Source organism: Hordeum vulgare, chromosome 7H (genome assembly GCF_904849725.1).
Source record: "Hordeum vulgare subsp. vulgare chromosome 7H, MorexV3_pseudomolecules_assembly, whole genome shotgun sequence".
Classification (NCBI taxonomy): domain Eukaryota; kingdom Viridiplantae; phylum Streptophyta; class Magnoliopsida; order Poales; family Poaceae; genus Hordeum; species Hordeum vulgare.
In genome coordinates, this window is record NC_058524.1 from 48,380,453 (window position 1) to 48,452,541 (window position 72,089).

Consider the following 72,089-nt stretch of genomic DNA (forward strand, 5'->3'; position numbering starts at 1 on the left):
AAGTCTGAAATATATCTTCACCCAGCCGGATTTGAATCTTAGGCAAAGACGGTGGGTTGAGTTGATCTCGGATTACGACTTAGGGATAACTTACACCCCGGGGAAGGCCAATGTTATGGCTGATGCACTAAGTCGTAAATCTTATTGTAACATTTTGATATTACAACGAGGTCAACCACATCTCTATGAGGAATTTCGGAAGTTAAATCTTCATATTGTTCTTCAAGGATTCCTTTCTACCCTGGTGGCGAAGCCTACCCTTAGGGATCAAATTATAGCTGGCCAGAAGCGTGATAAGGGGATATCACGGATCAAGGAGAATATTATTAGCGGAAACGCTAATGAGTTCTCCATGAATGATCAAGGTGTTGTGTTCTTCTAGAATCGTCTAGTGGTTCCTAAGAACCCACATCTAAGGCAGTTAATCCTTAAGGAGGCTCATGATTCTCCTCTCGCCATTCATCCCGGTAGTACTAAGATGTATCAGGACCTACGCCAGAGGTTTTGGTGGACTAGGATGAAGAGAGAAATTGCTGAGTTCGTTGCTAACTGCGACGTTTGTCGTCGAATTAAGGCAGAACATCAAAGGCCTGCTGGCACCCTTCAACCTTTAGCTATTCCTGAATGGAAATGGGATAAAGTCGGTATGGATTTCATTACCGGATTTCCCAAGACCAAGAAAGGAAATGATGCTATCTTTGTGGTCATTGACCGTCTCTCCAAAGTAGCTCATTTTCTTCCAGTTCGTGAGAGTATAACAGCTAGCCAACTAGCAGAGTTATATATCTCTCGAATAGTGTCTCTTCATGGTGTTCCCCTGGAGATTAACTCAGACCGTGGGAGTATCCTTACTTCTCGCTTCTGGGAAAGTTTTCAGAATGCTATGGGGACTCACTTATCTTTTAGCATTGCTTTCCATCCTCAATCAAGTGGTCAAGTAGAAAGAGTGAATCAAATCCTAGAAGATAGGCTCCGAGCTTGTGTTATATCGTTCGGTATGAATTGGGAGAAGTGTCTTCCATTCGCCGAATTTGCTTATAACAATAGTTATCAATCAAGCTTGGGCAAAGCCCCTTTTGGAGTTCTCTATGGACGAAGATGTCGAACACCTCTTAATTGGTCAGAAACCGGAGAGAGACAACTCTTTGGCCCGGATATGATCCAGGATGCAGAAGAGCAGGTTCGCATTATTCGTGAAAAGTTGAAAACAGCCCAGTCTCGTCAAAAGAGCCAATATGATCGTCATCATAAGGTTGTGACCTTTGAAGTTGACGAGAAGGTTTACCTTCGGGTTACACCTTTGAAGGGTACCCATTGATTCGGTATCAAGGGCAATTTGGCTCCTCGTTACATTGGTCCTTTTCGCATTCTTGCTAAACGAGGAGAAGTTGCCTACCAGTTGGAACTTCCTCCGCATCTTTCCAAGGTTCATGATGTCTTCCACGTAGCTCGCAACTCAGGCGTTGCTTTTTGGATCATATCCGTGAAGTGGACCATGAAACGCTTGATCTCCAAGATAACCTTTCATACCGAGAATACCCTGTGCGTATTCTTGATCAAGTTGAGCGTACCACTCGACGTCGAAACCTCAAGTTTCTTAAAGTTCAATGGTCAAATCATTCTGAAAAGGAGGCAACCTGGGAAAGAGAGGATCGTCTCCGACTTGAGTATCCTGCGTTATCCCCGACGACTTCTAAATCTCGGGACAAGATTCTTTTGAGTGGCGGTGAGTTGTCACATCCCTGGAACCCTAATCATGTATAACATTGTGCTCATATCTTCTTTGCATTGCATCCAAGAAAACTGCAACAAAATCAAAGCAAGTGGTGAAGCAAAACTCAAAAACCCTAGCCACTTCTCAAATTCAAAGAAATTCTAAACTTGTTCAAATCAATGAACCCAAAATGGCCTCCAGAAAAGTTCAAATTTTCTGATAATTCATGGAAGCAAATAAGCAGTGAAGAAAACCATTTTCATAACACTTTTGGCATTTTTATTTAAATGCAAAAAGCTACTGGATTCAAGTTTAAATTTGAATTCAAAAACTTCAAGATTTCAAAAATGCTGAAAACTTCAGGAATGGTTGGATATATCCCAACAAATATTCTGGTGTGTTCAAAATATTTTTGGTAAACTATTTTGGAGCTGAAATAAATAGCAAACCAAAATAGTTAGTAAAACAGAAAACAAAACAGAAAAAAAGGAAGAAACGCCTACCTGACGCTCACCTAGCCCAGGCCCAGCTCCTGTGTCGTCTTCCTCCTCGCTAGTAGGAGCAGGAGGTGGCCGCCGCGACGCCGAGCGCCTCCACGCAGTTCCCTGCCTGCCTGGCCGCCGCTTCGCGCTGGCACGCGCGGGGATAACCTCCCCAAGCTCTGGCCTATCCATTCGTGTGCACCATTTCCCCCCTCTCCTCTCGGTTCCTTCCTCCCCCACTGCCGCCATTGATAGGAGCTCGAGCTCGAGCTGCCCGTGCCTGTGGCCACTAGTTGTTTCCCCCGAGTGCCCCATTCGCTCCGCCTCGACGAGCTGGTCCTCCCTGCAGAAGTAGAAGGTCCCCCGAGCCCTGCAACACCCACGGCACCGTCGTCTTCAAGCTTCGGCCGCCGGCGAGCTCCGATTTATTCTACGCCTACAGCGCCTCCCCGAGCAAGCTAGCGCCACCGATGCACTCCCCGTGAGCTTGCGCAGCTTTCCCCCAAGCTTCCCCCTTCGATCTCTTCCTCTAGGCCTAGTTCCACTAGAGCCCGACAAGGACCGCCGCTGTAGCTCGTCGCCGGTAGCCCTCCGGTGAAGGGTTGGTCCATCTGAGGCCACCAGCAGCTTCATGCCGTCGCGTAGATGCTTTAAGAGCCCAGCCCCGCGCGATTTGACCCTATTTCCGATGACCTCGACGATGGCCGAGCTTTGGTCGCCGCCGAGCTCGTCGCCTGCGTCGATTCCGGCCACCCCAGCCCCTGGGGTTTACCCATCGTGCGCGTCGTCGAGTGGTCAATCTCCCTGTGGTCTCTGCCGTGCGTTTGGTCGTCGGAGACGAGTTTCCGATGCCCTCCGCCGTCTCTGGTGTCGCCGGAGGCTCACCGCCGGCAAGGACGACTTCGCCGCCGGTGGATCTCAGCTGGCCTGAGCCACTGACGCGTGGGGCCAGCCTCTGGATGTTTTGGATTAATAAAAATAAAATCAATTAAACTAATAACTCACTGACATGTGGGTCCAGTGTTGTTAATTAACTAATTAAGTTTAAAACTAATCTAAAACTGACCAGAGTCACTAACCAGTGGGTCCCACTGGTCAGGTTTGACTTTCAACGGCCAGTTGGACCTGCTCATGCCATGCTGACGCAATAAGTGGATTTTATGTTTAAAAAGAATTCCAGAAAAATGCCAAAACTTCTAAAAATCATAGAAATTAATCTGTAACTCCAATGAAAATAATTTATATATGAAAAAGTATCAGAAAAATCCAAGGAATCTGAATATGTCATTTTCAAACATGTTTGGAAATGTTACTCGACCAAACATGTAGAATAATGAATAAGTTAAATTTTATAAATGCTATGGAGATGAAATTTGATAAGCATTTGAATTCCACTTCAAATACTATGATCAAACATTGTTCAATCATAACCAGCAACTTAACATATCATTTCCATGCATGTTAAAACCAAGTTGATCTGAGCATCAGGTCGAATCAATTAAAACGGTATTCGAGAATACCCCGTTTGAAGTGATATTGAATATGATTCAAATCAACTTCAAACCTAATAAATGTTAGCTATATTAGCATACCACCTTGCATCCTCATGCCATGCTCATGCATCATCTTGTTGCATATGATTGTTATTGATTGTTGTCATTTCTATCGGTAGGCTCCGCTCCTCCGGATTCCACTGAATATCCGACTGACGGATATTGTCCCTCCTCTGAGCAACAAGGCAAGCAACCATTTTGATCATCCCGATAAATCCCATGTTCTCACTCCTGCACTTACTTATTGCATTAGGATCAAATGCTTCAAATGCTTTTGCCACGTTAGTTGAACCCACTTCCTTTGCATGACCTGTCTTTGTCACAGTAAATAGCTGAACCTTGCAACCTAGCATACCTGGTAGATGCTTGAGCCATGATGTGCCTTATCCTTCTATGCATGCTATGCTTAGACTTGTGTATGGTCTGTCATCTGGGAGATGAACAGAATTGTGAGAATGTGTTCAGTAAGTAAAGGTTGTGTGTTGAACCTGATTTGGTAAAGGTACCGGTGAAAGGCTATGTAGGAGTACATGGCGGGTTGTTTCATTGGAACCGTCCTTAGGAACTGAGTTCCGTGTATGTATTCCAAGACGAGATACTACCACATGTTGGGCCCTGAAATATGACCCCGCTCGACTTATTAATCGCCTAGTACTCGGTCCAGGAGTTGCAAGTAGTTTCTAGTGTTTATAGTCATGCTGGAGGCCGTGCATAGCGCTGACCTGAGAGGTGGGCTGTGATGCGGTAGGCAGTGGCACGGTGTACCAAGTGGCACCCGGATGGTGGGCTTGGGAACCCTGCGCACATCGTTTGGGGTCGTGGCGGAAACCTCGCCGGACTTCCGTGCGGGTTATCCTCAGATAGGCGATAGACCTGGACTAAGTATTAGCATGGTTAACGGTCGTGGCCGACTCCCTCGCTGGGCTTCCACTTGAAGGTTGCCGAGGTGCATGACGTGCACATGACGATAAGTGGCGAGAGATTGTGTGAAGAAGTACACCCCTGCAGGGTTATGATCTATTCGAATAGCCGCGTCCGCGGTTATGGACTACTTGGAGACATATGTTGTTCATAGATAACTTTAATGGCTACTCATAAAATTGTCAAGATAAGCGTGAGTGTCGTGGACGGTATTTCCGTATGGAGACGGAATGATTCCATGATGGAGTATTGTTGTGATGTTAGTGGACTCGTGTGTGAGAAATCAAGTTGTCAAAAATTGTTTTAAAATGCAAGTTGTCTAGCCAGGAGTCAAATGCTGGCTTTCCGCATGAAACCCCACAATTCCTTATTGATACATTGCATGAGTAGATAGTTATCCTAAAGTCTTGTTGAGTACCTCCGTACTCATGTTTTCTTAATATTTGTTGCAGAGGTTGTTAATGACCCTAATGGAGGGTTCTTCCTAGACATCGACGACGACGAGTAGCTAGTATCCCAGCTACGATCTGGCCCTAGGGTGGGTCTGTAGTATAGTCAGGTCATGTGCCTTTTAGTTTCATATGTCTGTACTCAGACAGCTTATCTACTTCCGCTGACTTGTAACTTGAATGACTGTTATGATGGGTAGTGAGACCCCTACTGTGTAATATTATGTGTGAGGCTCTTCCGAGCCTTTTAAATAAAGCTTGTATGTTTATGGTTATGTTGTGATGCCATCGATGTATCTATACATAGCGGTATGCCATGCGTACGTGTGTCGTACTTGATATGTATGGGGTTCGATTACCTAGCCGTAGACTTTAGTAGCATTCCTTACAGGGAAATGCCCCTTTGTGATCCAACGAGCCATGGTAGCTCGCTACTGCTCCGGACACATTGGTTGACCGGTGTGTGTCCTTCTTAGCTGTTGTGTCTGTCCCCTTTGGGGAAATGTGACGCGATGTAATGGAGTCCTTGTAGCTTGCTACGACTCGTCTACATTCGCTTCTGACCGACACCTGTTTTGCTGTGTCATGTATGCATGTCCGTGTGCGGAACTGACACTTTGGTTTATGACTAGACATGTCGATCCGGGTTCTTTGTCATTGGATTGCTAGCGGCACAATTGCATACGCGAGTCAAAAGGCGCAAACGGTCCCGGCTAAGGTAAGGCTGCAGCCGTGAGGTTAACCGTGCGTGAGACCGCAAAGAGATGCGATGTGTTACAGGCTGGATTCCTATGACTTAGGATCGGGGTCCCGACACCTCGGGTGAGAATAATTTATTCTGCACCTGAGTGATCAATATATATATATATATATATATATATATATATATATGAAAAATACATCCTACCACCCACGGATAGTTACCCCACATGTTTCATATACTATAATGCGGTAGTATATATATTAATTTATCATTTTAATTATGTTTATATATATATATAAGATTTTTAAAGTGAGTTACATGGAAAAATTACAAGTTGACCCATAGTTTTTATTATATTTGTGAAATACGTATATATTTGTATGTAAAAAAGAGCATACACAAAATATGACACATACTACAAAAAAAATACTACCTAAACATGATTATATACTACATACTACACATACATACTCTTCGATTTGATAGATACTACATACAAAATACAAAACGCAAGTGGTGGTAACTACCACGAGTGGTAGATAAAATTTGTCATATATATATATATATATATATATATATATATATATACTTTATTCATCATCCAGGATGCAGAATAGGTTATTCTTCACCCGAGGTAATCTTACGAGTTTTTCATAAATAGATTACATTTAAAATACAAATAGTTACATTCATATTGACCCACTATGTAAAATTTGGCATAAAAAAATTAAAAATATAGGTTGTAAGACAAGAAAATATGCATTTTATGTATCTTTTACACTATGTTTTTACGTTTGTAATTTTGCGTAACAAAAATATTTTTTACGGTGATTATATATTTTTCTTACGGTCTGTTTTTACGTATGGAATAAGTAAAAAAAATTAAGGAACGTAAAATTATGATGCATTGATGTTAAAATAGAGTGGGTGAAGAATAATTATTCCTCACCGAGAGTGACGAATAGCGCGACCCGGGTCGTGCTATTCGTCACCCTGGATGAGGAATAGTTATTCTCCACCTCCCTCTATTTTCACATTAATACACCGTAATTTTACGTTTCTTAAATTTTAATCTTATCTCATACGTAAAAAGAGACCGTAAAAAAATACATAGTCACCGTAAAAAATATTTTATGTCACGTAAAATTACAAACATAAAAACATAGTGTAAATTTTTGTGGTCTTATGATCTATATTTTTGTTTTCTTATGGAAAATTTTCTGTAGTTAATCAATATAAATGTATCTATTTGCATTTCAAATTTAATTTATTTATGAAATGGTCGTAAAATTACCTCGAGTGAGGAATAATTTATTTTGCACCCTGGATGATGAATAGAGTTTCTATATATATATATACAATTTGGTATATACAATTTCTCCTACAACCTGCTGAGCATTACATGCTTGCATTAATTGGTGAAGTGGTATTCTTCCTTGGTATCTATGACCTGCTCAAGCAAAAATCCTGCTATTTTCTCTTGAAGTGCTCGTATGCGGTCCTTTCGTAGGAGCCTCTGCCACATCTCCGACATCTTTAAAGAAGGAGACCAATATGAATATATTAGTTGGGTGTATATATAATAGACCATGATAAAAAAAATGTGAATAGTGTTTACGTACCCAAAGAGTTCTTGCATCTGGGTGTCGTTCGGTCATAAAGCGAATGTTCTCGCAAACATAGTATGCACACAGATTAGTTCCCTATTCCCGCCGCATGCACCACTTTACGAGAATAGAATACAGTCAGATAATAATCAAGCATGATAATGATATTGAAACTAGAACTAAAGAGATGAGCGGACGTAGCTAGTACTACTTAATTACCCTGGGTCGTGTCCATCTCAGCTTTGGTTTCCATTCACCCTGAATCTCCTGGATGAACCTTCTCCAAACCCTGCCCGACAAAGAAAAAGAATAAAGGAGTCATTGATTACTTGATATCAGGAAATGAACAAAAAAGGCCGACATAGTGCGATAATGATTGAAATTACGTGTCGAGCATCAACTTCAGGTCCATGTACTCTTTATCATCTTTTTTTAGTGAGTCGAGTACTTCAACTTTTTCCTCGTCGACACTAATGATTAGCAGGATCCAATGGAAACTGTGTTGTATAAACGGGCATGCATAACTCATCAAGTAACTACATACACTTACCATCGAGTAAGAAAAATAGAATTTATAGTACAAGATAGTAACACTCACCTGAAGTTCTAAGGAAATATTATTTCTGGTTGGGTATTTAGTGCCTCCAAAAACCTATACAAGTTCTCCTCTGTTTCATCTTTGTGCTTTTTTAACGTTACATCACAAATGGTATTTGGGTCAATGAAGCCAATGCCAAAGACTCCATCTCTTTTTATTTCAAACATCTTCATTATGCATAACACCACACAAAAGAATATAGTGAGGATAATTAGAGGCAAATGAACGAGCTGATGAGCTAGAGACTTAAACTACAGAAAGAAATCACTTATAGACAATAGCAACCAACGAGAGATTTGTCGAGTGCGTCTGGATTGTATAACTGAAACAATTCTTCATTTTCAATCCACAAATCTTTTGCATTGAAGTAATGCTCTGACTTGACTTTCACCATGAGGCTCTCTCACCTGAGTTTTACTTCCTTCATGTACCAGGTATGCAATTTGTACATTTGTGTTGGTAGCTGCCGAACCTCCTCAGGCCTGACCAGAGGTTTCCCGGGGACAAATTTCCATGCTAGTTGATCCTGTGTCACCCTAGGCATTTGCTCGTCGTCCATCATGCCCATGAGTTGTTCAACAATCACACCGGACTCTCTAGCTATCTTTCTAAAAGCAGCATCGTCGATTCCCTCCGTACTCACCTTGAGCGATGGGATCAATTGCATTGCCTGTTCTCCCAGCTGGGGAACGGTTTTCCTGCTTTTCTCACTACCGCTCGAGTCATTCTTCCGTTGTTTATGATATGCCTTGCAAATAGAGTGTTCATAGTCTGATCGACTTCTCTCTGGAGGTGGATTAGCAAGATTGTCCACAACGCGTCGTACGGTTTCTAGAGGTACTATCACCTTTGGCGGTGGGGGTGGTTTTGGTCCAAAATGGGCCTTCAATTCTTCACACACTTTGGCATCTCTTTCCTCTGTGGTCTTCTCGTAAGCCAACTTGTTTTTGGTAGGAGGGGAGGGTTTCTTCCTTGGTGATCTCTTCCGCTTTGGACTTTGGTTCCTCATCAGAAAACAAAATGACCGCGTACTCGCCCTACGCTCCGTCTCGGGGTCGCGGGGTGCAGTCGGCTGACGCGATGGCGGACTCGCGCTGGGCTCCATATCAGGGTGGGATGGAGTCAGCTGACGTGGTGGCGGACTAGAGATGTGCTTCGTGTCGGGGTGGTGGGGTGGAGTCGGCTGACGCGACGGACTTGAAGGAGGAGTCGGTGACCTTGGAAAGATGATGTAGTCCTTTCTTCAAAAACAGAGACCACGTAATACTTCTTCCAGTGTCTGTTGCCCTTCACCTCCAGGAATGTCAAGCTCTAGTGACTGATATACCAGCATCACTTCATCCACCCCGGCACGAGCATAGCCATATGGAAGGTAGCACCTCCTGGTGTCAGCCCGGCAGAGCCCACTCCCAGACATGGTGCCTCTCAAGCAGGTTGTCGTCACCGAGTCGACGACGAGGATGCGGGCCGGGCATCATCGACGTCAAGAATAAATTCTACAACTATTTAGATTCCTACTATTTAATCTTAGGGTGAAATATCATATATATATCTAAAGAAGTAAGTTATCGTCGTACATATTTTCTTCTAACCATGTAAACTTATTATATGCATGGTAACACAAATGAGTTCTTCTATACTTGCCGACAAGTATATCTTGCATGACATATTTGTGAGGGGTAGGGTGGGACACTCTATAAAAAGAACATGGAACATATATCTAAAGAAGTAAGTTATCATCCTACATGTTTTAATGTGGTAATTTAACTTAAAATTCATGGAACATGTTTGTAAATGCGTAAACAACAACTATGACACTATATCTAAAGAAGTAAGTTATCATCGTACTACCTAACCATGGCAACAATTTAAAAACATCTATGAACAATTTCAAAACATCTATAAACAGAATTGAACATATATGAATAATTTCAAAAAAAAATCTCGGACGTGGCCGTGGGTCATGGCGCCGCGCCGCGCCGCCGTGCTCGGGCAGGCCGACGGACATGACGTCGTCGTGCTCGGGCACGGCGAGGGGCCTAAGCGAACATATCGAGGAGGGAAGGAGAGGCCGGTGGAGCTCACCATGGGAGGAGGGTCGGGGTGCGGCAGGGGCTCGTCGGCGGGCAAGAGGGGCTCATGGAGGAGGTGCGGGCGGGCAGTGTCGGGGGGCGGCGACGACGAGGACGGCTTCGTGATGGCAGAGAGCTCTGGCAGCCTGGCGGCTTCGGGACAAGGCGTCGGCGTCGGGGGGGTCGAATGGGAGAGATCGGGGCCGAAAACTGGCGCAGATTATATGTAGAGATATTTAGTCCCGGTTGGAGCCACGAACCGGGACTAAAGACCCTTTAGTCCCGGTTGGTGGCTCTAGCCGGGACTAAAGGTGGGGCGCCTAGGCCACTGGCAGGCACCTTTAGTCCCAGTTGTAGCCACCAACCGGTACTAAAGGTCTATTTTTGGCGCTCCAAATTCCGCGCGGGAAGGGACCTTTAGTCCCGGTTGGTGGCTCCAACCGGGACTAAAGGTCTATTTTTTTCTAAACAGGAGAGTTTCTATTTTTAAATTTGAAATAATTGTTAGACTATTTATAGTTTTTAAATGAATCTTTTTGCTTTAGGTCAAAAAAACTACAAAATTTCTCTTAGTGCTAGTAATTTTCAAATTTACATAGTTTAAAGTTGATTTTTTTTTAATTTGTGTGAATCACTAGTTTGTGAATAACTTTACTTAAAAAATAGATTTTTAGTCATTTGCTTTTACGATGTTTAATATTAGTGTGTTTTATCATTATATTAAATTTGGTAATTTTTAGGTTATTTTAAAATGAAATGTCGTTGCAAGAGATGAGTATTCATCCAAAACATTCATACTTCGAAAGAGATTGTCTAGTTTGTACATGAAGTGCATCCAATTTTTGGTGTAACCCTCCCAACTTTTTAGCACATGCTATGTGGATGAAATGATGATACCATGCAAAGTTTCAGCCTTTTCAAAATTCATTTGTAGCGCTTTTCAATTTCAGGGTCATTTAGTTCAAAAAATAATTAAATGTATGAAAAATAGCAAATGAGGTGAGAAAGTGTTGAAAATTGATGAAGTGGCTTTGAATGATGCATATTGAGCACAAAAAAAGTCTGGAGTTCACATAAGTGTTAAAAAATGAAATGTCTTTGTAAGAGATAAGGATTCGTCCGAAACCCTCATACTTCGAAGGAGATTATCCAGTTTGTACACGAAGTGCATCTAGTTTTTGTCATAACCCTCCTAACCTTTTAGCACATGTTATGTGGGTGAAATAATGATATCCTGCCAAGTTCAGCCTTTTCAGACTTCATTTGTAGCGCTTTTCAATTTCAGAGTCATTTAGCTCAAAAAACAGTATATGCATGAAAATAGCAAATAAGGTGAGAAGGGGTTGGAAATTGATGACGTGGCTTTGAATGATGCATATTGAGCGCAAAAAAGTCTAGAGTTGAAATAAGTTTTAAAAATGAAATGCCTTTGTAAGAGATGATTATTCATCCGAAAACCTGATACTTTGAAAAATATTATCTAGTTTGTACACGAAGTGCATCCAGTTTTTTCGTAACCCTCCAAACTTTTTAGCACATGTTATGTGGATGAAATGATGATACCATGCCAAGTTTCAGCCCTTCCACAGTTCATTTGTAGCCCTTTTCAATTTCAGGGTCATTTAGCTCAAAAATCATTAAATGCATGAAAAATAGCAAATGAGGTGAGAAAGGGTTGAAAATTGATGACGTGGCTTTACATGATGCATATTGAGCGCACAAAAAGTCTAGACTTGAAATAAGTTAAAAAAATGAAATGCCTTTGTAAGAGAAGAGTATTCGTTCGAAACCCTCATACTTCGAAAGAGATTGTCCAGTTTGTACACGAAGTGCATCCAGTTTTTGCTGTAACCCTCCCAACTTTTTAGCACATGCTATGTGGGTGAAATGATGATACCATGCCAAGTTTCAGCCTTTTCAGATTTCATTTGTAGCGCTTTTCAATTTCAGGGTCGTTTAGCTCAAAAAATCATTAAATGCATGGAAAATAGCAGATGAGGTGAGAAAGGGTTGAAAATGGATAACGTGGCTTTGAATGACGCATACTGAGCGCACAAAAAGTCTGCAGTTGAAATAATTTAAAAAAGATGAAATGCCTTTGTATCAGATGAGTATTCGGCCGAAACCCTAATACTTCAAAATAGATTGTCTAGTTTGTACACGAAGTGCATCCAGTTTTGTCGTAACCCTCCCAACTTTTTAGCACATGCTACGTGGGTGAAATGATGATACCATGCCAAGTTTCAGCCTTTTCAGAGTTCATTTGTAGCGCTTTTCAATTTCAGGGTCATTTAGCTCAAAAAATCATTAAATGCATGAAAAATAGCAAATGAGGTGAGAAAGGGTTGAAAATTGATGAATTGGCTTTGAATGATGCATATTGAGCGCACAAAATGTGTGGAGTTGAAATAAGTTTAAAAAATGAAATGCCTTTGTAAGAGATGAGTATTCGTCCAAAACCGTGATACTTCGAAATGCACATAATTGCACTGATTAACTCCTAGCTACGTAATGTTTCTTCGCGTTTAAAATGCCAAAACACACACACATATTTATACCCTAACTCTTACACAAAGATTCCCTCGATTTTTCCGAAGTGGGACTTTCAAGAAAAGCCAGAAACTCACTAAGAAGAAAGTGATGACGGTGGAAGCCGATCACATCCGAGATTGGGATGTTGGGGTACAATTTTTTTTCTTTGCGTGTGTCCCTTTGCACCGTAACCATAGACAATCTTCATCATTTCACATGATGCTTGGGTCACTTTTCACTCTGAAGGGAGGAATTTCATGGAACTTTTCATAACCTTGTGACATGTTTGTCTTTTTCTCCACTCCCACGATGTTTCTTTTCCCTAAATGAACTATGTGGCATTTTGGCTCATCGTATGATGTATTCGCTTCCATATCTTTTCTTTTTCTCGGCTTGGTAGACATGTCCTTCACATAGAAAACATGTGCCACATCATTGGCTAGGATGAATGGTTCATCTGTGTACCCAAGATTGTTGAGATCCACTGTTGCCATTCCGTACCCCGGGTCTTTCTTTACCCCGCCTCCTTTCAGATTGACCCATTTGCACCGAAACAAAGGGACCTTCAAATTGTTTCCATATTCAAGTTCCCATATCTCCTCTATGTAACCATAATATGTGTCCTTTGGCCTATTGTTGGTGTTTGCTGCATCAGAGCACACACCACTGTTTTGGTTGGTGCTCTTTTTATCTTGGTCGAACGTGTAAAATGTATTCCTATTTATCTTGTACCCTTTGAAAGTCAATATAGTCGAAGATGGTGACTTGGCCAACAAGTACAGGTCATCTCCAACTTCAGAGTCATGCATGAGACGTGTTTGCAACCAACCGCCGAATGATGCCATGTGTGTACGTTTGATCCACGGATCAGACTACTCCGGGTTCTTGGATCATACAATATCCATGTGTTCCTTGATATACGGAGCCACCGAGGTGGAATTTTGTAGAACTGTGTAGTGTGCTTGCGCCCAAGAATGTATGTCCCTACATATTATTGAATCCTTTCCTAACGTGCCTTTTCCACCCAGTCTGCCCTCATGCCGCGATTCAGGAAGACCAATCGCCTTAAGATTAGGAATAAAGTCAACACAAAACTCAATGACCTCCTTTGTTTCATGGCCCTTGGAGATGCTTCCTTCTGGCCTAGCACGGTTGTGAACATATTTCTTTAAGACTCCCATGAACCTCTCGAAGGGGAACATATTGTGTAGAAATACAGGGCCAAAATGGCAATCTCTTCGACTAGGTAAACTAGGACGTGCGTCATGATACTGAAGAGGGATGGTGGGAACACCAACTTGAAACTGACAAGACATTGCACCAAATCATTCTGTAATATTGGTAGGATTTCTGGATCGATTACCTTCTGAGAAATTGCATTGAGGAATGCACACAGCTTCACAACGGATGATCGGACATTTTCCGGTAGAAGCCCCCTCAATGCAACCGTAAGCAATTGCGTCATAATCACGTGGCAGTCATGAGAATTTAGGTTCTCGAATTTTTCTCTACCATATTTATTATTCCCTTTATATTCGACGAGTAGCCAGAGGGGACCTTCATACTGCACTGGCATTCAAAGAAGACTCCCTTCTCTTCTTTGGTAAGACCGTAGCTTGCAGGACCTTCATACTCCTTTGGATGCATGACGTCTTTTGTGTGCATACGTTGCTGGTCCTCCCGTGCCTCCGGTGTATCTTTTGTATTCCCATACATGCCCAAGAAGCCTAGCAGGTTCATGCAAAGGTTCTTCGTCACGTGCATCACGTCTATTGCAAAGCGGACCTCTAGGACTTTCCAATAAGGTAGGTCCCAAAATATAGATTTCTTCTTCCACATGGGTGTGTGTCCGTCAACGTCACTCGGAACCGATTGTCTGTCAGGACCCTTTCTAAAAATTACTTTTAAATCCTTGACCATATGAAGTATATGATCACCAGTACGGTGATCAGGCTTCTTTCGGTGATCTGCCTCACCTTTGAAATGCTTGCCTTCTTTTCTTAAGAGATGCTTAATCGGAAGAAACCGACGATGTCCTAGGTACACATTATTCTTACATTTATCCAAGTATATACTTTCGGTATCATCTAAACAGTGTGTGCATGTGTGGTATCCCTTGTTTGTCTGTCCTGAAAGGTTACATAGAGCAGGCCAGTCATTGATGGTTACAAAGAGCAACGCTCGTATGTCAAATTCCTGTTGTTTGTGCTCATCCCACACATGTACACCTTGGATATCCCACAGTTGTAGAAGTTCTTCAACTAATGGCCTTAGGTACACATCAATGTTTTTGTCGGGTTGCTTGGGGCCTTGGATGAGCACTGGCATCAATAATGAACTTCCGCTTCATGCACAAGCAAGGAGGAAGGTTATAGATACATAGAGTCGTGAGCCATGTGCTATGATTGATGCTCTGCTCCTGAAAAGGATTAGTGCCATCTGCACTTAAACCAAACCAACAGTTCCTTGCATCATCTGCAAAGTCCAGCAACTCTCTCTCTCAATTTTCCTCCACTGCGACCCATCAGCGGGTACTCTGAACTCCCAGTCTTTCTTACGTTCGTCTTTGTGCCATCGCATCAACTTGTCATGCTCTTTGTTTTGGAACAAACGTTTAAAGCGTGGTATTATAGGAGCATACCACATCACCTTGGCAGGAATCCTCTTCCTGGGGCGCTGGCCCTCAACATCATCACTAGGGTCATCGCGGACGATCTTATAGCGCAACGCACCGCATACCGGGCATGCATTCAAATTCTCGTACTCCTCACCACGGTAGAGGATGCAGTCATGAGGGCATGCATGTATCTTCTCCACTTCTAATCCTAGAGGGCAGATAGTCTTCTTTGCTTTGTACGTATTGCCGGGCAATTCATTGTCCTCTGGAAGCATATTCTTTGACATTTTCAGCAACTTTTCAAAACCCTTGTCAGATACACCATTCTCTGCCTTCCATTGCAGCAATTCCAGTGTGGTACCCAGCTTCTTCATGTCATCTTTGCAACTTGGGTACAATAATTTCTTGTGATCCTCTAACATGCGCTCCAATTTCAGCTTCTCCTTTTCAATTCCGCAGTTTCTCTTTGCATCTGCAATGGCCTGACAAAGATCATCAACGGTCTGATCCGGTGCCTCTACTTCGGATTCTTCCCCCCATTGTAGTATCATCGTATTCAGGGAACAAAGGATAGCCGTCATCATCCTATTCTTCTTCATTCTCTTCCATTGGAACCCCTCTTTCTCCATGCTTGGTCCAACAGTTATAGCTGGACATGAAACCAGGCATAATAGGTGGACGTGAATGACTCTTGACTTAGAGTAAGTTTTATCCTTCTTAAAGACAACACATGGACAACACATAAAACCATCCCGCTGGTCTGCCTCAGTCACACGCAGAAAACTCTGCAAGCCATCAATGAACTAGGAGAGCGTCGGGCATCGTACATCCATTGTCGGTTCATCTTCATTACACAAGACCGAAAAGACCAAATTAATAAAAGTTCACACGCAAAGTTCATACACACTTATTCTCATAAAACAAAATACAAGAATTTCTAGCTAAAGCATTTAAATGCAACAACAAATGCGATCAATATCGCAACTAAGGTAACAATTGATCCAATAACATAGTAATACCAAGCCTCTCTATTAACGACATATTTTATAATCTTTCTAATCTTCAAGCGCATTGCATCGATCTTGACCTTGTGATCGTCGACGACATCGGCAACATACAACTCCAATTTCATCTTCTCATCTTCAATTCTTTTCAATTTTTCTTTCAAATACTCATTTTCTTTTTCAACTAAATTTAACTTCTCGACAAGAGGGTCGGTTGCAATTTCCGCTTCACATACCTCCTAGATAAAAATATCTATGTCAACTTGATGGGCATAATTTTCATATAAACAAGAAATGCAACGAATAGTTATAAAAGAGAATATACCACATCCGAATCATAAATCGAACGAGGGCCGACGGGGGCGGACACTAGTAGAAAATGGCCCATTTATCCCGGATCCAGAGGCCCATTAGCCCCGGTTCTGGAACCGGGACTAAAGGGTCGGGACTAAAGGCCCAAAACTTTAGTCCCGGCTGGCTTACGAACCGGGCCCAAAGGAGCTCCAAGTGGCTGCTGCAGGGAGCCCAGGCAGGAGGAACTTTAGTCCCGGTTGGTCACACCAACTGGGACCAAATGGCATCCACGCGTCAGCATCTGGCCGGAGCTGGGGTTTCTGTTTTTTTTAATGGAGGGTGGGGGTTTTGGAGGGTTAATTTAGTGGTTTCATATTGTGTTAGCTAGCTAATAGAGAGAAGTGTCCTCTCTTTCTCCGTGCTTGGTCGACGCTAGCTACTTACATATAGAAAGAACTTGACGCTAGTTAATAAGAAAATGAAAGAACCATTTACAATCCCTAACATCTTTTACAATCCCTAACATCATATAATTAAGATCCAATCACAAATTTGAATGATATTCTCCGTGTTTAGGTATGACGTGGTCAAGAAAGAATGTCGTCAATTCCTCTTGAATTGCTCGTATGCGACCATATGGTTGGAGTTCATCCTGCATCTTCCAGATCTAATTTAAAGAAGGGGTCAATACATGCATATATATATATATATATATATATATATATATATATATATATATATATATATATATATATGAATAATACTCAACACAGATGATGATAATATATAAAATAAAATTGTGAATATTATTTACGTACTTCAAATAGTTTCTTAGAGAATCCCCGCTCAGAGGTCGAGTGGCGAATGAACTCGCATATGTAATATCCACATAAAACAGTCCCTTCTTTCTGGTACATACACTTTACGAGAATAGAGTTCAATCAAACTGATAAGCAAGTATAGTAATGATATATTGATGAAAATTTGAATCAATTAGAGATGCGCTGAACTAGCTAGTACTAATTACTTTGGGGTGCGTAGATCGCAACTCTTTGTCTAGACCGGAAACCTTAATGGCGAACTTCTTCCAAACCCTGTTAGGCAAAGAAAATGATTACTTGATATCAGGAAATTAACGAAAGTTGCATGCCGATATGGTCCCGGTATTGACTGAACTTACTTCTTGAGCATTGCAGTCATGTCCGCATAATCCTCTTCGGCTTTACGTCTCGAGTCTAAGACAGTTACTAATGCACTGCCAACGTCAATGGATAGCAGAATAAAGTGGTATCTACGCACGCATATATAACTCATCAATTACATTACTTAACCTCGAGTAAGCGAAACCGAGTATACAGAGAAGACAGCAACACTCACTTGAAGTTGGATGATGACAACACCTTATTGATTGGTCGTGTACTCCAGATCAAGCCCCAAGAAATGCTCATGCTCCTCCGCGGCGTCAAGCCATCCCTGCAACTGTCGAAGAAAATGCGGCACCTCCCTGCTGTCGTTCGTGTATATGACGTCGAGTTTGGTCGTGCCATGTGCGAGCACCTACCCGAAGTGAGTTGTTGGCATGGTGGAAGAAGAGAAGGGAAGAAGAGATAGGAAGAAGAGAGGAAGAAGAGAGGAGAGCGATAGAGGAGAAGAACAGAGAATGGCGAGAGACTCTGCTTCGATTGTGCTTTTCATTGCTGGAAACGACGCGGGAGAGGAACCGTTTGGATCTTTAGTCCCGGGTTGATCCACGAACCGGGACTAAAGGGGTGAGACGAACGGTTGCCACCACCCCTTAGTCCCGGGTTGAGCCACCAACCGGGACTAAAGGGGGATACGAACGGTTGCCGGCCTATTGGTCCCGTTTCGTGTATGGAATCGGGACCAAAGGGGTGACACGAACCGGGACCAATGGCCCACGATGCCCGGCCGGTGCCCTGGCCTCACGAACCGGGAACGATGCCACCATGGGTCCCGGTTCGTGAGTGAACCGGGACTAATGGGATTTTAGGAATGGATCGAAGTCCTATTTTCTACTAGTGGGATATCAAGACCATGGCACTACGTATAACAAACAATCATACAGGTAAGAAAACTATATCTAAATCATACAAATACGATTTTTTTTGGAATAAAAAAGATAAGAACAAGAGGATCACCAAGGTGGTGTCGGCGACGAGATGGTGCGGACAATCGACGGTGGCTAGGATGGGGAAGGGAAGGCACTAAGTAAACCACACTTACACATATGTAAGCTAAGAAGTTAATTTGAGCTCAGATTGCATATAAATCAAATAAACTCCCACATAATTACTCGCGAACTAAAACCCACAAATCACTATAATTATAGAGCATTGCACAAGCTAATCTAGCAATGAGAGATGAAAGGACAAAGTTGCTAACCTTTGTGAACACTCGGATGGATGGGGTATCTCAAATCTTCACAAATCTGGAAAGAAATTAGGATGAACTTGAGCAAGGGAAGAGAACAGAGGAGAGAAAGGAGAAAACAGAGAGCTTGGGTTCGGGTCGGACGAAGCACTATTATAGTGATACTTTTAGTCCCGGTTCTATCTCTAGTCCCGGTTTGTATTACCAGGCGGGACTAATGGCCCTCGCATGTGCCCCAGCCTGACGCAACCCTGCCACCACCCCTTTAGTCCCGGTTGGTAACACAAACCGGTACTAGAGGTTCCTAATAAACCGGAACTAAAGCCTAGTCTCATGAACCGGGACTAGTGGCAGCATTAGTCCCGGTTCAAAAACCAACCGGGACTAATGCTTCAAACCAAAGGCATGTTTTCTACTAGTGATCCACGACATCATCATTGGTGAACACTTTGAAGCCGCCAAGAAGGACGTTGTCGCTGGCATCGAGGCTTTGCCATGATCTAAGGGGGGGGGGGGTACTCCCTAAAACTTTGCATATAAAATTTGTTGGAAGTCGAACTTCATGAAGTTTGACCATATTTTATATTAAAATAATCAATATCTATAATAATAAAGTTATACAATATGAAAAGTTAAATTCATGATGCATCTAGTGACATTGATTCCGTATTTTGAATGTTGGTATATTTTTTCCTATAAAATCAGAAAGTCAAACTTTACAAAGTTTGACTTTACACAAATCTTATATGCGGCGTAAGAAGGACACAAGGGAGTATGATATGTTCATCCCCTAATTATTGGTTCATGTGCTAGGCTTATTTGTTATTTTCATAGATATTCTGATTCTATGCTTGGTACATGCTATGAAATTAATATTGCTATTGTCATCATCATGATTTATTTATGAACGAAATCAATCAAAAAATTGCTAATTTATCCAACAATAAGTTCGGGGTGTGTGTTCATTTAATTATGTAATTTTTTAATTCTTTTCCTTGCAGAAAAAAAAGTTGATACTTATTCATTCATGAACAACAACAACAACAACAACAACAGTTATTATTATTATTCTTTAAAAAATGCTTCTATGTGAGACTTGGTTTCGAAAGGATTGGAAGGTGCAGGCAACTGAGGCGAGGCATGCAGGTGTACGCTATGATCAAATTCAGGTGGGCGGTAGCTATAAACCAGCCTCTCACAGCCCATGAGTACCGGCATATAGTATACCCACCCGCACCGCCACGCTATATCTGCCAACTCGGCCGGCAATGGCCGGCCGGCCGGGGTCACCGCGTCCCCGAAGCCAGCAACCACTATATATATATGGCGCTGCCATTGTTGCCTTCCCAAGATCCAATCACAAGAACCGAAGTTCCTAGAATCCACCGAACCACAACAAGCTCCACGACACCTGCTAGCTACTCACACACACAGACACACACACAGTCAGCTTTCGCCTAGCTAGGTCCGTCGGTCCAATGGAGGGAGGCGGCTCCGGCAAGGTGGGCTCGCCGGAGGACGCCGCGGCGAGGCGGGCCAAGGAGTACCACGAGTGCAGCTTCTGCAACAGAGGCTTCACCAACGCCCAGGCGCTCGGTGGCCACATGAACGTCCACCGCAGCGAGCGCCGCCGCCAAGAAGCCGCACCTCCGGCCGACGGCGGCGGCTCCCAGAAGAAAGGTCCCGGGAGCAGCGAGGAGCTGGACTTGGAGCTGAGGCTCTGATCATTCGTCCGCCTGGTTTACTGGCGATCTGGGCTAAGCTATATCCACTGATTGTTGGGTTAGTAATTAATTCCTGGTTTGCTACTATATCTATATCAGCCTAACGAATCATGCAGAAATGTCTGTATGATCAGGACGTCCGATCCTTCTTTTATTTTTCGTGTTTAAATATGTGTGGGCGTGGACATATATATGGGGTGCATCAACATATATATAGTGTACGTGCATACATATAGAAATTAGGAAGATATAATATGCACATATGCTTTTCCTCTCCTCTCCATTTGTATGGAAATGGAACCGTGTGTGCTACATAGCTGAAGAAATTCTTTCAGGGGAATGTTATCGATGCTTGGACAAATTGATTACTACATGCAGCATTGTGAAAATTTATCACGCGAAGAATCTGTTCATATATAAAAGCTGTCCCAAAATGAGCACATGGTTTTTAAAATTACCGCATACAAACTTACCCGCAAAATACTCCCTCCGTCCCAAAAATAAGTGTCGTGGATTTAGTACTAAATTAGTACAAAATTTGCACTAGATCAACTACACTTATTTTGGGACAAAGAGAATATGATTTAAGAATCAAAGCATATAAGCTTAACCAGACAACAGGAAAAAAAATCTAGGAATACTTTTTAGCATCCAAACTACAAACTCTTCGAGCTATCATAATCTGTTACTCCGGTTTATCTGTTGCGAGAAAATCTAGAGCACTAAGCGTCAGATCTTTCAACTCGACGATAATGTTCTTTTTGCAACGGCCTGCAAGGGGCGAAAGCCCACCTGAACTTTTCCATCAGACCACACCAACTCTCTTCAGGCTGACCTCACGATACGAGTACATTTGATGGAGGGCTATTGCATCTTGCTTGCCAAACCAGCAAGCCATGACGACAGGCCGTGTTGCTCGAACAACGAATCGCTCGCAACGACCATCATCGCTCCTGGATCAGCCTGTGCTGTTTGGGAAGGGCAAACACACCAGCAAAGGCAAAAACCTCGCTGTGCTGGGCACGGAGCAAACCATACATTAAACATATAGCTATTCAATTAAACCAATGGCGCAGCATGATCGCCAGCCACCGAAACAGATAGCCATACAGCGTCCGGTGCAGTTTCCAGCCAAATAGGCAGGATGCCCGCAGCACCACTGGCCCTGATCGCCGCAAAGGCATTGGGCGCATTATTACAAGCCCTAGGGCTGAATAAAACCTGACACTTATTAAATTGTTCATGCTCCATCCACAAGGAGTGCTGATAAAGGTGCCAACGAATGTCAAAGTTCAAAATAAAGGTGCCGCCATAGCTTCAGAATTTCAGCCCCTCGACAGAAGAATCAACCAATGGTGTTTCTTCACTTGGCATGCTTCCTCGGTCGCCCTCTGGAAGACTGCCCAGGCCTCTTTGCTCGTCCCCTGGAAGATTGCCCGGGGTCTTTCGCTCCAGGAGCATTCGCCTTCTTTGCGCTTCCACTGGAAGATTGACCAGGGTCTTCCGGTCCGGTGGCATCATCAGCCTTCAGAGCCCACGCTGGTGCTTCCTCAGGCGCGTAATGGTAATCATAAAAAATCTCCTCGCCTGCATTAATCCGCTCATTGGCAAATATGCCTACCCTATGATCGCCTGCTACCAACATAACCTTGGCATAGCAATTCGGATCAGGGGAATGGTTGGCAAACTTCAGCTTGTTGCCCATCCTGAAGGCATCAAGAACAAACTGCGTCCAAAGAGTATGCATAAGCAACAGCTAGCATCTGGATCAGATATAAAATACAGGTTTTTGAATAAACCGAGCTGAGAAGGAGAATAACTCAGCTCAGGCAAAAGCACTATAGCTAAATCTAGTGATCAGCCTGTGTGTAACCGTGAATGTTTGCATACTGTAACTAGTAGTATATTTCTGCACACGTACCTCGTTATTCAAGTTGAAAAGGAATGATGAATTCTCACGGTCATATCTCTGTCCACGCTTGGCTGCTTCCCTATGGGAGATAAGCTCCCCAGTGTACTCCCCAAGACATTCATCCTTGCCAACAGTATTCTGAAGCTTGTGGAAAAGATATTCATGCTTGCCAACATTATTCTGGGTTACAGGAAAAGAGTGATGAAGAGGATGAAAAGAGCAATTTTACCTTCACGAATGCTCCCCATCCAGAAACATCAGATCTCCCTAGTACGACCTGAAACAAAAGTCACACTAATTCAGTACCATCAACAGGCCTAAAAAATATTTATTTTGTTCGAAAGTGAAGCAGGACAATCTAAAAGAAAGTGAGTATTTTATTTCCCTAAGAAAAATGAATATTTTATAGGGAGGTATGTGTTTTACCGGGTATCTGATGTGTTGTGTCACAATATTAAGTCAATCGTGAACACAAAAATGCAGTTTGCCTCCAATATTTGTTAACGCGCTTCTTAAAAAACAAAGGTGGCATTATCCAATTTTCTTTTTTCCTTTATTTCAGAAGAAAAAATGCTGTCCTCAAAGGCTACAAACTTCAATTGATGGTAAGAAGAGTTTTTGCTGAAAATGTGTCTGGCTTGAATCAAGTTTACGGTATCAGTTTGTTTTAATATTCTAATTGGCTCATAGCTGGCTCGAAAAACCCATAACCAAGAAAAACCATCACTCACAAGAATCAGTTCCTAAAGGGCCTACATGGCATACCGGCTTCAACAGTAACGACAAGTAGCTCAAAAGAGATCTAACACTTAAATCATGTTTAAATAGCATATAGCAACTCAAACCATGGCCTGGTAAAACTATCTATAAGTACAACTGGGTAATGGATTGGACATCTGAGCTGCAGTTATGCACATAAAGTATTTGCTGTCCTTATCTTTATCTTTAGTTTAGTAAGGGACGGATTAGAAATCATCAAACCAAGTATCGACTCAAAGAATTTATAAACAAGATATCCACAACATCTGATAAGCATAAGTGCATTGTTGTTTACCTTTTGTTGTTGTCTAAGAAGCAGTTTCATGTTCTGGCATCCATAATTATCACCTCTTTGGTTGGGGACTCCCAATGAACCTTCACCACACCTGTAGGTTAGAAAATGAACAGTTCAATGTTGCTCTAAAAAACTTATGGAGCAAACCACTTCCACAAGGCACTAATGGAACACCTTCTTAAGCATGACTGGATAACTCTGACTTTATACATCTCAGGTTGCTTTCAAAAATGAGTTACTCAACTGAAGTTGCTGTCCAAGATTTGCTGCTTAACTCTATATACATGCATAACAAATTAACAATTGAAGTAAACTACAAAGTCAAAAGATTTCCTATCATTGACATGATTTCAGAAAGTGCATAAACAAATGGGAAACAGATATGTTTTCACCCCCTTTAAACAATGCACTGGTTCACATGAGCATTCAATTAACTAGCAAATGAGCAACATCATATCAAATTAATAGGCATGATGATTGTCGGCTATGGCTGATGGCTACAAATTTATTTTATTAACTTAAATTCAGTCCCATTGTTTAAGCTTTACTTGCAGAAATGAGTATCTTGAAATTTGTTTTTTTTGAGAATAGTATCTTGAGATACTACGATAAAATCAAGCAAGATTGTTTCTGCACTTATAAGAATAAATCCATCACCCACAAAACTCTTTGTGATTGATGACAAACTTGCGTAATTTTGAACTACTTTGGTACAGGTTTGATCATAGAAGTGCAAAGAACGAAAATCACAAGTCTGTCTAAACAGATCACTAAAAATTAACTACAAAATCATTCAAAGGTTCTCCAGTTGCAGATACGTACCCTACCCCACAGTATATGCACATATCAGGATCACATTCCCTGTCAGCAGCAAAGCATGGGCACTGGCGGCTGCGACACTGAGCCTTGGCACACTTGCAACCTAAAAAACGATTCCTGCACGCTTCCGGACACCTGGAATGCAAAGTGCATAAAATTCCACACAACAAATAACAATCTCTAAATGATGACATAAGAATGAGGATACCAGATTGTTTGCATGCTACCGTATGTGTATTCATCCGTCTGTATAGCTCATTACAATCACAATTGGAATTTCTCAAATGAAGTAATAACAAAAAATTATCAAGGACCTAAGAGTAGTATTCCCTCTGATCCATATTAGTTGTCGCTCAAACGTATGTATCTAGCAATGAAATACGTATACATCCATTTCAGCGACAATTAATATGGATAAGAGGGAGTATTGGATTTCATTCTCTTCTGAGAGTTGATCCATTTATTATGCAGCTTCGTAAAATCATTTTTGAATTCAATAGCTTAGATATTCTCTATAAAAAGTTCAAGGATGGTAACGAGTCATGAGACAGTAACTCAACTACACAGTATTCAGTCAGTATATTAAACAATATAACAGAAAATTAAAGCAAACTACATCTATAAATATATGATACATGAGCAATGGTATTGATATCCAGGAGGACAAGCAGCCTCAGTTCACCTAGAATAGGATTAAGTGGAGTCTGAGGTTGTGATGGTACGTCATGGTCTGGTTTGGTTTCATAAGTTTATTGGTTTCACGTTAATTATGCAGAGTGTCATTCTTTGGATGGGAGGGTCACATTAATTATGGAGAGTGTCATTCTTTGAACGGGAGGATCACGTTAATTATGGAAAGTATCATCGAGTGTTGGATGGGAGGATCACATTAATTATAGAGAGTATCATTCTTTGGACAGGGGGATCACGTTAATTATGGTAAGTTCATCGAGCGTTGGACGGGAGGATCGCTAGAATATGTATGCCCCCGTTGCAACGCCCGGGCAATTAGCTAGCCTAAACAAAGGATGAGTATCAAACCAAGCCACACTGCAGCAGAGGGCAAACAATATTTCTGGTACCAGCAAAAGTAGGTTAGGCCATGGGAGAGATCAGCGATAAGTCAATACATAGAAGACAAATATATCTATATACTTCAAATGCATAGAAACTTAAGCATAATGATGCAAAAATTTGTAAAGGAAAACAATTAACTCACCCACAGAATTTCTCACAGCATGTACCATTTTTCTGACATGGACACTGTTTCCCACATGCCAATTGACAACCACATGGATTGTAATGCTGACGAAGCTCATCCTTCCTTGCTGCAATCCTTTTCCTTATGAAACGGTACACTGTAGATCTTGGGATACGCTTCACACGACGGACCTTTCCTCGCTTTCCAGGAAATCGAGATCCCAGGCCCAAATCACGGCCCAAATCATGTCCCTGTGGTGTCAACATCGGCAGCACTAACATAAGATACCAACCGGGTGAAAATATAGAGTAGACTGAAACCTACTTTTATGAATCCTTTAACAAGAGAAACAACACCGCTAAAAACCTCAGATGTGCTGCTGTTCTCAATATAATTCATGTACTGAAAAACATCACTGCACATTTTCTCTCCACCAAGAAGGTTCCGAGCAATTAAACAACTGCATGAAAAGAAATCCACAGGTTCAGTATTATGAGTACTAATTCCGGAAAGCAGAGTAAACCTATGAGGCTATGACTACATTTATGATAATGGAGAGCGACGATTCGGCCCCCGGAGTTATTTGCTCCTACTGTGAGCAGTAAAATCCCAAGAATAACTTCCGACTGTCAACAATTCAAGAAAAGAAGACAAATGCAAGTGACATGTGCTTGCAAATCTTCATGGAAAATGAGTAGTTTTGGGCCCTAGCAAAAAAATCAGTGCCCTAAAAAATATAAGTGGTAGTGGTACTGTGAAAAATTTAAAATAAATCATTAGTGGAAATATTTTTGTGGTTATGTTTCTAAGCCGATGGTCATAGTCCATGCAACTTCCAATAATAGAGAATTTTTAAGCATTACATTCTCCAACATTTTTCCAATCCCCACGACAGCTTCACACTTGTAGGATGATGATGAGAAAAAGGTAAGTAGAAGGCATGAAGAGTTATAGATAAACTTTACTCATTAAGGATCCATGATCAAAATCATCCAAATGGCGGAGTATAACCCTTCACACATAACCTTACTTAGTTCAGAATTATGTTGACAGGTTATTCAAAGCTACATAGGAACTTTGACCTGACTGGTTGTATAATAGTAAGCAACACATTAACAATAAGTTCAAGGTAATGAAACCACTGATATAAATTCAGTCATGAGGAGAAAGGTCCAACCTGTTCCTTCCAAAAATCTCCACACCTTTAACTAGAAGCTCTTGCTCAATCACCTTCCAGGATACAAGATTGTCTTCTTGCGTGCATATATTCTTATCGACTAATTCTTCCTTTGTCGAACTATCATGACCATCTGTTGCTGACTGCTCATTATGTGTTTCCTCCATCAAATAATTACGATCTTCCACTAAAGCTGAGTTATTCTGCATTTGATGTGCATCCTTCTTCCGAGAACTTCTTGCGCTTGGAGAATTATTTTGTGAGGATGCAACTGAATCTTTGTGTTTGGTGGCCTGGCAATATATGGTTTGCGAACAATATCAATGCAAGTTGGTGCTTATCTTTCATAATCAAAATTTTCAGAGAAGACAAGCAGCTTTTCAGATGTCATATACACCATAAAATACGAACCAGTTTATAACAATGAATACCACATGGTACATCATCCATGCTGTTCCAAGGTGATTGCTTTTCTGCCTGTATGAAGAAGGCGCAAATAAGAAAAAACAGTAATTTCGGAAATAACTCTGGAACTTCAAAACTTACAGGAAATATTAAATCTTGAGAACACCCATGTAGTTTGCAATCAAAAACCTGCCAATGTCAGGATGAGAAGAATATTCATCAGCAAACAAGAGGCATTACATATATCACATGATGATTGAGATGAACATACTAGACATCGCCGACAAAAGAGATTATTGAAGGAATCCAATGCTGCATCCAAATCTTTATCGTGGTAAACATCTTTCAGTTTAGCATTAAGTTTGGACACTTGTTTGGAAGAACCTTCAGTGTTCTCCCCTTTTACGATCTCATATCTGGCCTGTAAAATAGGGCTATGTGTGTTATTGTCAATGGTGAAAATGTGAACTAGAAAAGGAAAAATCCAAATGGCCAAAATGCTATTGAGATTAAGTGGCTATGAAGAGAAAACTAACCTTTATATCACCAGCAGTCTTCTCACAACATTGAGCCAGGGCTTCCAGCACTGCATCAGACATGGCAGTGTCTTCAATGGTCGTCCTAACATGAAAGTAGAGGATGAACATTAATTATTACACCAAAACTTCAAAATACCCAGTGAGAGATAGACATCATATAGCAGAAGCCAAAATATATTGTTGATCTATCAAGTTTAAGGAAGGTGTAAACTCATCAACAGACTACTCAGGTTAGAGCTAGACAGCGTAAGCTCGATAATTCTGTTCCTTGAACAATATGGTAAAAGCAAATCCTGCACCCAGTTTGGAGCCAGTCTAAATAACCTTACTTCTCTGGGGTCCAAGCTAGGCTAGCTTGATTATGAGCCCACAATGAAAAATAATTAGACAGCAGCAGCAACAGAAGAGACCCTAGGTAAAAAAGTAAGAAAGCCACAAATGTGCAATTTATTGCTATTGAAGCTCTCTACTACATGAAAATGAAGCGAAACTATGCATGCCACGATAATTACATAAGTGATATTTTGTATTTGCACTACTTTAATACTTTATAAATCTTAGCATATTATTTTTTTCGAAATCAAGTTGTGACAATCTTTAAATTTAAAGTAAAGTGTGTGCAATCTCTAAAGGAAAATACGACAAACTTATTGCTTTAAAGAAAAGTAAGTGCGATAGCGATCATTCAAGAAACTATGATTCTTAAATCATAGCAAATGTCAGTCACAAATAAGTGCAGAAGTTAAACCTAGGTAAGGTAAAGTAATGCAAAAGAAAGCAATGGAAACTCCAAGCTTGTCTACCGAATAAGATTATCTTCGGAGCTATTGAATTCCCTTTTCTTCTCTTCATCCTCAACAACTTCATCTTCACTATCACTGAACATTAAAGCTTCACCACAATCTGCATTATAGTAAATATTTTTTTGATCAAATGCAGATTGGTCTTCCGTCATCTTCTGGTTCCTGCAAGAAACCCCAAGAGATCTTTTATATCAGAAACAATACGAGACATTACTCTTGCAAAAAGACAAAAGTGTAACACTTATGTACAAAGTATAGTACGTAATATTAAAATCCCTATCAGCAAACACTTAGCATGCCCTCAATCTAATCATAAGCTGTTACTCCTGCTCTCTACCTCAACCGGGCAGTAGCAACACACAGAGATTCAATATTTAATAGATACCTGCATCAGTTTTGGGAGGATGGGAAGTGCATGTGATATGAAACAGACCTGTCCACAAACGTCCATGTTGTATAACGTGGAAATTTTGACACTTCTGGTAATTCAATTGGCTTCTTGGAATTCTTTGCAGCGAGATTTCCACCCAAAGTAACAGTCGATGTAGCATGCGGACTTTCTTCTTGATAACTGCCACAATCTTCCTCAACAAGACACAGTTCAAGACCATGCATTGAGTACGGAGCATCGTCTTGCCTAGGTGTCAGCAGATTGGCGGCTAAATCTGTACCATCCGATGCACTCGTTTGCCAGATTATTGAAGACTTGCCCTTGCTCTGTGTAATGGTGCTGAGCTTAATCTTGTTCTTCTCTATCATATCCTGGAAAAAAAATAGAATGATCAGACAAAATGTCAACGGGGATATCTGATTAATAAATGCGGAGGGGAGTACAGAGTGTGTGGTTACAAAGCACCTTAATGTCATTGGAACGGTATGTCGTGAACTCCTTCTTCAACGCATTAACATAAGATGAAGCCTTAACATAAGATGAAGCCAAAGCGAGTCGGGAGGCCTCGGTTCCTTCTTCATCTGGCATGGCCTCATCATCCTGAGGGACCTGCATCGACAGTAACTTCGTCAGCACATGCGTAACACAAACTGACATAATGGTCATATGACTGATTATGGCTACAAAGTATCAGAGCCAAAAAGAGAAGCAACATTAGACCCCAAACATTTACAGGGGGTCGGGACACAATGCACAACAGCAGTGTGGATTTCCATTTTGCAGATAACTCTTAACTGCTAAGCACAGTAGTGACCTGGGGCATACGATCTAGCAACGCTATAAACTGAACGCATGGCTGCTAAGCAAAAAATCCAACGGCAGCTAGTGAATTCGAGAGGGGGGAATGCAGTTATTAACAACACCCTAAGAAACGAAATCGGAATGTCGAACACCTCGGCGGCGGCGGCGATGCGCGCTGGAGGCGGAGGGGTACGGGGACGTGACGCGTCCGCGGCGACGGCGAGCTACCGCGCGGCGGCGGCTCCAGCCTCTGGAGCACAGAGGAGGATGGGGGATTTGGCGGCCGCGTTGGGTCGAGCGTCGGGTTGCCGCCTACGCCACCAGGTCTCTCCGGGCCGGATCCCCGCCGCGAGCGGCCGCCGGTTGGGGCCGGGAACCTGTATGCGGCGGCGGCTGCCATCGGACCGGACGCCGAGATGTTCTGCGGCGGGGACAGCGGCGGACGACGGCCTTCGCAATTCGCTCATTTTCAACTATATTGTTTTGTGTGAGAAACACACACAAAAACGAGACAAACCTGTCTAAATTTTAGACTCTAGTCTAGAGACAAAAGATATAATGCACACAACACTTTCCCAAAAAAACTTAAAGTCACACAATAACACAATATCAAGATATGTTTACATAATTTATATTTGCATCTTACGGGACCGTAACGCTGTTTTCTCTCTCTAAATGATGAAATCAGCCTTTTCAAAAATAAAAGCATCATTCATATAGAGAAATCAAATTTCGTCACCATACATAGAAAGTAGTAAAAAGTATCATAGTCTTACTAAAATTAGATAGTAACACGTGAAATTTAAGATATCGTTTGCGTCCCGTTATAAACCGTAGAGATCAAGATACATGCATAAATTAAAAGCAAATCAACTAAAAAACGAACAGAAATCCAACGTGTCACTAGATCTCGATCCTAAAGTTTCCACATACATCCATCGTTGCAAAAGAATTGCATATTCCTTTTCGTCCTTACCCATCTACCAACGGAGACCATCGACACCATCCCCACCTCGGACGACAAAAGACATTAAACCATTGAAACAAATATGCAAACCTCAGTTGCGTGGGAAGGCGGATGGGAGACGCTCCCAGATGCAGCGATCGAGAGCAACGACATGGCCGCACCTACATCGGGTGGACAAAACCATTTAGCTTGCCCCTCTCGCGGATCTAGGGCTTCATCGCGTGTTCTTTTCCCTCGCAAAACGTCTTGTTTTTTCATTGGAAAAAAACAAGAGAGGGTTCCGCTACAGGGATCGGCACGAGGGGAGATTATAAAGGAGGAGGATTGAATACGTGTGAAATTATCTCACTACCCCTCCCTCCCCGGTCGTAGTCGCCGTCCCCGGGAGCATGGCTAGATTAATGGGATTATATGTCTTAAGACATGGGACCTAAAATGTTGTAATGTGGGTCAATATTTTGGTGAAAATCATAAAATAAGGGAGGGTTAACCATGAACTGTGCTAGAATTTACAAGGGCAAGATTATACTTTGGCGTAACCCCATTATCTCACCATATGACTCGAGTGTTTCCTTCTAAGAATAATCATTTTCATAAATTGTAACCAATGATAGCGTGTGAAACAAATGACGTATCGGGAAAGGATGGTTGGTATACCCATTTACAATATACTAACTTTATTGCAATGTATATTTGTGTATCTAGCATATTCTATTGACTAGTATCTAATAGATACTCCCTCGAGACTATGTAAGGTGAGAGGACTATGGTTGTGCGACCAAGATTGTTTAATTCTCCTGATTGTATTAGAGGTCGGGGAAAGCAAACCAAATCTATTGTAAATATTAATACCTTGATCCTTTCATATCATCCATGTAACGTAATACAGCACATATCGAGCGAGCGATTATCAATAAATAAAATAATTAAAATGGCCATGCTCCGGTGGTTGTGGGTGAGGAGAAGGAAGGAGTAGGAGGGAAACGCTTCGGGTTGTCGATGATTTTATTGCATGGGGTTTGAGACACAATCTCCTCAACAACTAAGCTCCCTAGGAGTAAATTTCTTGAGAAGCTACCGTGGCTACAATTTTCTTTTGGCCTCTCGATTTTGACCAGGTCGTTGGGTTAGGCCTCATGAAAAAATTCAATCCATTAGTAGCGTGTGAAACAAAGGACGTGTTAGGTAAGGTTGGTTAGTATACCCAAGGAAAATACTACTAACTTTATTGCAATATATATTTGTGTATCTAGCATATTATGTTGACTAGTATCTAATAGATACCCCCTCCAAACTATGTAAGGTGAGAGGACTATGGTTGCGTGACCAAGGTGGTATTTAATTCTCCAAATTGCATTACGGGTCGGGGAGAGCCAACCGAATCCATTGCAAAAACAGGGATTGATACCCGCATTAATATCTTAATCCTTTTGTGTCATCCATGCAACATAATCCATCACACATTCAGCGAGCAATTATCAATAAATAAAACGATTAAAATGTCCATGCACCAGTGGTTGTGGGTGAGGAGGAGGAAGGAGTATGAGGGGAACGCTTCGGGCTACCGATGATATTATTGCACGGGCATTGAGACACAAATCTCCTGAATAACTAAGCTCCATATGGGTAAATTTCTTGAGAAGCGATAGTGGCTACGAAATTTGTTTTGGCCTCTCGGTTTTGGCCTCTCATAAAAAATGAAAAACACACACAAAAACGAGACAAACCGGTCTAAATTTTAGACTCTAGTCTAGAGACAAAATATATAATGCACATAACACTTTTCTAAAAAAACTTAAAGGCACACAATAACACAATATCAAGATATGTTTACATAATTTATATTTGCATCTTACGGGACCGTAACACCGTTTTCTCTATCTCAATGATGAAATCGGCCTTTTCAAAAATAAAAGCATCATTCATATAGAGAAATCAAATTTCTCCATCATACATAGAAAGTGGTAAAAAGTATCATAGTCTTACTAAAATTAGATAGTAACATGTGAAATTTAAGATATCGTTTGCGCCCTGTTATAAATCATAGAACATAAGTTCAGATCGAGATACATGCGTAAATTAAAAGGAAATCAATTCAAAAATGAACAAAAATCCAACGTGCCACTAGATCTCGATCCTAGAGTTTCCACATACATCCATCATTGCAAAAGAGTTGCATATTCCTATTCGTGTTTACCCATCTACCAACGGAGACCATCGATACCATCCACACCTCGGACAACGAAATACATTAAACCATTGAAACAAATTTGCAAACCTCATTTGTGTGGGAAGGCGGATGGGAGACGCTCCCAGATGCAGCGATCGAGAGCAACGACATGGCCGCACCTACGTCGGGTGGACAAAACCATTTAGCTTGCCCCTCTCGCGGATCTAGGGCTTCGTCGCGTGTTCTTTTCCCTTGCAAACGGCTTGTTTTTTCTTTGGGAAAAACAAGAGAGGGTTCCTCTACGGGGATCAGCACGAGGGGAGATTATAAAGGAGGAGGATTGAATACGTGTGAAATTATCTCACTACCCCTCCCTCCCCCACCGTAGTCGCCGTCCCCGGGAGCATGGCTAGATTAATGGGATTATATGTCTTAAGACGTGGGACCTAAAATGTTGTAATGTGGGTCAATATTTTGGTGAAAATCATAAAATAAGGGAGGGTTAACCATGAACCGTGCTAGAATTTACAAGGGCAAGATTATACTTTGGTGTAACCCCATTATCTCACCATATGACTCCAATGTTTCCTTCTAAGAATAATCATTTTCATAAATTGTAACCAATGATAGCGTGTGAAACAAATGACGTATCGGGAAAGGATGGTTGGTATAGCCTTGTACAATATACTAACTTTATTGCAATGTATATTTGTGTATCTAGCATATTCTATTGACTAGTATCTAATAGATACTCCCTCCAGACTATGTAAGGTGAGAGGACTATGGTTGTGCGACCAAGATTGTTTAATTCTCCTGATTGTATTAGAGGTCGGGGAAAGCCAACCAAATCTATTGTAAAAATAGGGATTGATACCCGTATTAATACCTTGATCCTTTCATATCATCCATGTAACGTAATCCAGCACATATCGAGCGAGCAATTATCAATAAATAAAACAATTAAAATGGCCATGCACCGGTGGTTGTGGGTGAGGAGAAGGAAGGAGTAGGAGGGAAACGCTTCGGGTTGTCGATGATTTTATTGCATGGAGTTCGAGACACAATCTCCTCAACAACTAAGCTCCCTAGGAGTAAATTTCTTGAGAAGCTACCGTGGCTACCGTGGCTACAATTTTTGTTTTGGCCTCTCAATTTTGACCAGGTCGTTGGGTTAGGCCTCATGAAAAAATTCAATCCATTAGTAGCGTGTGAAACAAAGGACGTGTTAGGTGAGGTTGGTTAGTATACCCAAGGAAAATACTGCTAACTTTATTGCAATGTATATTTGTGTATCTAGCATATTATGTTGACTAGTATCTAATAGATACCCCCTCCAAACTATGTAAGGTGAGAGGACTATGGTTGTGTGACCAAGGTGGTATTTAATTTTCCTAATTGCATTACGGGTCTGGGAGAGCCAACCGAATCCATTGCAAAAACAGGGATTGATACCCGCATTAATATCTTAATCCTTTTGTGTCATCCATGCAACATAATCCATCACACAGTCAGCGAGCAATTATCAATAAATAAAACGATTAAAATGTCCATGCACCAGTGATTGTGGGTGAGGAGGAGGAAGGAGTATGAGGGGAACGCTTCGGGCTACCGATGATATTATTGCACGGGCATTGAGACACAAATCTCCTGAATAACTAAGCTCCATATGGGTAAATTTCTTGAGAAGCGATCGTGGCTACGAAATTTGTTTTGGCCTCTCGGTTTTGGCCTCTCGTAAAAAATGAAAAACACACACAAAAATGAGACAAACCGATCTAAATTTTAGACTCTAGTCTAGAGACAAAATATATAATGCACATAACACTTTTCTAAAAAAACTTAAAGGCACACAATAACACAATATCAAGATATGTTTACATAATTTATATTTGCATCTTACGGGACCGTAACACCGTTTTCTCTCTCTCAAGGAAGAAATCGGCCTTTTCAAAAATAAAAGCATCATTCATATAGAGAAATCAAATTTCGCCATCATACATAGAAAGTAGTAAAAAGTATCATAGTCTTACTAAAATTAGATAGTAACATGTGAAATTTAAGATATCGTTTGTGCCCTGTTATAAATCGTAGAACATAAGTTTAGATCGAGATACATGCATAAATTAAAAGGAAATCAATTCAAAAATGAACAAAAATCCAACGTGCCACTAGATCTCGATCCTAGAGTTTCCACATACATCCATCATTGCAAAAGAGTTGCATAATCCTATCTGTGTTTACCCATCTACCAACGGAGACCATCGATACCATCCACACCACGGACGACGAAATACATTAAACCATTGAAACAAATATGCAAACCTCATTTGTGTGGGAAGGCGGATGGGAGACGCTCCCAGACGCAGCGATCGAGAGCAACGACATGGCCGCACCTACGTCGGGTGGACAAAACCATTTAGCTTGCCCCTCTCGCGGATCGAGGGCTTCGTCGCGTGTTCTTTTCCCTTGCACAACGGCTTGTTTTTTCATTGGGGAAAACAAGAGAGGGTTCCACTACGGGGATCAGCACGAGGGGAGATTATAAAGGAGGAGGATTGAATACATGTGAAATTATCTCACTACCCCTCCCTCCCCCGCCGTAGTCGCCGTTCCCGGGAGCATGGCTAGATTAATGGGATTATATGTCTTAAGACGTGGGACCTAAAATGTTGTAATGTGGGTCAATATTTTGGTGAAAATCATAAAATAAGGGAGGGTTAACCATGAACTTTGCTAGAATTTACAAGGGCAAGATTATACTTTAGCGTAACCCCATTATCTCACCATATGACTCGAGTGTTTCCTTCTAAGAATAATCATTTTCATAAATTGTAACCAATGATAGCGTGTGAAACAAATGACGTATCAGGAAACGATGGTTGGTATACCCATGTACAATATACTAACTTCATTGCAATGTATATTTGTGTATCTAGCATATTCTATTGACTAGTATCCAATAGATACTATGTAAGGTGAGAGGACCATGGTTGTGCGACCAAGATTGTTTAATTCTCCTGATGGTATTACAGGTCGGGAAAAGCCAACCAAAATTATTGTAAAAATAGGGGTTGATACCCGTATTAATACCTTGATCCTTTCATATCATCCATATAACGTAATCCAGCACATATCGAGCGAGCGATTATCAATAAATAATACAATTAAAATGGCCATGCATCGATGGTTGTGGGTGAGGAGAATGAAGGAGTAGGAGGGAAACGCTTCGAGTTATCGGTGATTTTATTGCACGAGGTTCGAGACACAAATCTTCTCAACAACTAAGCTCCCTGCGAGTAAATTTCTTGAGAAGCTACCGTGGCTACATTTTTATTTTGGCCTCTTGATTTTGACCAGGTCGTTGGGTTAGGCCTCATGAATCCTCATGACACAAAGGATGTGTTAGGTAAGGTTGGTTAGTATACCCAAGGAAAATACTACTAACTTTATTGCAATGTATATTTGTGTAGCTAGCATATTATGTTGACTAGTATCTAATAGATACCCCCTCCAAACTATGTAAGGTGAGAGGACTATGGTTGTGTGACCAAGGTGGTATTTAATTCTCCTAATTGCATTACGGGTCGGGGAGAGCCAACCAAATCCATTGCAAAACACAGGGATTGATACCCCGCATTAATATCTTAATCCTTTTGTGTCATCCATGCAACATAATCCATCACACATTCAGCGAGCAATTATCAATAAATAAAACGATTAAAATGTCCATGCACCAGTGGTTGTGGGTGAGGAGGAGGAAGGAGTATGAGGGGAACGCTTCGGGCAACCGATGATTTTATTGCTCGGGCATTGAGACACAAATCTCCTCAAAAACTAAGCTCCCTATGGATAAATTTCTTGAGAAGTGATCGTGGCTACGAAATTTGTTTTGGCCTCTTGGTTTTGGCTTCTCGTAAAAAATGAAAAACACACACAAAAACGAGACAAACCGGGCTAAATTTTAGACTCTAGTCTAGAGACAAAATATATAATGCACATAACACTTTTCTAAAAAAACTTAAAGGCACACAATAACACAATATCAAGATATGTTTACATAATTTATATTTGCATCTTACGGGACCGTAACACCGTTTTCTCTCTCTCAATGATGAAATCGGCCTTTTCAAAAAAGCATCATCCATATAGAGAAATCTAATTTCGCCATCATACATAGAAAGTAGTAAAAAGTATCATAGTCTTACTAAAATTAGATAGTAACACGTGAAATTTAAGATATCGTTTGTGTCCCGTTATAAATCGTAGAACATAAGTTCAGATCGAGATACATGCATAAATTAAAAGGAAATCAATTCAAAAATGAAAAAAATCCAACGTGCCACTATATCTCGATCCTAGAGTTTCCACATACATCCATCATTGCAAAAGAATTGCATATTCCTATTCGTGTTTACACAACTACCAACGGAGACCAACGATACCATCCCCACCTCGGACGACAAAAGACATTAAACCATTGACACAAATATGCAAACCTCATTTGTATGGGAAGGCAGAAGGGAGACGCTCCTAGATGCAGCGATCGAGAGCAACGACATGGCTGCACCTACGTTGGGTGGACAAAACCATTTAGCTTGCCCCTCTCGAGGATCTAGGGCTTCGTCACGTGTTCTTTTCCCTTGCAAAACGGCTTGTTTTTTCATTGGGAAAAACAAGAGAGGCTTCCGCTGCGGGGATCGGCTCGAGGGGAGATTATAAAGGAGGATGATTGAATATATGTGAAATTATCTCACTACCCCTTCCTCCCCCGCCGTAGCCGCCGCCCGTGGGAGCATGGCTAGATTAATGGGATTATATGTCTTAAGACGTGGGACCTAGTTGGGTAAAATGTTGTAATGTGGGTCAATATTTTGGTGAAAACCATAAAATAAAGGAGGGCTAACCATGAACTGTGCTAGAATTTACAAGGGCAAGATCGTACTTTGGCGTAACCCCGTTGTCTCACCATATGACTCGAGTGTTTCCTTCTAAGAACAATCATTTTCTTAAATTGTAACCAATGATAGCATGTGAAACAAATGATGTCTTAGGTAAGGATGGTTGGTATAACCATGTACAATATACTAACTTTATTGCAAGGTATATTTGTGTAAATAGCATATTCTATTGACTAGTATCTAACTAGTCGTCAACTCGTGCGAATTGATATAAAATGTTATCTTGCAATCCATATTATGACCATATATTGTTTTTTGATTTGGGTGGGATGTCTGTCCAACCTTTATGACCATATATAGGTTTAAAGTTGGAATAATCTAAAGTAGAATCCATATTGCAAGTCATATCAATTATCAAATGACCATAAGTAGCGTTGCCAAGCTCATGTATTCTGTAGTAACTTAGTGTGGAAGTATAGTGTGCCGAAGTTCACCGTATGTAAGAACAGTTGTGAATGGAAGTATATTTTTTTAATTACATTAGCTAAACAAAACTTTGTTGGTGTCGTTTGGGAAGGATGTTCAGATGAGAAATTATTGACTTTCCATATATAGAAAGAGATAGGCTATAAATGATATATCTTAGGTCAATGAGACTGGTTGGATGGATATTGAGCGATAGGAAGTTCAAGTAAGTGAGACGCTTTGGATTTCCGTGTTAAAAGAGGCTTAGAACGGAGCCTACCTTTTATTCATGCAACTATCAAAAAATATGCTTCATCACCACAAAATTCAAGGTTGTGATAAAACTTAATTTTCGTTTTCCTAAAAATGTCCATGATGTGTATGTTAATATATACCATAAAACATGATATGCTAAGGCATTTCGGTGACTCTGATATATAGAATATTAGTATTTTATGCAAGAACATATAGACCCATGTTCCTTCCAATTATTTTTCATAATATGCCTAGGTGTTTGAAAAATAAAAACTGAAACAGAAAATTAGTTCCAGAAACCTATACTGACTATACTCAGACAAAATCCAACATGTATGCGTGCACCGTCAACTTTCAATACACAGACGTACACAACCACCTGCCGGATGGAAATGCAAACATGCGTCAGTTGTTTGACTACAACACGCACGTCCGGCTTGATGCTCTGTGTGAACTAGCACCTTCATGTGCTCAAGCCAGGCACGAGCTAATGGCTCTTAGTCACCACGGTGGTCATTGTGTTCATACGTGCGTCTCCTTCCCCTATCCAGATGCGGGCTCAATCGATAGTAGTTCCGGCAAGCATGTCATCTTTCTTTTCCGTCCATAATAGGGGTGTGGATTAGTAGTTGCTGGCTTGTATTGTGTTGTGCATCGTTGTTAGGCTCGTGGTCCTAGCACAATGGTGTCAACTGTCTGTGTGCATGGTAGGCCATCATCGCTGGAACTCGAGACCTCATATAGATATTTGCATAGCAATAATCTTGGACAGAGATGACGGATTAGGTGGAGATCTTGTAGAAAATAAATCTTCAACATGGAAGTTGAGACATGAGATGGAGAAATTTGTTACCTTTTGTGGAGATGGATATTTAGTGGCGTGATACTTCTTTCTTTTTTCAGGGATGTGAGATCTCGTATTAATTTTCTTGTGATGTGAGATTTCTGTTTCTCTATAGAATATTTTATTGTGTTGTGATTTAAAAAGAAAGGAAAACTTAGGCCCTGTTTGGAACCACAATAGATTATAATAATCTGGATTATGAAGATAGATTATATAATCTGGTTTATAAAAATAATCCAGGTAGGCATATTTGGAGGCCAGATTATATAAACTGTAATTCAGGTTTTACATTGTACAATGACATGTCTGCCCTGTTTATAAAAATAGGACGATGGCGGTGGCAATAGGTAATTATCTCCAAGTTTACAAGGGTAATAGGTTAATAGTAATCTATAATCTGATTTTAGCTGGGGTAGAGTAGATTATGAGTTTTTAATAATCTGGTCATCTAGTTTTTAAAATCTACAATATAAACTATCCTGTTTGGAAACATAATAGATTATAAAAACCAAATTATATAATCTGGATGGTTCCAAACAGGGCCTTAGTGTGGGTGAATAAATAGTCTAGTTTTTTATTTGACCCAGTGATTCAATAGTCCTGCTTTTTTTTTCTTGCGAAATCAATAGTTCTGTTATGGGAACAACGTGACATGAATGCTAGTACAATCACATCTATTTTTAGAGGTATGAAATCAATTCTTTTATGGTAGGCGATTCTGAGATTTCCTTTCAAGTGATGATATCTTTTTTTACCGTACATGATTCAGTGATTTGTTTTTATTTTCATTTTTTAGGGAAGTGAGGCCTCCTTGTTATTATGCCGTAATTCAAAGAGGAAAGATTTCATTTTTTTTCTAGGGACGAATTTATTGTGCCGTGATTGCAGGGGAAAGAATACGTCATGGAGTAGTCGTGATATGAGAATAACATGACAGGGAGAGGGATGCGATCTTTTCCTTTAATGTACATACGTGATTGAGTTCTTTTTTTATGCATGCAAGACATGAACACTTTTCCTTTAATGTACATATGTGATTGAGTTCTTTTTTTATGCATGTAAGACATGAACACGTGCCGATTTGTGTTATGACTCCGAGTTGTGCTAAAAAGTAACATAAATTGGATGCTTGAGATAGATGCTTAACTAAATTACACGGTTAAGATAATTCTGATGATGTGGATTAACGTGAAACCTCGTATGGTGCATCCAATTAGTAAATACTAGCAAAAAGGCCCGTGTGTTGCAACGGGAGAAAAAATACCACACGCTTTTAATCTTTTTATAATCATTTTGATTTATTAAAATAATAAGCTAACTAACTAATGTAGTCAGTCCTCTCATATTTTGTTGAGAAATCAACCCGTCCATTGTTAATTCCACCATGATGAGAAATTGAGCGGGACAAGCAAAGCAAAACAAAGAGGCTACGTGAATTGATAAATGGACTGTTATCTTATTTCACTCATGGGATGGAGAATGTGGGATCAGATGACAAACTAAAGGTGGTGTTCCATTCTCTCTCTCTACAACAATGCAATCTTACATTCAATACATTCATTCATCAGCAAACAAATTTCCACAAAACAAAAATTATTGCCGGTGCTTGGCACACGGTTGGAGGCATGGGAAGGGGATCTCACCAGATGATGAGTTCCTGCCGGAGGAGGGGATACGATGAGGGTTAGGCGCCTCTATCTGGCCATAAGGAGTCGTCGTTGCCGCGCCATAACCTCGGAGTTCCCCGTGTGAGGCATGGAGGCCCGCCTCCACCTGCAAGTACTTCGCTCCCCCGCGCCTTATCCGCGCGCCGCCGCCATTCTGCATCGAGCAGGCGCATCATCCCAAGTCGCTGTAGCTGTCGCGTTGATTTGATCCAGAAGCTGTGCTCGAGCGCCAAAACGGGGGCAGCAAGCGGGCAGAGATACGACCGCGGACGTAGATGGGTTGAGATCAACAACAGTGGTGGTTGAGGTCGGCCGCGGCGGCGAGTGGTGTTGCAGCGGCCTGGGCACAGGCCAGGGTGGACCAGGGTCGACGCGATGCGCTCGAGCGCCGCAACGGGGGCAGTGAGAGGGGAGAGGTACATCCGCGGAGGCGGGTAGGTTGAGATCGACAGCGATGACGGTTGAGGTCGGACGCGGCGGCGAGTGGTGTGGCGGCGGCCTGGGCACATGCCAGGGTGGCCAAGGGTCGACGGGAGGAGGCGATGCGTACGGGTATAATTTTTGCAACGAATCGTTTTTTCCTTTTACGTTGCAGATAAATGATGGAGCGCGGGTTGAATAACAAAAATTACAGGGGCTTTTTATAAAAATACCGTGGTGGGTTTTCCGACGGAAGCAATAGTCGCTTTATTATTAGGTATAAATAAGATATAAGATATAAGATATAAGATAGATACTCCCTGCAAACTATGGAAGGTGAGGGGAGTATAGTTGTGCGACCAAGATGATGTTTAATTCTCCTGATTGTATTACAAGTCGGGGAAAGCCAACCAAATCCATTGTAAAAATAGGGATTGATACCCGTATTAATACCTTGATCCTTTCATATCATCCATGTAACATAATCTAGCACACATCGACGGTTATCAATAAATAAAACAAATAAAATGTCCATGCACCGGTGGTTGTGGATGAGGAGAAGGAAGGAGTAGGAGGGAAAAGCTTCGGGTTATCAGTGATTTTATTGCACAGGATTCGAGACACAAATCTCCTCAACAACTAAGCTCCCTAGGAGTAAATTTCTTGAGAAGCGACCATGGCTATGGTTTTTGTTTTGGCCTCTCGATTTTGACCAGGTCGTTGGGTTAGGCCTCATGAAAAAATTCAACCCATTAGTAGCATGTGAAACAAAGGACGTGTTAGGTAAGGTTGGTCAGTATACCCATGGAAAATACTACTAACTTTATTGCAATGTATATTTGTGTATCTAGCATATTATGTTGACTCCAAACTATGTAAGGTGAGAGGACTATGGTTGTGTGACCAAGGTGGTATTTAATTCTCCTAATTGCATTACGGGTCGGGGAGAGCCAACCGAATCCATTGCAAAAATAGGGATTGATACCCGAATTAATACCTTAATCCTTTCGTATCATCCATGCAACATAATCCATCATACATCTTGTAAGTGCATCTAGTGCCCCTTAGTGATTTTGGTGGTTTGAAGACTTATAGGTTAAGTATCTAATGTGTTTGTAAGTGTACACAGGATCTATAAGTCATTGAGGAGTTTGAGATATTTGAAGAATATCGACCCCTAAAAATATATGTCTTCAGTTGAAGAAATTGGTATGAAGCTAAAGAAATGAATCGCGAGGAATCTGTGATGAAATTGATATTCCTCATGAAGATACTGATATTGAGAAGTCCGGTGGTTCCTGAAGAAAATCATTCTGAAGAATTTGAAGCATGAAGATTTACACTTTCTGTTTTACTTTCTTCGCATTTGAGTAATAGGAACACCGTACTGTTAAAGGGGGTCGAAGTTACGCTATGGAATGAATTTCCTCATGATGCTCAACCCAAGCCAAATCCTACCAAAAGCCTCAAGTGAGGAATATGAGTGACATGAGGACTCTCACAGTTGAGGGTTTCGACCGTTTCGATAGCCACGCCAAGTCACTGGTCTTATCCACTCCAACGGTCATATTAGTTAAGGGCATTAGTGTCAAATCATGTCGGGATGCTCCCAGGCTATAAATAGCCACCCCCACAACCACTAGCTGGTTGGCTGCTCCGTTAGAAACTGACACTTGTCATAAGAGCAACCCAAATTCCTCAGAGTCTTCGAGAGTAATTCATCAGTGAGGAAATACACCATCCACCGAAACCACAAACCAAACCTAGTGATTGAGCATCACTGAAGAAGTTGTTCCTGTGTGGGACTGAAGCCTTTTACCTTTGAGGACTGTGCATCCTCCAGACGGTTAGGCGTCATGGTCTAGAACGTTCCAGCAGTTAATTGTGGATCGTCGAGTGACCAAGTTTGTGAGGGTTTGGAAGTCTGCCGTGAAGACTTACCACAAGTGTTGGGCGAGGACTGTGTGTCCTTAGCTCAAGGAGAATACGGTAGGGACTTTGAGTCCCGGGACTGGGTGTCCTTTGGTTTCAATACCAAGCCGCTCTAAACCAGATGTACAACTGTCACAGCAGTTGGAACTGGGTCATCAACGACTGTCTTCACTGAGAAACGGGTTCTAATTCCTCAACTCTTTACTTTCCCTGTATTATGTGTTGATGACTTTCACTGTGACTGTTTGAAGAATTTGCTGAAGACTTTCTCTGAATTTCCTACCCCAAATTCTTCACGATAGTTAATCATCATCTGTATTCTGCGTGCCTGCTTACTATGCAATCTGTTTTCACATTCTTCACTCTGAAATATTGCTATTGTGAACGTTTGCAAGTATGATCCTTTACTGTTTCCGCTGTAAGTTAGTCATCAGTGAGGAATTTCCTCAAAAGGAATTTCCTCAGTGATGAAATTCTAAAAATCTCCTATTCACCCCCCTCTAGTCGATATAACGCACTTTCACATCTAGAAAGCAATTATCAATAAATAAAACGATTAAAATGTCCATGCACCGGTGGTTGTGGGTGAGGAGGAGGAAGGAGTATGAGGGGAACGCTTCGGGCTACCGATGATTTTATTGCACGGGCTTTGAGACACAAATCTCCTCAATAACTAAGCTTCCTAGGGGTAAATTTTTTGAGAAGCAACCGTGGCTACGAAATTTGTTTTGGCCTCTCGGTTTTGACCAAGACATTGGGTTAGGCCTCGTGAAACAAATTGCAACCCCTCGTAAAGATGGTAAGTATACCCATATAAAATATTACTAACTTTATTGCAATGTATATTTGTGTATATAGCATATTCTATTGACTCGTATCTAATAGATATTCCCTCCAAACCATGTAAGGTGAGATGACTATGGTTGTGCGACCAAGGTGGTATTTAATTCTCCAGATTGCATTACGGGTCAGGGAAAGCCAACCGAATCCATTGCAAAAATAGGGATTGACACCCGCATTACTACCTTAATCCTATCATATCATCCATGCAACATAATCTGTCACACATCCAGCGAGAGATTACCAATAAATAAAACAATTAAAATGTTCATGCACCGGTGGTTGTGGGTGAGGATAAGGAAGGAGTGTGAGGGGAAGTCTTTGGGCTACCGGTGATTTTAATGCATGGGTTTGAGGCACAAATCTCCTCAATCACTAAAATCCCTAGGCGTAAATTTCTTGGGAAGCGACTGTGGCTATGGATTTTGTTTTGGCCTCTCAATTTTGATCATGTCGCTTGCGTGGGCCTCTTTAAGGAGCTCCCGCTGGATGGTATGGGCCTTGGTGTGAGTGGGTGGGAAATGGCCGATGGAAACAAACACACACATTTTTCTTCAACCGCGGACCGCCTCTCCACTTGACCCATTTCTTTCATCACCATGTACGCAGCCACTTCCTTTCTCTATTTCGCTATCAGCGCACGTACGCCCCCTCCTCCTTACCACGCGTCGCCACCAGCCCTACCTCATTTAGCACCTTCATCGAGATGGTTGTGCTTCTTGGACAATAGAGCTATGTTGGACTTGCCCTCCTCTACCCGTAAAGGAGGAGGACTGAATATATGTGAAATTATCTCACTACCTCTTCCTCCCCCGCCGCAAACGCCGCCACCGGGAGCGTGGCTAGATTAATGGGATTATATGTTTTAAGACACGAGACCTAGTTGGGTAAAATGTTGTGATTTGGGTCAATATTTTGGTGGAAACTATAAAATAAGGGAGGGTTAACCATGAACCGTGTCAGAATTTACAAGGGCAAGATTGTACTGTGGCATAACCCCATTATCTCACCATATGACTAGAGTGTTTCCTTCTAAGAATAATCATTTTCTCAAATGCAACCATTGGTAGCATGTGAAACAAATGACGTATTAGGTAAGGATGGTTGGTATACCCATGTACAATATACTAACTTTATAGCAATGTATATTTGTGTATCTAGCATATTCTATTGACTAGTATCTAATAGATACTTCCTCCACACTATGTAAGGTGAGAGGACTATGGTTGTGCGACCAAGATGATGTTTAGTTCTCCTGATCGCATTACGGGTCGGGGAAAGCAAACCAAATCCATTGCAAAAATAGGGATTGATACCCGTATTAATACCTTGATACTTTGATATCATCCATGTAACATAATCCAGCATACATCCAACGAGCGATAACCAATAAATAAAAAAAATTAAAATGTCCATCCATCGGTGGTTGTGGGTGAGGAGAAGGAAGGAGTATGAGGGAAACGCTTTGAGCTATCGGTGATTTTATTGTACAGACTTCGAGACACAAATCTCCTCAATAACTAAGCTCCATAGGTGTAGATTTCTTGAGAAGCGACTGTGGCTACGGTTTTTGTTTTGTCCTCTCGATTTCGACCAGGTCATTGGGTTAGGCCTTGTGAAAAAAATTCAATCGAGTAGTAGCATGTGAAACAAATGACGTGTTAGGTAAGGATGGTGAGTATACCCGTGGAAAATATTACTAACTTTATTGAAATGCATATTTGTCTATCTAGCATATTTTGTTGACTCATATCTAATAGATACTTCCTCCATACTATGTAAGGTGAGAGAACTACGGTTTTGCGACCGAGGTGGTGTCTAATTCTCCTAATTGCATTATGGGTCCGGGAGATCCAACTGAATCCATTGCAAAGATAGGGATTGATGCCCACATTAATACCTTAATCCTTTGTATCATCCATGCAACATAACCCATCACACATCCAGTGAGCGATAACCAATAAATAAAATGATTAAAATGTCCATGCACCGGTGGTTGTGGGTGAGGAGGAGGAAGGAGTATGAGGGGTACGCTTCGGGCTACCAATGACTTTATTGCACGGGCTTTGAGACACAAATCTCCTCAATCACTGAGCTCCCTAGGGGTAAATTTATTGAGAAGCGACCGTGGCTACGAATTTTGTTTTGGCCTCTCGATTTCGACCAGGTCGCTGGGTTAGGCCTCGTGGAACAAATTGCAACCCATTAGTAGCATGCGAAACAAAGCACGTGTTAGGTAAGGATGGTTAGTATGCCCATATAAAATACTACTAACTTTATTGCATTGTATATTGGTGCATATAGCATATTCTTTTGACTCGTATCTAATAGATATTCCCTCCAAATTATGTAAGGTGAGATGACTATGGTTGTGCAACCAAAGTGGTATTTAATTCTTAAGATTGCATTCCGGGTCGGAGAAAGCCAACCGAATCCATTGCAAAAATAGGGATTGATACTCGCATTACTACCTTAATCCTATCATATCACCCATGCAACATAATCCGTCACACATCCATCGAGCGATTACCAATAAATAAAGCAATTAAAATGTTCATGCATCAGTGGTTGTGGGTGAGGAGAAGGAAGAAGTATGAGGGGGACGCTTTGGGATATCGATGATTTTATTGCACGGGCTTTCAGGCACAAATCTCCTCAATCACTAAGCTCCCTAGGCATAACTTGCTGGGGAAGCGACTGCGGCTATGGATTTTGTTTTGGCCTCTCAATTTTGACCAAGTCGTTAGCCTGGGCCTCGTGAAGGGGCTCCCGCTGGATGGTATGGGCCTTGTTTTCAATGGGTGGAAAACGATCGATGGAAACATGCACACAAATTCTTCTCCAACCGCGGACCGCCTCTCCACTTGAACCCTTTCTTTCATCACCGTGTACGCAGCTGCTGCGGCAACAAAAGTCCTTCCTTGGCGCTAGGAATTCTTCTTGTTACTTCTCTGGTTTGCGTCGGTTTTTCCCTTGAAGAGGAAAGGATGATGCAGCACACGAGCAGTAAGTATTTCCCTCAGTTTGAGAACCAAGGTATCGATCCAGAAGGAGGGCCTCGTCAAGTCCAGAGTACCTGCGCAAACACAAACAAGCTTGCACCCAACGCTTCAAAGGGGTTGTCAATCCCTTCAAGATTGTTTGCAAAGTGAGATCTGAAGGCGGAAAGTGCAACGAAGTAAAAAGTGTAAGGCTGAAAATATGGTGTGGAGTAGACCCTGGGGGCCATAGTGTTCACTAGAGGCTTCTCTTATAATAGCAAAGATCACGGTGGGTGAACAAATTACTGTCGAGCAATTGATAGAACCGCGCAAAGTCATGACGATATCTAAGGCAATGATCATACATATAGGCATCACGTCTGAGACAAGTAGACCGATACTTTCTGCATCTACTACTATTACTCCACACATCGACCGCTATCCAACATGCATCTAGTGTATTGAGTTCATGACGAACAGAGTAACGCCTTAAGCAAGATGACATGATGTAGAGGGATAATCTCAAACCAATGATGAAAACCCCATCTTTTTACTCTTGATGGCAACAACACGATGCGTGCCTCGCTACCCCTTCTGTCACTGGGTGAGGTCACCGCACGGTATGAATCCAAAACAAAGCACTTCTCCCAATGCAAGAATCATAGATCTAGTTGGCTAGACAAAACCCACAACTCGAAGAGAATTACAAGGATATGAAATCATGCATAAGAGAGATCAGAAGAAACTCAAATAAGATTCTTAGATAATCTGAACATAAATCCACAATTCATCGGATCTCGACAAACACACCGCAAAAGAAGATTACATCGGATAGATCTCCATGAAGATCATGGAGAACTTTGTATTGAAGATCCAAGAGAGAGAATAAGAAATTTAGCTACTAGGTATGGACCCGTAGGTCTATGGTGAACTACTCACGCATCATCGGAGAGGTCATGGTGTTGATGAAGAAGCCCTCCGTGTCCGAATACCCCCTCCGGTAGGGCACCAGAATGTGCCCCAGATGGGATCTTGCGGAGACAGAAGCTTGCGGCGGCGGAAAAGTACTTTCGATGATCTCTTGATATTTTGGGGATTTTTAGGGAATTTATAGGCGCAACCCCTAGGTCAGGGGGCTCTCAGGGGGCCCACAAGCCTGTGGGCCGCGACCTACCCCCCTGGCCGCAGGGTGGGGGCTTGTGGGGCCCCTGAGGCTCCCCTGCCTTGGCTCTCAAGCTTCCCGATCTTCTTCCGTTCCGGAAAAAATCTTTTCGAGGATTTTCTTCCGTTTAGACTCCGTTTCAAAATCTCCTCTAAAAGGGGTCAAAAACATGGAAAAACAGGAACTGGCACTTGGCACTGAGTTAATAAGTTAGTCGCAAAAATATATAAAAGGCATGCAAAACATCCAAAGTTTGACAAGATAATAGCATGAAACCATCAAAACTTATAGATACGTTGGAGACGTATCAAGCATCCCCAAGCTTAACTCCTGCTCGTCCTCGAGTAGGAAAGTGATAAAGAACGAATTTTTGATGTGGAATGCTACCTTGCATAGTTGTCCTTTGCAACTTATTTCACGTGACATGAATGTTCAGATCTGTAAGATTCAAAACAATAGTTTGCTATTGACAAGAAAACAGTAATACTTCAAGCAAACTAGCAAAGTAATCTTGAACTTTCAAAATAACAAGGCCAAAGAAAGTTATCCCTACAAAATCATATAGTCTAGCTATGCTCCATCATCCTCACACAACTAATGTAAATCATGCACAACCCCGGTATTGGCCAAGTAATTGTTTTCGCACCCTTACTTTCTCAAACTTTTTATAACTATCACGCATTACGGGTCGGGGAGAGCCAACCGAATCCATTGCAAAAATAGGGATTGATACCCGAATTAATACCTTAATCCTTTCGTATCATCCATGCAACATAATCCATCATACATCTTGTAAGTGCATCTAGTGCCCCTTAGTGATTTTGGTGGTTTGAAGACTTATAGGTTAAGTATCTAATGTGTTTGTAAGTGTACACAGGATCTATAAGTCATTGAGGAGTTTGAGATATTTGAAGAATATCGACCCCTAAAAATATATGTCTTCAGTTGAAGAAATTGGTATGAAGCTAAAGAAATGAATCGCGAGGAATCTGTGATGAAATTGATATTCCTCATGAAGATACTGATATTGAGAAGTCCGGTGGTTCCTGAAGAAAATCATTCTGAAGAATTTGAAGCATGAAGATTTACACTTTCTGTTTTACTTTCTTCGCATTTGAGTAATAGGAACACCGTACTGTTAAAGGGGGTCGAAGTTACGCTATGGAATGAATTTCCTCATGATGCTCAACCCAAGCCAAATCCTACCAAAAGCCTCAAGTGAGGAATATGAGTGACATGAGGACTCTCACAGTTGAGGGTTTCGACCGTTTCGATAGCCACGCCAAGTCACTGGTCTTATCCACTCCAACGGTCATATTAGTTAAAGGCATTAGTGTCAAATCATGTCGGGATGCTCCCAGGCTATAAATAGCCACCCCCACAACCACTAGCTGGTTGGCTGCTCCGTTAGAAACTGACACTTGTCATAAGAGCAACCCAAATTCCTCAGAGTCTTCGAGAGTAATTCATCAGTGAGGAAATACACCATCCACCGAAACCACAAACCAAACCTAGTGATTGAGCATCACTAAAGAAGTTGTTCCTGTGTGGGACTGAAGCCTTTTACCTTTGAGGACTGTGCATCCTCCAGACGGTTAGGCGTCATGGTCTAGAACGTTCCAGCAGTTAATTGTGGATCGTCGAGTGACCAAGTTTGTGAGGGTTTGGAAGTCTGCCGTGAAGACTTACCACAAGTGTTGGGCGAGGACTGTGTGTCCTTAGCTCAAGGAGAATACGGTAGGGACTTTGAGTCCCGGGACTGGGTGTCCTTTGGTTTCAATACCAAGCCGCTCTAAACCAGATGTACAACTGTCACAGCAGTTGGAACTGGGTCATCAACGACTGTCTTCACTGAGAAACGGGTTCTAATTCCTCGACTCTTTACTTTCCCTGTATTATGTGTTGATGACTTTCACTGTGACTGTTTGAAGAATTTGCTGAAGACTTTCTCTGAATTTCCTACCCCAAATTCTTCACAATAGTTAATCATCATCTGTATTCTGCGTGCCTGCTTACTGTGCAATATGTTTTCACATTCTTCACTCTGAAATACTGCTGTTGTGAACGTTTGCACGTCTGATCCTTTACTGTTTCCGCTGTAAGTTAGTCATGAGTGAGGAATTTCCTCAAAAGGAATTTCCCCAGTGATGAAATTCTAAAAATCTCCTATCCACCCCCCTCTAGTTCATATAACGCATTTTCAATTGGTATCAGAGCAAGGTACTCCCTTGTTCTGTGTGATTTTGGTTTAACCACCTGGAGTTTTAGTTATGTCGACTGCAGGCATGTTTAAGGTGACAGCATCATGTCCTACCTATGAAGGAAAGAACTTCCCTTCTCGAAGAACAAAATGCAAATGCATCTACAAGCTATTGATAATGATCTCTGGTGTATTGTGGAAAATGGCGTCCCCATCATTTCTGCCAGTGTCACTGCGGCTGATGTGAAGAAATTCAAGCAACTCGATTCTCAAGCGAAGAACATCATCTGTGGCCATCTAGTCTCAGGCCAGTTTGGAAGAGTAAGTGCTTTGGGTTCTGCAACACTGATCTGAGAGAGACTGTGCAAGGTAAATGAAGGAGTATCAACCCAGCGTGACTCTCGTATTGATATTCTTCGCAATCTCTTCAATCGCTTCAAGAGACATGACAATGAAAGCTGCCAAGACACCTTTGATCGCCTCACTGACATATCAAATGAACTGCAAGCACTGGGAGCTCGAGACATCACCGATCACGAAGTTGTGAAGAAACTGCTGAGATCTTTGGATATTTCATTTGACACTTTAGTTCTGATGATTCAAGAAAGACCAGACTACAAGATGCTGGATCCAGCTGATATACTTGAAAGGCTAAATACTCATGAATTCCAGCTAGAAGAAAAGAGATATCTATATGGACAAAGCTATTCCAGACCATGTGCACTGAAGGCTAGAGCAATTTTCTCATCTGAAGAAGAAGACACAGATGACAACATTTGTGACCCTGAAGAATTTGGACAGGAGCTTCCAATGCTCGTGAGGAAATTCCAGAGATTTACACGACGTGGTCAGTTCGGTAAATCTTCAAGAAGAGACATGAGGAAATCAGAATCTTCATCTGAGGACTACAAGAAACGAACTTGTCACAAGTGCAAGAAATCAGGTCATTACATTGCTGATTGTCCCCGTTGGGGAAAGGAATCAAAGAAGAAGAAATACAAGGATGACAGTTCTGATGACTCGAAGAAGAAGAAGAAATCTTCAAAATCCTCATATTCAAAGCCCTCATCACACAAGAAGACTAGTTTCAGAAAGGCTCGGGCACTTATTGGCAAGGAAATGGACTCCGAGGCAGAATCAGAGGAAGGTGATGAAGAAGAAGGTTCTGAAGAAGACTCAGAATCTGGACAGGCTAGTCTTGCACTAGCAACCACTTTCGTCAGCAAGTCAATCTTCAATCTTGAAGAAAATGATTGCACCATCCATACTGATGACTATGCTGATGACTTCGCTCCAACCTATTGCTTCATGGCAAAGGGTTCGAAGGTGCCAAATAATGCCTCCTCCTCTGAGTCAAGTGACTGTGAACCTAATGATTATAAGAAACCCAGTTACAGTAAACTTGCTATCATTGCCACTAAACAACAAAGTGCTCTGGAAAAGCTTCAGAAACTGCTAGACAAAAGTGATGATCTGTTGAATGACGAAATGAACCTTACCCAAATCCTCACTGATGACATGAAAAGTCTTCAGTCTAGATTTGATAATCTTCAGGATCGTTATGATACACTCCTCACTGATCATGAGAAGCTTTCCTATGAATTTCTTCAAAGGAAGCTTGATCTTGAGAAGCTGAGGATGTCTCATGATGATCTTCGTATGGAAAATGATTCATTACTAGCTCAACAGATCAGCCCTAGTCAAGTTGAATTTATTCCTCCATGTCTTAAATGCATTGGACGCGAAACTGCTAATTCCTCACCAGAATCATCAAATGTTACCATTGCTACAAATTCTTCAACTGCACCTGTTGTGTCTATTTCCTCACTTGAGGAAAACACAAATGTTACTGATGAAAATGCAGGGTTGAAGGAATTGTACGTGACAGGCATGTACAAAAGCCTCAAAGGACATCAAACCCTTTGTGATGTGCTTAAAAAGCAGATCTTGAACAGGAAACCGAGGAAAGAAGGAATTGCCTTTGAGAGGAAATTAAATGCTGATGGATCTTATTGGAAACCTGAGCAGTATCCCAAAACCTCATGGGTTGCTGCTACTGGGCCTCCTTTTGATCCATCTAATCTAACTGGCTTTTCATGTGAATTATCCTATTCCTCGGATGAATCATTTGATTCCAACTATAAACTGTTCAAAAATCAATCTGGTGAAGTATTTGCTCGATATGTTGGAACTAACTGCAGGAATGGCTCTCCTCTGAGGAAAATCTGGGTTCCCAAAAGCTGTCTTAAAAATCTTCAGGTGAATGTCCTCATGACACCACCACTGAAGAATCTGAACCCCATATCAAATTCCTCAGGAGGACCAAAATCTTCAAGAGGATCAAAATCCTCAACTGGTCAAAACTATGCTCGTACCCGTGCTTATGCTTCTAACATGTAGGGAAACTACAAGGAATATGAATATGAGCGTTACTCCTCAAATCATTATGTTCATAAATCCTCAAACCAGTTCTCTGCATATTCATATGAGTACTTTAATCCCCCTACTGTTAAGAGAAGTGCATTAGCTTCAATGCCACCTTTCTCATATGGTGCTCGCAGGATGATGAACGCTTTGCCATCCCTTCAGATGTGGGTGGTGAAGAAATCAAACTAATCACTTGTGCAGGTCAGGTCTCCAGATGAAAATCATGATCTGAAGAATTTGCTGGAGACCTGAGGAAATGCTTGATAGGACGCAAGCTAATGATTGATGAAATAGAAATAGTTCACACGTCCTTACATTTCTGTTATGATGAAATTACTGATCTGATGAAATTAGTATCATATTCTTCAAATCTGAAGCATATGAGATGGTAAGCAGTACTAATTCATCTGCAGGATGACAAACCCAAGAATACTGAGTGGGTTCTTGATAGTGGCTGCACACATCACATGACTGGTGATAAAAGCTTACTGATGAATATGCCACTAACTCCATCACCTCTGAACCAAATCACATATGCTGACAAAGGTAAAAGCAAGGTATTGGGACTTGGCAAAGTGGCTATTTCCAAGGATAGGCATATGGACAAAGTGATGCTTGTTGAATCCCTTGGTTTTAACCTTATGTCAGTCTCAATGCTTTGCGATCTAGATATGATTGTTATCTTTGGTAGATATAGATGTGTAGTCATCATGGAATCTGACAGATCCAAAGTCTTCGAAGGTGTAAGAAGAGGGGATTTGTACATTGTTGATTTCTCTACAGGTCCTCAACCAGCCACTTGCTTACTAGCAAAAACCTTAGAAGGATGGCTGTGGCACCGAAGACTAGGTCATGCAGGCATGAGGAATTTGCACACGCTTGCGAAGAAGAAGCATGTCATCGGCATCGAATCAGTCAAATTCCTCAAGGATCATCTCTGCGGTGCTTGTGAGTCTGGGAAAATGACCAGATCCAAGCATCCCTCTAAGACTATCATGAGCACTACACGTCCATTCGAATTGCTTCATATGGATCTATTTGGACCTACTCACTATGCCACACTAACCAATGCAGCATCTTTATATGGCTTCGTCATAGTTGATGATTATTCCAGATATACTTGGGTGCATATCATAGTGTATAAAACTGAAGTGCAGGAAATCTTCAAACGATTTTCTTCAAGGGCCTCGACGAACTTTGGCATCAAGATCAAACACATCAGGAGTGATAATGGAACCGAGTTCAAAAACACTGGTCTTGATGATTATCTTGATGAACTTGGTAGTACTCACGAATTGTCTGCTCCTTATACTCCTCAGCAGAATGGTGTCGTCGAAAGGAAGAACAGGACCCTGGTTGAAATGGCTAGAACTATGCTTGAAGAATATCAGACTCCTCGTCGCTTTTGGCCTGAAGCAATCAACACTGCATGTCATATCATCAACAGGGTATATCTTCACAAATTCCTCAAGAAAACCTCATATGAACTCCTCACTGACAAGAAACCCAATGTAAGTTATTTCAAAGTCTTCGGTGCAAAATGCTGGATTAGAGATCCTCACCATAGCTCAAAATTTGCACCTAAGGCACATGAAGGTTTTATGCTCGGTTATGGAAAGGACTCGCACACTTACAGAGTCTTCAACAACTATCACAACAAAGTTGTTGAGACTGTAGATGTGCGGTTTGATGAAACTAACGGCTCGCAAAGAGAGCAATTGCCTTATGATCCAGATAACCTGTCTCCTGAGGAAGCAATAAAGCTTAAGCCTACTGAAGACATTGTTCCCACTGAGGAAATTGGTGAAGAAACGATCCCCATCGCTGATAAAAACCAAGAAGATGCTCCTCAGGAAATTGCACCAGCACCACTTCCTCAGCCCAGACAAAATCCTCAACCAGCTCATCCGAGGATTGCAAACGAAGTAGAACTTGACAAAATCCTCAATGACATCAACGCGCCAGGTCCTCTCACTCGCTCAAAAGCTTCACACTTAGTTAACTTTTGTGGGCACTTTTCCTTTGTATCCATCACAGAACCCTCAAAAGTTGTTGAGGCTTTTCTGGAACCGGAGTGGATCCAAGCTATGCAAGACGAATTTCTTCAATTCAAGCTGAATGACGTATAGGAGCTCGTCAAACGACCAGATCCTCGCAAGCACAACATCATCGGCACCAAGTGGATTTTCCGAAACAAGCAAGATGAGGACGGTCAAGTGGTGAGGAACAAAGCATGACTTGTAGCCCAAGGCTACACCCAGGTTGAAGGAATAGATTTCGATGAAACTTTTGCACCTGTTGCTAGACTTGAAGCTATTTGAATATTACTTGCTTATGCTAACCATCATAACATCACCTTATATCAAATGGATGTGAAAAATGCATTCCTCAATGGTAAGCTTGAGGAAGAAGTATATGTTGCTCATCCTCCAGGTTTTGAGGATCCAAAGAATCCAGACAAAGTTTTCAGACTCAAAAAGGCTCTGTATGGCCTCAAGCAAGCCCCTCGGGCATGGTATGATACATTGAAGGAATTCCTCATGAAGAAAGGCTTCAAACCTGGTTCACTCGATCCAACTCTTTTCACAAAATCCTATGATAATGAGCTGTTTGTATGTCAAATATATGTTGATGATATCATATTTGGCTGTACTAACAAAAGATACAGTGATGAATTTTCCTACATGATGAGTGAAGAATATCAGATGTCCATGATGGGGGAGCTGAAATTCTTCTTAGGTCTTCAAATTCGTCAACAAAGCAATGGAATCTTCATATCACAGGAGAAATACCTCACGGATGTTCTGAGGAAATTCGACATGCACGAATGCAAAGGTGCCAAGACTCCGATGCCTACCAACGGCCACCTCGGCACTGATGAAAATGGTAAAGATTTCGATCAGCAGGTATACCGTTCTATGATTGGCTCCTTATTGTATCTATATGCATCTAGGCCAGATATAATGCTTAGTGTTTGCATGTGTGCACGTTTTCAAGCAAAACCGAAGGAATCACACCATGAGGCTGTGAAACATATTCTTCGATACTTAGCTCACACACCAACACTAGGATTATGGTATCCCAAGGGCTCCAATCTTCATCTGGTAGGGTATTCTGATTCAGACTATGCTGGTGACCGTGTGGATCGCAAGTCAACTTCTGGCACATGCCATTTCCTCGGAAGATCACTAGTTTGCTGGTCCTCAAAGAAGCAGAACTGCGTATCACTCTCCACTGCCGAAGCTGAGTACATTGCTGCTGGTTCTTGCTGTGCTCAATTGCTATGGATGAAGCAAACCCTCAAGGACTACGACATCAACATGAAGAATGTACCTCTCTACTGTGACAATGAGAGTGCTATCAAGATTGCATACAACCTAGTACAGCACTCGAAGACCAAGCACATCCAGATTCATCATCATTTTCTTAGGGACCATGTCCTCAAGGGCAATATCCTCATCGACCATGTGAAGACTGATGATCAACTGGCAGATATCTTCACTAAGCCCTTGGATGAGAAAAGGTTTTGCAAGTTGCGGTGTGAGCTAAATATCTTAGAGTCTTCAAATGTTTTGTAAAAACATGCACACATCCTAACACTTATGCAAAGTTGATGACTTAGATGTGCAACACATGATGAAACGATTTTCTTCAACTGATGAAGAATGTCACTCTGAATGTGAATAAATTAACGATGAAGTTGATTCTCAGGGCCCTACGACAATTGTACGCGGCCTCTGTAATCAACATTCTTATATGGTGGGTAACGCCACCGCCCAATGTGAAATTCCTCAAGTTGATTTTCTTCAAATGATCAATTTCCTCACAATGCGTTTTTTTCTTCAAAACAGTTGTTCTTCATTGTGATGATTTATCGTAAAATCCTCAAAAATACTTGATGACTTTCATTTGACTAGATAGACTGTGATTTCTAGTCCTCAACAACATTCACTTATTGCTATTTCTTCAAGTTGATGTTTCTGCTAAGTGAATGTGATCGGACCCTACTTTCCCTCTATGCTATACTTATCCAGTCTATTCAATTCTTCATATGCGTTCTACTTGAAACTTTGTTCGAAATCTTCACTGCATCCTTGTCAGCTGATTATTTTGTAACGAAAATCCTCAAATCTTCAAAAATTGTTTCTTTAAAGACACAGTAACTGAACCCCCACTTCCCACGATCGAATAACCACGATCTCCACTATCTCCACCGCATCGTACGGGAGCTACACGTGTCGTGCGGAGACATAGAGGCAGGGACTATTTGGTCCGACATTCTCACGCCAACAGTAACTTTTGGCTATAAATATGTCCTTATCCCCCTCGGCATCCTCTTCTTCGCCTCATCGCTCTCCTGCCACAGCACACTCCACCGAACCCTAGCGCCACCGCTGGTAATCTCGTCGCTGGTGAGGAAGAGCTCCACTGCCTCGACTTCTCCGTCGCCGGAACCACGCCGGAGTCGGACCATCTTCGTCCGCCGCCGCCGTAGACGTCCTCTGTCGCCGAGTTAGGGTGCATTGGACACTCGAACGAAGAGCCTCTCCAACACAACTTTCTGTGTTCTTCGTGCGCACCTTCCAGGGTAAATATATCCCATTTTTACAGCAGATTAGATCTAAAATTTTACATCTTCTATGTGAAATCTGTTTTTCCTCAAGATACAATGCGCACTTGATTCCTCAAACACTACCTATCACCACAATCATTGATGAACTATGCTAAGCATCTAAGATTTTCACGAGATTCCTCAATTGTGCGAATTTTCGGATCTGTACAACTCTGGAACCCAAGAACAGTATGCTTAGGCAAATTCCTCAACCACCAGTTATATTCCTCAAACTGTCAAACTTTTTCATTTTCTTCAAATCTGAGAACGCGTATGACCTCTCCAAATTCCTCGCAACTATACTCTGTTCACAGGTACACACATGTCAGCTGATGAATCTCTCGGTTCTCATCACATTAACTCATTTGCAGCGTTTCTGGAAGAAACTCTTCAAGGCTCATCAGAATCCTCAAGAGTTCAAAATCATCAGCAAAATCCTCAACTGAGGAAAATGGAGGAAGACAGAAAACAGAAGGGAGGAAAGAAACTTGAGCAAAACACAACTGCTGATATCCCTGAGGACATTTACTTGGACTATTGTACGCCTGATGAAAATGAGACAATGGCCAAGAGAAAGATACGGCTGCAGAAGATTGAACGCTGATGGGCGAAGGAATGGAAGGAGTACAGGTTTGTGACTCCCAAATATGCAAAGAAATTCGCTTTGAAGCCTCCTGGCAGAAGGGCCCCACTTGAGGATCATCAAGTAGGACATCCCTCAAGCCTCATGACAATTGATGACTATCCAGATGAGAAAGAAAAGCATCTGGCCAAGCTCAAGAAGCAGGTAGAAGCTGCAGTGAGAAAATTTAATGAATCCTCAGCTGCTGCCTCCGGTGCTGCTAATTCCTCAGCTGCAGAAACCTCAGGCTCAGAAATTCCTCAAATGCAGTCTGTGCCGTCAAAGCCAAGGGCTCCCAAGCCTCAAGAGAAGTCTGTTCAGGCTTCTATCACAAAACCCTCAGCACCAAAACCCTCATTACCAAAACCTTCAACACCAAAACCATCAGCGCCAAAACCCTCAGTACCAATCTCCTCAGCATCAAATTCCTTAGCTCCACCTCCAAAGCCTCAAGAGAGACTAGTACAGAAGCATGTCGTGAAGCCTACGACCGCCAGCTCAAGCTCCTCACTCCCAGCTGCAACCAGCTCAGAGACAAAGTCTTCAACACCTCCTGTGAAGACTTTGGCAACTGCTGAACGTGCACCTCTGCCCAGCCCCAGCAAAATCATCACAGTACCGTCTGCATCAGAGGGAAGTGATGAATATGATGATGAAACCCTGCAAGCCATCATCAGAAACAAGCAAGAAAGAGTAGCTCAAGCATCAGGCAGTGCTATTCCTCTGGCCATGGACCCCAAGGTCCTCCTTGACTACATCAATATCTGGTATGAGGACCCAAATACTCCTATTGATGATTTGAAGCTTCCCCCTGGCATCAGCCACATGGTGGCCACCTTCATAAATGAAGCCAAGTGGAAAGAACAGCAGGCCAGGCAGGCAAAGGTTGCAAAGACCAAAAAGGAGAAATTCCTCACGCAGAATCTCCTCAAACTGACTCCTGATGCACTGGTGACAACACAGGCAGAGCTGCAGAAATTGACTGACAAGTACGCCAAGCTGTCAGATCGCAAAAGCCTCAAGAGCAATTTCACCAAGCTGGCCACTAGTGGTGTTGATGACTACAACAAGAGAACCACACCCCGAGCACCAACTCCTCAGCCCTTGGTTGAGGAGCCAGCAGATGCATCTCCTCATGAGGAGGAAACTCCTCAAGCTGAGGAAGTACACCAAGAGCGCCGTGTTGATGAACCGGCCATTGAATAAATCATCACGGAAACTACAACTGATGAAATTGCTGCCACTGATGAGACTGCTCCTGATCCAACTGCTTCATCAAAGCAGGCTGATGACTCTGTTCCAGCTGGTTCCTCAATACCAGCTGAAGAAACTGAAGAGAGAACTCCTTCACCAAAAGCTTCAAAGGTGAAGAAGATAATTCCGTCTGCATCAGACATGAAGAAAACAAGGGCTGCTGAAAAGGAAGCGAAGAAGAGAAAAGCCTCCTCAGCAGTAGAAGAAACAGAGGCAAAGCGCCTCAAAGAAATTGAAGAAACTGCCCCTCTGGACCCGGTGCCTCTCAATGTCGCCCCTTCCTATGAGATGGTCGTCATTGATGACCCAGCTACGAAGGCAGATGAGGAAATGAAGGATGTCGCCCCTGAGGAACACACTGATGAGGAAATTCAGATTGACGACAGTCCTCAACCTCTTATTCCTGAGACAGAAACAGCTCAAGCATCAGCTGCACCAGCTGATGAAACTGCTTCTGCCACAAAGCCAGCTGAGGAAAAACAAGCTGAAAATCCTCATGCTCACGAAATTCAACACTCTGAGAAGACTCCTCAAGATGAGCAACAGGCTGACCCAACTCCTTCAACTGAGAAAGAAGCAGAAATTCCTCAGCCTGAAGCTCAGCCAGAGCAAGCATCATCTCCTCACCATGAAGTACCAGCTGATGAAATTCCTCACCCTGAGGAAAATGCTGAAGAAAATGTACCCGCCCAAGACAATGCATTCATTGTGCTCAACCCAGAGACTGCTATTGTTGTCTCCTCCCCTATTCCTCAGCAAAATCTTCAACCAGTTCAGCGTCAGCCATTCTCCAAGCGTCCAAAGTTTCAGAAAGAAAATTTCTTTGAAGAACGCATGTACTTTATCGTAGAGAACCCTTATGACAAGCTTCAAATGAGGCATCTGAAGTTTTGGACAAGGACTCAGATGAACTACTATGCCTCTGTGCTCTGTGGACGAAACAAGATATTCCAGCACAGGCATATTCCTCATGTTGAGCTTGAAGCAATACCTTGCCTGGAGCCAGTCCTCAGTGTACTCCACGATGTAGGTTTGCTCCCAATGTGCTCATACATATCAGACTGGAACAACAAGCTTATTCTTCAGTTCTATGCCACTCTTCACATATCTGGCAACGCTGAACACATCAACACTTGGGTGTTTGACTGGATGTCACAAAACACTCATTACAAGGCTCCTGCTTCTGAACTCCTCAGAGAACTGCCCGTACCAATTCCCTCAGATGGGGCCATGAAGCTTTATGGTGAGCGTGAGCTGCCAAATGGAATGATGGAAGTCCTCATGAAGCCTTTGGCTGCAGGCAAATCTTCAAGAACAACCTTCCTCGTCCACTAGCTCAAGTACACACCCCGGTCTGTATACAGAATCCTCTGCAGTGTGCTCGCACCGATCAAAGGCCATGACAATGAAGAAGATGTTGTAGGCCTCATGAAGAATATCATCTTCAACATCATTCACGGTATTCCTATCAATATCCATGATTTCCTCTTGAGGACTTTGGCTGACAATGCCATGTGCCCCTTTGATCACAAGATATATGCCCCGTGGATCATGAGATTCATCAGGACAAGGACTGGCATCAACTTTCACGCTGATTGTCAAAACCATGTTGGTTATATGCCTCCTATCCGGGTCAACAAGAAGACTTTCGAGCCCATTGAAGGAAAAGGAAAATCTGTGATTGAAGAAGGCAGTAGGCCCCTTGATGGCCAGTTCAGAGAGCCAGAAGCATATTCTTCATGGGACGATACTGAGACTCGTCCAGCAAGCCCAGTTCCTCCTCGCGTGCTGAATACTAGAGAGCTCCTCCTCAGTCTTCACCAGAAGGTGGATCGCAACCACAAATGGGTCAAACGCCAGTTTGGTGCCATTGTGAAAACCCTCACTGAAACACAGAACTCTGTGAAGATTAACCATCACTATCTGCATGAGGTTTTCGATCGCACCTGGGCTACACTTGCACATCTGAAGACTCAGACTGAGCTTGAAGAAATGGACTTTGAGAGAGACTTTGACTGGTCGTGGCCTCCCAAGAAGGAGTTCAGGCCCATCCCAGTGCCAGACCTTGAAGACATCTCCTTTTCTTCATTCCGCACTGCTGAATCTGATGAAGAACAACTCGACATTGCAACCGGCCCAAGGAAGAAGACTACTCCCAAGAAGCATCACGACTCTTCCTCGACCGCCAAAAAATGAAGTCTTCACTGGCGTTAGTCCTCAGCTTGTCCCTTTTTGTCACTTGATGACAAAGGGGGAGAAACTCGAGAGTTAATCTTCAAACGGGATATTTTTGGGGCTTATAAACTATATTTAAGTTACAAACTCTTGGCTCTTCTGAAGTTTTTATGTAATGAGTTGTAACTTAAGCCGATGGTACTCTGACGCCTTTGAACGTTTTTCTTCGCATGCTTATTCCTCAAGTTTTAATGCACGCATGCTGGAATTCGTCAGATACCATTTGCCATCACGCATCTTCATTTTCTTCATATGATGTGTTATATGTATGCATGATTTACAAGACTCAGGGGGAGATCTCCATGATATAGATCATCAATGTGCATTTGCTGTGAAAAGCAAAATCCTCAAGATATGCACATCTTCAGGGGGAGTCTCTCTGAATCTTGTTTTCAAATTCCTCAAATGAGTATTTACACTTCATATTTTTGATCCCTGTTGAAGACTTAACCTAATTGTCATCAACCACCAAAAAGGGGGAGATTGTAAGTGCATCTAGTGCCCCTTAGTGATTTTGGTGGTTTGAAGACTTATAGGTTAAGTATCTAATGTGTTTGTAAGTGTACACAGGATCTATAAGTCATTGAGGAGTTTGAGATATTTGAAGAATATCGACCCCTAAAAATATATGTCTTCAGTTGAAGAAATTGGTATGAAGCTAAAGAAATGAATCGCGAGGAATCTGTGATGAAATTGATATTCCTCATGAAGATACTGATATTGAGAAGTCCGGTGGTTCCTGAAGAAAATCATTCTGAAGAATTTGAAGCATGAAGATTTACACTTTCTGTTTTACTTTCTTCGCATTTGAGTAATAGGAACACCGTACTGTTAAAGGGGGTCGAAGTTACGCTATGGAATGAATTTCCTCATGATGCTCAACCCAAGCCAAATCCTACCAAAAGCCTCAAGTGAGGAATATGAGTGACATGAGGACTCTCACAGTTGAGGGTTTCGACCGTTTCGATAGCCACGCCAAGTCACTGGTCTTATCCACTCCAACGGTCATATTAGTTAAGGGCATTAGTGTCAAATCATGTCGGGATGCTCCCAGGCTATAAATAGCCACCCCCACAACCACTAGCTGGTTGGCTGCTCCGTTAGAAACTGACACTTGTCATAAGAGCAACCCAAATTCCTCAGAGTCTTCGAGAGTAATTCATCAGTGAGGAAATACACCATCCACCGAAACCACAAACCAAACCTAGTGATTGAGCATCACTGAAGAAGTTGTTCCTGTGTGGGACTGAAGCCTTTTACCTTTGAGGACTGTGCATCCTCCAGACGGTTAGGCGTCATGGTCTAGAACGTTCCAGCAGTTAATTGTGGATCGTCGAGTGACCAAGTTTGTGAGGGTTTGGAAGTCTGCCGTGAAGACTTACCACAAGTGTTGGGCGAGGACTGTGTGTCCTTAGCTCAAGGAGAATACGGTAGGGACTTTGAGTCCCGGGACTGGGTGTCCTTTGGTTTCAATACCAAGCCGCTCTAAACCAGATGTACAACTGTCACAGCAGTTGGAACTGGGTCATCAACGACTGTCTTCACTGAGAAACGGGTTCTAATTCCTCAACTCTTTACTTTCCCTGTATTATGTGTTGATGACTTTCACTGTGACTGTTTGAAGAATTTGCTGAAGACTTTCTCTGAATTTCCTACCCCAAATTCTTCACGATAGTTAATCATCATCTGTATTCTGCGTGCCTGCTTACTATGCAATCTGTTTTCACATTCTTCACTCTGAAATATTGCTATTGTGAACGTTTGCAAGTATGATCCTTTACTGTTTCCGCTGTAAGTTAGTCATCAGTGAGGAATTTCCTCAAAAGGAATTTCCTCAGTGATGAAATTCTAAAAATCTCCTATTCACCCCCCTCTAGTCGATATAACGCACTTTCACATCTAGAAAGCAATTATCAATAAATAAAACGATTAAAATGTCCATGCACCGGTGGTTGTGGGTGAGGAGGAGGAAGGAGTATGAGGGGAACGCTTCGGGCTACCGATGATTTTATTGCACGGGCTTTGAGACACAAATCTCCTCAATAACTAAGCTTCCTAGGGGTAAATTTTTTGAGAAGCAACCGTGGCTACGAAATTTGTTTTGGCCTCTCGGTTTTGACCAAGACATTGGGTTAGGCCTCGTGAAACAAATTGCAACCCCTCGTAAAGATGGTAAGTATACCCATATAAAATATTACTAACTTTATTGCAATGTATATTTGTGTATATAGCATATTCTATTGACTCGTATCTAATAGATATTCCCTCCAAACCATGTAAGGTGAGATGACTATGGTTGTGCGACCAAGGTGGTATTTAATTCTCCAGATTGCATTACGGGTCAGGGAAAGCCAACCGAATCCATTGCAAAAATAGGGATTGACACCCGCATTACTACCTTAATCCTATCATATCATCCATGCAACATAATCTGTCACACATCCAGCGAGAGATTACCAATAAATAAAACAATTAAAATGTTCATGCACCGGTGGTTGTGGGTGAGGATAAGGAAGGAGTGTGAGGGGAAGTCTTTGGGCTACCGGTGATTTTAATGCATGGGTTTGAGGCACAAATCTCCTCAATCACTAAAATCCCTAGGCGTAAATTTCTTGGGAAGCGACTGTGGCTATGGATTTTGTTTTGGCCTCTCAATTTTGATCATGTCGCTTGCGTGGGCCTCTTTAAGGAGCTCCCGCTGGATGGTATGGGCCTTGGTGTGAGTGGGTGGGAAATGGCCGATGGAAACAAACACACACATTTTTCTTCAACCGCGGACCGCCTCTCCACTTGACCCATTTCTTTCATCACCATGTACGCAGCCACTTCCTTTCTCTATTTCGCTATCAGCGCACGTACGCCCCCTCCTCCTTACCACGCGTCGCCACCAGCCCTACCTCATTTAGCACCTTCATCGAGATGGTTGTGCTTCTTGGACAATAGAGCTATGTTGGACTTGCCCTCCTCTACCCGTAAAGGAGGAGGACTGAATATATGTGAAATTATCTCACTACCTCTTCCTCCCCCGCCGCAAACGCCGCCACCGGGAGCGTGGCTAGATTAATGGGATTATATGTTTTAAGACACGAGACCTAGTTGGGTAAAATGTTGTGATTTGGGTCAATATTTTGGTGGAAACTATAAAATAAGGGAGGGTTAACCATGAACCGTGTCAGAATTTACAAGGGCAAGATTGTACTGTGGCATAACCCCATTATCTCACCATATGACTAGAGTGTTTCCTTCTAAGAATAATCATTTTCTCAAATGCAACCATTGGTAGCATGTGAAACAAATGACGTATTAGGTAAGGATGGTTGGTATACCCATGTACAATATACTAACTTTATAGCAATGTATATTTGTGTATCTAGCATATTCTATTGACTAGTATCTAATAGATACTTCCTCCACACTATGTAAGGTGAGAGGACTATGGTTGTGCGACCAAGATGATGTTTAGTTCTCCTGATCGCATTACGGGTCGGGGAAAGCAAACCAAATCCATTGCAAAAATAGGGATTGATACCCGTATTAATACCTTGATACTTTGATATCATCCATGTAACATAATCCAGCATACATCCAACGAGCGATAACCAATAAATAAAAAAAATTAAAATGTCCATCCATCGGTGGTTGTGGGTGAGGAGAAGGAAGGAGTATGAGGGAAACGCTTTGAGCTATCGGTGATTTTATTGTACAGACTTCGAGACACAAATCTCCTCAATAACTAAGCTCCATAGGTGTAGATTTCTTGAGAAGCGACTGTGGCTACGGTTTTTGTTTTGTCCTCTCGATTTCGACCAGGTCATTGGGTTAGGCCTTGTGAAAAAAATTCAATCGAGTAGTAGCATGTGAAACAAATGACGTGTTAGGTAAGGATGGTGAGTATACCCGTGGAAAATATTACTAACTTTATTGAAATGCATATTTGTCTATCTAGCATATTTTGTTGACTCATATCTAATAGATACTTCCTCCATACTATGTAAGGTGAGAGAACTACGGTTTTGCGACCGAGGTGGTGTCTAATTCTCCTAATTGCATTATGGGTCCGGGAGATCCAACTGAATCCATTGCAAAGATAGGGATTGATGCCCACATTAATACCTTAATCCTTTGTATCATCCATGCAACATAACCCATCACACATCCAGTGAGCGATAACCAATAAATAAAATGATTAAAATGTCCATGCACCGGTGGTTGTGGGTGAGGAGGAGGAAGGAGTATGAGGGGTACGCTTCGGGCTACCAATGACTTTATTGCACGGGCTTTGAGACACAAATCTCCTCAATCACTGAGCTCCCTAGGGGTAAATTTATTGAGAAGCGACCGTGGCTACGAATTTTGTTTTGGCCTCTCGATTTCGACCAGGTCGCTGGGTTAGGCCTCGTGGAACAAATTGCAACCCATTAGTAGCATGCGAAACAAAGCACGTGTTAGGTAAGGATGGTTAGTATGCCCATATAAAATACTACTAACTTTATTGCATTGTATATTGGTGCATATAGCATATTCTTTTGACTCGTATCTAATAGATATTCCCTCCAAATTATGTAAGGTGAGATGACTATGGTTGTGCAACCAAAGTGGTATTTAATTCTTAAGATTGCATTCCGGGTCGGAGAAAGCCAACCGAATCCATTGCAAAAATAGGGATTGATACTCGCATTACTACCTTAATCCTATCATATCACCCATGCAACATAATCCGTCACACATCCATCGAGCGATTACCAATAAATAAAGCAATTAAAATGTTCATGCATCAGTGGTTGTGGGTGAGGAGAAGGAAGAAGTATGAGGGGGACGCTTTGGGATATCGATGATTTTATTGCACGGGCTTTCAGGCACAAATCTCCTCAATCACTAAGCTCCCTAGGCATAACTTGCTGGGGAAGCGACTGCGGCTATGGATTTTGTTTTGGCCTCTCAATTTTGACCAAGTCGTTAGCCTGGGCCTCGTGAAGGGGCTCCCGCTGGATGGTATGGGCCTTGTTTTCAATGGGTGGAAAACGATCGATGGAAACATGCACACAAATTCTTCTCCAACCGCGGACCGCCTCTCCACTTGAACCCTTTCTTTCATCACCGTGTACGCAGCTGCTGCGGCAACAAAAGTCCTTCCTTGGCGCTAGGAATTCTTCTTGTTACTTCTCTGGTTTGCGTCGGTTTTTCCCTTGAAGAGGAAAGGATGATGCAGCACACGAGCAGTAAGTATTTCCCTCAGTTTGAGAACCAAGGTATCGATCCAGAAGGAGGGCCTCGTCAAGTCCAGAGTACCTGCGCAAACACAAACAAGCTTGCACCCAACGCTTCAAAGGGGTTGTCAATCCCTTCAAGATTGTTTGCAAAGTGAGATCTGAAGGCGGAAAGTGCAACGAAGTAAAAAGTGTAAGGCTGAAAATATGGTGTGGAGTAGACCCTGGGGGCCATAGTGTTCACTAGAGGCTTCTCTTATAATAGCAAAGATCACGGTGGGTGAACAAATTACTGTCGAGCAATTGATAGAACCGCGCAAAGTCATGACGATATCTAAGGCAATGATCATACATATAGGCATCACGTCTGAGACAAGTAGACCGATACTTTCTGCATCTACTACTATTACTCCACACATCGACCGCTATCCAACATGCATCTAGTGTATTGAGTTCATGACGAACAGAGTAACGCCTTAAGCAAGATGACATGATGTAGAGGGATAATCTCAAACCAATGATGAAAACCCCATCTTTTTACTCTTGATGGCAACAACACGATGCGTGCCTCGCTACCCCTTCTGTCACTGGGTGAGGTCACCGCACGGTATGAATCCAAAACAAAGCACTTCTCCCAATGCAAGAATCATAGATCTAGTTGGCTAGACAAAACCCACAACTCGAAGAGAATTACAAGGATATGAAATCATGCATAAGAGAGATCAGAAGAAACTCAAATAAGATTCTTAGATAATCTGAACATAAATCCACAATTCATCGGATCTCGACAAACACACCGCAAAAGAAGATTACATCGGATAGATCTCCATGAAGATCATGGAGAACTTTGTATTGAAGATCCAAGAGAGAGAATAAGAAATTTAGCTACTAGGTATGGACCCGTAGGTCTATGGTGAACTACTCACGCATCATCGGAGAGGTCATGGTGTTGATGAAGAAGCCCTCCGTGTCCGAATACCCCCTCCGGTAGGGCACCAGAATGTGCCCCAGATGGGATCTTGCGGAGACAGAAGCTTGCGGCGGCGGAAAAGTACTTTCGATGATCTCTTGATATTTTGGGGATTTTTAGGGAATTTATAGGCGCAACCCCTAGGTCAGGGGGCTCTCAGGGGGCCCACAAGCCTGTGGGCCGCGACCTACCCCCCTGGCCGCAGGGTGGGGGCTTGTGGGGCCCCTGAGGCTCCCCTGCCTTGGCTCTCAAGCTTCCCGATCTTCTTCCGTTCCGGAAAAAATCTTTTCGAGGATTTTCTTCCGTTTAGACTCCGTTTCAAAATCTCCTCTAAAAGGGGTCAAAAACATGGAAAAACAGGAACTGGCACTTGGCACTGAGTTAATAAGTTAGTCGCAAAAATATATAAAAGGCATGCAAAACATCCAAAGTTTGACAAGATAATAGCATGAAACCATCAAAACTTATAGATACGTTGGAGACGTATCAAGCATCCCCAAGCTTAACTCGTGCTCGTCCTCGAGTAGGAAAGTGATAAAGAACGAATTTTTGATGTGGAATGCTACCTTGCATAGTTGTCCTTTGCAACTTATTTCACGTGACATGAATGTTCAGATCTGTAAGATTCAAAACAATAGTTTGCTATTGACAAGAAAATAGTAATACTTCAAGCAAACTAGCAAAGTAATCTTGAACTTTCAAAATAACAAGGCCAAAGAAAGTTATCCCTACAAAATCATATAGTCTAGCTATGCTCCATCATCCTCACACAACTAATGTAAATCATGCACAACCCCGGTATTGGCCAAGTAATTGTTTTCGCACCCTTACTTTCTCAAACTTTTTATAACTATCACGCAATACATGAGCGCGAGCCATGGATATAGCACTATAGGTGGAATAGAGTGTGGTGGTGGTTGTGAGACAAAAAGGGAGGAGGTAGTCACATTGACTCGGCGTATCAATAGGCTATGGAGATGCCCATTAATAGATATCAATGTGAATGAGTTGGGATTGCCATACAAGAGATGCACTAGACCTATAAGTATGTGAAAGCTCAAAAGGAGAACTAGTGGGTGTGCATCCAACTTGCTTGCTCACGAAGACCTAGGGAAATTTTGAGGAAGCCCATTGATAACCCACAAGTGTAGGGGATCGCAACAGTTTTCGAGGGTAGAGTATTCGACCCAAATTTGTTGATTCGCTGACAAGGGGAAGCTAAAGAATATTCTCAAGTATTAGCAGCTGAGTTTGTTAGATTCAACCACACCTGAAAGATTAGTGTCTGCAAGCAAAGTATCAGTAGCAAAGTAATATGATAGCAATGGTGCCAGAATCGATCTGTTGACGGCAGACTATTCCTAACTTGGCGTCCCCGGCAACGGCGCCAGAAAAAGGTACGTTGACGAGTAACTATTCTTCCCCGACAACAGTGTCAGAAAAGATCTTGCAACAAGTAACAGCGGAGTGGCAAGTAACAGCAGTAGCAATAGTAGCAGCAAAGTGACAGCAGCAGCAACAGTAGCAGCAAAGTGGCCCAATCCCTTTTGTAGCAAGGGAGAAGCCTAGACAAAGTAACAAAGCGAGGACCAGTAGTAAAAGACTCGTAGGCAGTGGATCGGTGATGGATGAGTGTGACGGATGTGATTCATCATGTAACAGCTATAACACGGAGAGATATGTAACTAGCTCCCGTTCGTCAATCTAATGTAGGCATGTATTCCGTATGTAGTCATACGTGCTTAGGGAAAAGAACTTGCATGACATCTATTGTCCATCCCTCCCGTGGCAGCGGGGTCCTAATGGAAACTACGGGATATTAAAGTTCTCCTTTTAATAAAGAACCGGACCAATGCATTAACACTTGGTGAATACATGAACTCCTCATACTATGGTCATCTCCGGGAGTGGTTCCGGCTATTGTCACTCCGGGGTTGCCGGGTCATAACACATAGTAGGTGACTACAACTTGCAAGATAGGATCTAAAACACACATATATTGGTGACAACATAATAGGTTCAGATCTGAAATCATGGCACTCGGGCCCTAGTGACAAGCATTAAGCATAGCCAAGTAGTAGCAACATCAATCTAGAACATAGTGGATACTAGGGATCAATCCCCGTCAAAACTAACTCGATTACATGATAGATCTCATCCAACTCATCACCGTCCAGCAAGCCTACGATGAGATTACTCACGAACGATGAAGAGCATCATGGAATTGTCAATGGAGGAAGGTTGATGATGACGATGGCGACGATTTCCCCTCTCCGAAGCCCAAAACGGACTCCAGATCTGCCCTCTAGATGAAGAACAGGAGGTGGCGGCGCCTCCGTATCGTAAAACGCGATGAAACCCTCTCTCTGATTTTTTTTCCGGGCGAGACGGAATAAATAGAGCTGAGTTCGGGGGCGGTAGTGCCACGTGGTCCCCATAAGCCCTCACGGCGCGGCCAGGAGGGGGTGGTCGCAGCCTGTGGGCTTGTGGCCCACTGGCACGCCCCCTCCGATGGATCTTTGCGTAGGTATTTTTCTTTTATTCCAGAAAAAATCTCTGTAAATTTTCAGGACATTCCGAGAACTTTTATTTCTGCACAAAAACAACACCATGGCAATTGTGCTGAAAACAGCGTCAGTCCGGGTTAGTTCCATTCAAATCATGCAAATTGGAGTCCAAAACAAGGGCAAAAGAGTTCGTAAAAGTAGATACGACGGAGACGTATGAAATCCCCCAAGCTTAAAGCATTGCTTGTCCTCAAGCAATTCAGTTGACAAACTGAAAGAGACAAAAGAAAAACTTTGACGAACTCTGTTTGATCTTGTTGTTGCAACTATGTCTAACTCGTAACCAGAATTTAAGCAAGATCACAAGCAAACCACAAAAGCAAATGACATCTAGGTCTCACGGTAAACTCATATCAATGGCATAATCAACTAGCGAGCAAATAATAATAAGTCTCAAACGTCAACACTTCAATCAAAACAACTTGAAGCATTACGAACAGATGGTATCTCGCTAGCTCTTTCTGAGACCGAAACATAAATGCAGAGCACCTTCAAATACCAAGGGCTGACTAAACATTGTAACTCAAGGCAATGAAGATCCAGTCATAGTCATACTCAACACAGTTAAAAGCAAAGCATAAAAATGACAGAGGTTCTCTCTAATTGGTGCTTTTATAAGAGGAGGATGACTCAACAGGAACATAAATAGACATGCCCTTTGTAGAGGGAAGCATTGATTTGTAGAGGTGCCAGAGCTCAAGCTTTGAAAACAGAGATAATAATTTTTTGGTGGCATGCTTTCATTATCAATGCAATGACTAAGAGTTCTCAACATCTTCCACGCTACACATGCTATAGGCGGTTCCCAAACAGAAAAGTAAAGTTTTGACTCCCCCACCACCAATCAATCACACTCCACGGCTAGCCGAATCCTCGGGTACCGTCCATACCAACATCAATCCTGGGGGAGTTTTGTTTGCAATTATCTTTTCGATTTGAGCATGGAACTGGGAATTCCAATTACCGGCCCCTTTCTCGTGAATGATAGTGAATAAACACATATTGAGGATAACACGCCTAGCATGGAAGATACCAATAGCCCTCTGTCACCACATGAGCGGTTCGAGCATGCAAAACAGATTATTTCTTGAAGATTTAGAGAGTGGCACATGCAAATTTACTTGGAACGACAGGTAGATACCGCACATAGGTAGGTATGGTGGACTCATATGTCACAACTTTGGGTTCATGGAAGTGGATGCACAAGCAGTATTCCCGCTTAGTACAAGTGAAGGCTAGAAAAAGACTGGGAAGCGACCAACTAGAGAGCGACAACAGTCATCAAAATGCATTGAGATTAATTAACATTGAGTGCAAGCATGAGTAGGACATAAATCACCATGAACATGAACATCATAGAGGCTATGTTGATTTTGTTTCAACTACATGCGTGAACATGCGCCAAGTCAAGCCACTTGAAACATACAAAGGAAGATACCATCCTATCATACTACATCATAGTCATCTCAACATTCAGGTTGGCAACCAAGACAGACCATTATAAGCTCCTAGCTAAATAAGCATGGCATAAGCAACTATGATCTCTAAGTTGTCATTGCAAACATGTTTCTCTCACAACAAAGCTGAATCAGTGTAGTGCCCCAGATGTAACCTTCCCTATTTGGAACCTA

At 42.1% G+C, this 72,089-nt stretch overlaps 1 protein-coding gene across 2 annotated transcripts; it reads right to left on the minus strand.

The window, feature by feature from the left end:
* Window positions 1–21,696: 21,696 nt before the first annotated feature.
* Window positions 21,697–30,256, minus strand: LOC123410743 (histone-lysine N-methyltransferase CLF-like). Of its 2 annotated transcripts, none has more exons than XM_045103685.1 (16): window positions 29,916–30,256; window positions 29,428–29,571; window positions 29,005–29,333; window positions 28,572–28,733; window positions 27,766–27,850; window positions 27,501–27,650; window positions 27,371–27,418; window positions 27,236–27,301; window positions 26,825–27,117; window positions 26,014–26,107; window positions 25,666–25,898; window positions 24,450–24,581; window positions 23,628–23,718; window positions 22,803–22,850; window positions 22,583–22,711; window positions 21,697–22,387 (listed from the first exon to the last, which is right to left on the minus strand). In XM_045103685.1, the coding sequence occupies exons 2-16, from the start codon at window positions 29,548–29,550 to the stop codon at window positions 22,025–22,027; spliced, it is 2,346 nt and encodes a 781-aa protein (XP_044959620.1). In that variant the 5' UTR covers window positions 29,551–29,571; window positions 29,916–30,256; the 3' UTR covers window positions 21,697–22,024. The 2 variants fall into 2 exon arrangements, with proteins under 2 accessions (XP_044959620.1, XP_044959619.1); XM_045103684.1 differs by having other exon boundaries at window positions 22,583–22,717.
* Between the last annotated feature and the right edge of the window lie 41,833 nt (window positions 30,257–72,089).

What these genes read in the sequence shown, in the direction of transcription:
- LOC123410743 (XM_045103684.1), bottom strand. Translation starts at nt 29,550, where the DNA reads ATGCCAGATGAAGAAGGAACCGAGGCCTCCCGACTCGCTTTGGCTTCA. An exon ending in AGACTGCTGGTGATATAAAG is followed by an intron (nt 27,651 to 27,765) that starts GTTAGTTTTCTC and finishes CCTATTTTACAG; the next exon opens with GCCAGATATGAGATCGTAAA. An exon ending in GTATTCATTGTTATAAACTG is followed by an intron (nt 27,118 to 27,235) that starts GTTCGTATTTTA and finishes ATATATTGCCAG; the next exon opens with GCCACCAAACACAAAGATTC.